The 71,774-nt window shown below is 46.7% G+C and overlaps 2 protein-coding genes across 3 annotated transcripts in view; both read left to right on the top strand.

Annotated features, from left to right (window-relative positions):
• The window catches only part of LOC137522939 (phospholipase A2 inhibitor and Ly6/PLAUR domain-containing protein-like), a 60,312-nt gene extending 34,393 nt beyond the window's left edge, over positions 1 to 25,919 (top strand). Inside the window, exons 3-6 of the mRNA XM_068243095.1 lie at positions 13,024 to 13,140; positions 16,864 to 17,013; positions 24,549 to 24,689; positions 25,555 to 25,919. Coding sequence (XP_068099196.1) covers positions 13,024 to 13,140; positions 16,864 to 17,013; positions 24,549 to 24,689; positions 25,555 to 25,751 — 605 coding nt within the window. The 3' untranslated portion in view covers positions 25,752 to 25,919. The remainder of the gene's footprint in view (positions 1 to 13,023; positions 13,141 to 16,863; positions 17,014 to 24,548; positions 24,690 to 25,554) is intronic.
• A 1,344-nt stretch (positions 25,920 to 27,263) lies between these two features.
• On the top strand, positions 27,264 to 61,064 carry LOC137522936 (phospholipase A2 inhibitor NAI-like). Of its 2 annotated transcripts, none has more exons than XM_068243092.1 (5): positions 27,264 to 28,100; positions 49,713 to 49,829; positions 56,452 to 56,604; positions 57,262 to 57,402; positions 59,530 to 61,064. In XM_068243092.1, exons 1-5 carry the CDS (start codon positions 28,043 to 28,045, stop codon positions 59,724 to 59,726), a joined length of 666 nt encoding a protein of 221 aa, XP_068099193.1. In that variant the 5' UTR covers positions 27,264 to 28,042; the 3' UTR covers positions 59,727 to 61,064. The 2 variants fall into 2 exon arrangements, with proteins under 2 accessions (XP_068099193.1, XP_068099194.1); XM_068243093.1 differs by lacking the exon at positions 27,264 to 28,100 and adding an exon at positions 31,956 to 32,062.
• The last annotated feature ends 10,710 nt before the right edge of the window (positions 61,065 to 71,774 follow it).

The raw sequence follows: 71,774 nt of genomic DNA, 5'->3' as shown, positions 1-71,774 counted from the left end.
GGGTCAGGTTTCCCCTGTCTATGGCAGCAACCAGATTGGCCCCATTGTCGGACACCACCTCTCCGACTCTGAGGCCTCTGGGGGTCAGCCAAATCCTCTCCTGCTCCTGGAGTTTGGCCAACACGTGGGCTGCCGTCAGCTTGGTCTTGCCAAGGCTGACCAAGTGCAGCAGCGCTTGGCAGTGGCGGGCCTTCACGCTGCTGCTGAGGCGGGGGGTTTGGCCAGGTGTGGCGGAGGATGGCAGAGGATCGGAGGAACCCGCTGCAGTTCCCCTGACCCTGCGGGGTGGCACCACCCACTGTGTTGCTGCTGCTGCTGCTGCTGTGCCCGCTGCTGCTCTCCCATCCTCACCCCCTTCCACCAAGCTGACCCAGTGGACAGTGAAGGACAGGTAGCGGCCTGTCCCGAAGCGGCTGCTCCAGGAGTCCATGGTGACGTGGACCCTTTCACCAACCGCGTGCTCCAGCCCTCGCTCCACATTGGCCATCACAAAGCGGTGCAGTGCTGAAATGGCCTTGCGGGAGAAAAAGTGTCTGCTGGGGAGCTGCCAGTCTGGGGCTGCACAAGCAAGCAGCGCCCGCATGTCGCTCCCCTCCTGCACGAGCGTGTACGGCAGGAGTTGGGAGCACATGGCCCGTGCCAGCAAGCCGTTCAGCTGCCGCACGCGACGGCTGCTGGGAGGCAGAGCCCTAACCACCCCCTGGAAGGACTCGCTCAAAAGGCTCTGGCGTGGCCTTTTGCTGACACGGGAATCACCAGACACAGCGGAGGAGGCCACTGAGGACTGGCTGCCAGAACAGGCCTCAGTGTCGGCGGCAGGAGTTGCAGAGGGGGGAGGAGCAGTGCGTTTCCGCACTCCTGCTGGTGCTGCTGGAGGAGCAGGAGGGCGGGTGGCTGCTGTTGCTGCTGCTGAAGGCTGTGCAGTGATGGGTGTGGTGCCACTGCCAGCACCAGATGCCTTCAGCCTCTGGAACTCCTCATGCTGGTGGAAATGTTTAGCCGCAAGGTGGTTGATCAGCGAGCTGGTGCTGAACTTTAAGGGGTCTGCACCTCTGCTCAACTTCCGCTGACAGTGGTTGCAAGTGGCGTACTTGCTGTACACAGTGGGCATGGTGAAAAAGCGCCAGATTGGTGACAGAAACATCCCCCTACGGCATGGAAGCGCTGCTGCCTGTCTCCCTGTGGTGGTTGGGGGGGGGGCTTGGGTGCGGCTGGTGGTGGTACTGGCTGATGCTGCTGCTGCTGCTGCTGAGCCTGAGACACCAGCAGGCTGTGGGTCGCTGCCAATGCTTGCAATGATGCGCCTCCTTGCAAGGCCCACAAGCGCATCCTCCTCCTCCGAGCTGCTGAGGACGACATCCCCTGGAGGTGGTGGCACCCAGTCTCTGTCTGTCACCGGGTCATCAACATCATCCTCCCCCTCCTCAAACATGTCCTGCTGGGATGATGACCCCCCAAACTCCTCTCCTGATGCATGGATGGGCTGCTTGACTGTCGCCACAGTCTTGCTGTCCAATCCCTCATCCCCCAAAGTGCCCATCAGCATCTCCTCCTCAAAATCGCCAACAACAGCAGACAATTGACTCATCATGCCTGGGGTCAAAAGAGTGCTGAATGAGAGGTCGGCGACTGACGGTGAACTGGCCTCCTCCCCAGACCCTGCTGGGCGGCTGCTGCGAACAGGGGTGGTGGTGGTGGTGGTGGTGAGGGTGGAGGCCTCGGATGCAGAGCTGATGGCGGGCTGCTCATCCTCCGTCATGAGTTGCACCACAGTGTCTGCATCCTTTTCCTCAATGGGACGTTTCCGACCCGGCTGGAGGAAAATCGGAGCAGGTGCTACACGCTGCTGCTGCTGTGTCTCTGCAGCGTGAGTTGCAGATGCTCCTGCTGGGCGGCGCCCAAGGCGTCCACGGCCAGTGGCTATGGGAGGAATGTTAGCCACTGACGCTGCTGCTGCTGCTGCGGAACTGTGCATGGTGGCGCGCCCGCGGCCGCGGCTTGCCACAATGCTGCTCCCTCTCCTCCTGATTCCCTTGCTGCCCTTCCCCTTGCCCAAACCGCGCTGGCTGCCACTTCCAGACATCTTCAATGTTTTGGGCGTATAGACAAAAGTTTTTTAAAAGGGCGGCTGAAAAGTGGGGTACTTTAATGGAGTGGGTTGGTTGGTGAGGTGACTGAGTGAGTGTCCCCTAGTACAGTAAGTAAGTAGTAACAGTCAGGAAGTACAACTAGCAGTTACAATAATCAGTAGTAATCACAAGTAAATTTAGTGTGTGTACACTCAGACAGTGAGTGCACGCAGGCAGGAGCTAGTAGCCTATGAACACAGTGACTGAGTGTCCTAGACTCCTAGTACAGTAAGAGTAAGTAGTAGCAGTAAGAAGAACTAACTAATTACAATAATCAATCAGCGATCAGAAGGAAATGGAGTGTGGGTGTGTGTACACTCAGACAGTGAGTGCACGCACGCAGGAGCTAGTAGCCTATGAACACAGTGACTGAGTGTCCTAGACTCCTAGTACAGTAAGAGTAAGTAATAACAGTAAGTAGAACTAACTAATTACAATAATCAATCAGCGATCAGAAGGAAATGGAGTGTGGGTGTGTGTACACTCAGACAGTGAGTGCACGCACGCAGGAGCTAGTAGCCTATGAACACAGTGACTGAGTGTCCTAGACTCCTAGTACAGTAAGAGTAAGTAATAACAGTAAGTAGAACTAACTAATTACAATAATCAATCAGCGATCAGAAGGAAATGGAGTGTGGGTGTGTGTACACTCAGACAGTGAGTGCACGCACGCAGGAGCTAGTAGCCTATGAACACAGTGACTGAGTGTCCTAGACTCCTAGTACAGTAAGAGTAAGTAATAACAGTAAGTAGAACTAAATAATTACAATAATCAATCAGCGATCAGAAGGAAATGGAGTGTGGGTGTGTGTACACTCAGACACTGAGTGCACGCACGCAGGAGCTAGTAGCCTATGAACACAGTGACTGAGTGTCCTAGACTCCTAGTACAGTAAGAGTAAGTAATAACAGTAAGTAGAACTAACTAATTACAATAATCAATCAGCGATCAGAAGGAAATGGAGTGTGGGTGTGTGTACACTCAGACACTGAGTGCACGCACGCAGGAGCTAGTAGCCTATGAACACAGTGACTGAGTGTCCTAGACTCCTAGTACAGTAAGAGTAAGTAATAACAGTAAGTAGAACTAACTAATTACAATAATCAATCAGCGATCAGAAGGAAATGGAGTGTGGGTGTGTGTACACTCAGACAGTGAGTGCACGCACGCAGGAGCTAGTAGCCTATGAACACAGTGACTGAGTGTCCTAGACTCCTAGTACAGTAAGAGTAAGTAATAACAGTAAGTAGAACTAACTAATTACAATAATCAATCAGCGATCAGAAGGAAATGGAGTGTGGGTGTGTGTACACTCAGACAGTGAGTGCACGCACGCAGGAGCTAGTAGCCTATGAACACAGTGACTGAGTGTCCTAGACTCCTAGTACAGTAAGAGTAAGTAATAACAGTAAGTAGAACTAACTAATTACAATAATCAATCAGCGATCAGAAGGAAATGGAGTGTGGGTGTGTGTACACTCAGACAGTGAGTGCACGCACGCAGGAGCTAGTAGCCTATGAACACAGTGACTGAGTGTCCTAGACTCCTAGTACAGTAAGAGTAAGTAATAACAGTAAGTAGAACTAAATAATTACAATAATCAATCAGCGATCAGAAGGAAATGGAGTGTGGGTGTGTGTACACTCAGACACTGAGTGCACGCACGCAGGAGCTAGTAGCCTATGAACACAGTGACTGAGTGTCCTAGACTCCTAGTACAGTAAGAGTAAGTAATAACAGTAAGTAGAACTAACTAATTACAATAATCAATCAGCGATCAGAAGGAAATGGAGTGTGGGTGTGTGTACACTCAGACACTGAGTGCACGCACGCAGGAGCTAGTAGCCTATGAACACAGTGACTGAGTGTCCTAGACTCCTAGTACAGTAAGAGTAAGTAATAACAGTAAGTAGAACTAACTAATTACAATAATCAATCAGCGATCAGAAGGAAATGGAGTGTGGGTGTGTGTACACTCAGACAGTGAGTGCACGCACGCAGGAGCTAGTAGCCTATGAACACAGTGACTGAGTGTCCTAGACTCCTAGTACAGTAAGAGTAAGTAATAACAGTAAGTAGAACTAACTAATTACAATAATCAATCAGCGATCAGAAGGAAATGGAGTGTGGGTGTGTGTACACTCAGACAGTGAGTGCACGCACGCAGCAGCTAGTAGCCTATGAACACAGTGACTGAGTGTCCTAGACTCCTAGTACAGTAAGAGTAAGTAGTAACAGTAAGAAGAACTAACTAATTACAATAATCAATCAGCGATCAGAAGGAAATGGAGTGTGGGTGTGTGTACACTCAGACAGTGAGTGCACGCACGCAGGAGCTAGTAGCCTATGAACACAGTGACTGAGTGTCCTAGACTCCTAGTACAGTAAGAGTAAGTAATAACAGTAAGAAGAACTAACTAATTACAATAATCAATTAGCGATCAGAAGGAAATGGAGTGTGGGTGTGTGTACACTCAGACAGTGAGTGCACGCACGCAGCAGCTAGTAGCCTATGAACACAGTGACTGAGTGTCCTAGACTCCTAGTACAGTAAGAGTAAGTAATAACAGTAAGTAGAACTAACTAATTACAATAATCAATCAGCGATCAGAAGGAAATGGAGTGTGGGTGTGTGTACACTCAGACAGTGAGTGCACGCACGCAGGAGCTAGTAGCCTATGAACACAGTGACTGAGTGTCCTAGACTCCTAGTACAGTAAGAGTAAGTAGTAACAGAAAGAAGAACTAACTAATTACAATAATCAATCAGCGATCAGAAGGAAATGGAGTGTGGGTGTGTGAACACTCAGACAGTGAGTGCACGCAGGCAGGAGCTAGTAGCCTATGAACACAGTGACTGAGTGTCCTAGACTCCTAGTACAGTAAGAGTAAGTAGTAACACCAGTAAGTAGAACTAACTAATTACAATAATCAATCAGCGATCAGAAGGAAATGGAGTGTGGGTGTGTGTACACTCAGACAGTGAGTGCACGCAGGCAGGAGCTAGTAGCCTATGAACACAGTGACTCAGTGTCCTAGACTCCTAGTACAGTAAGAGTCAGTAAGTACAAGTAGTAACAGTAAGTAGAACTAACTAATTACAATAATCAATCAGCGATCAGAAGGAAATAGAGTGTGTGTTGTGTGTGTACACTCAGACAGTGAGTGCGCACACGCAGGAGGTAGTAGTAGCCTATATGAACAGTGACAGTGAGTGTCCCTACGGGTACAGTAAGAGTAAGTAGTAAGTAAGTACAACTAACAATAATCAAACAGTAATGAGAAGGAAATAGAGTGTGTGTACACACAGACAGTGAGTGAGTGCACACACGCAGGAGCTAGCTAGTAGCCTATAAACAGTGACAGTCAGTGAGTGTCCTACTCCTAGTACAGTATAACTACAATACTATTAGTAAAGGACAGCAGAAATACTGGTATAGAATATGAGAGAAATAAACAGAGGACAGCTGCCCACAGAGGCAAGGCCCCCCTGAGGCCTAAACCTGTAAGCTTGCAGCAGCTGCCTGCAGTTCTCTAATGTAACACACAAGCTACTAACTAAAATACAATGTCTATCTAACTAACAACAATATAGGTGTATATGGCAGGTGTAGGTGAGCAAAAACGCTAGGTAAATGACCACAATAGAGCACTTGCTAAGCCAAAGCACAAAGGAGCAACTCTCTCTCTGTACAAGTCTCAGGCAAGCATGGAAAAACCTAACATGGCGGCCGCTATTTATAGGGTAGGGGCTGGCCAGGGTCCCCCTCTGTGATTGGCTGCCGTCAGAGGGCCTGGGAGCCCTCTGATTGGCTCTAAGGACATCAATCTGGGCTATGACGCTATTCGAGCTCGGTACCGAGCTCGAATAGCGCCGGGTGGCTCGAATAGCTCGAATAGTGAATGGGCTATTCGAGTGTACTCGGATAGCCCATTCGAATAGCTCCAGCTATTCGGAGCTCGAATACCGAGCTCGAATAGCTGAAAAAGAGCTCGAATATTCGAGCTACTCGAATATTCGAGCTCTGCTGAGCACCACTGACCACCACCATATTTTACTGTTGGTATGATGTTCTTTTGCTGAAATGCTGTGTTACTTCTACGCCAGATGTAACGGGACATGCACCTTCCAAAAAGTTAAACTTTTGTCTCGTCGGTCCACAAGGTATTTTCCCAAAAGTCTTGGCAATCATTGAGATGTTTTTTTAGCAAAATTGAGATGAGCCTTAATGTTCTTTTTGCTTAAAAGTGGTTTGCGCCTTGGATATCTGCCATGCAGACCGTTTTTGCCCAGTCTCTTTCTTATGGTGGAGTCATGAACACTGACCTTAATTGAGGCAAGTGAGGCCTGCAGTTCTTTAGATGTTGTCCTGGGGTCTTTTGTGGCCTCTCGGATGAGTTTTCTCTGCGCTCTTGGGGTAATTTTGGTCGGCCAGCCACTCCTGGGAAGGTTCATCACTGTTCCATGTTTTTGCCATTTGTGGATAATGGCTCTCACTCTGGTTCGCTGGAGTCCCAAAGCTTTAGAAATGGCTTTTACCAGACTGATAGATCTCAATTACTTTTGTTCTCATTTGTTTCTGAATTTCTTTGGATCTTGGCATGATGTCTAGCTTTTGAGGTGCTTTTGGTCTACTTCTCTGTGTCAGATAGCTCCTATTTAAGTGATTTCTTGATTGAAACAGGTGTGGCAGTAATCAGGCCTGGGGGTGACTACAGAAATTGAACTCAGGTGTGATAAACCACAGTTAAGTTATTTTTTAATAAGGGGGGGCAATCACTTTTTCACACAGGGCCATGTAGATTTGGAGTTTTTTTTTCTCACTAAATAATAAAAACCATCATTTAAAACTGCATTTTGTGTTCAATTATGTTATCTTTGACTAATAGTTAATGGTTTTTGATGAGCAGAAACATTTAAGTGTGACAAACATGCAAAAGAATAAGAAATCAGGAAGGGGGCAAATAGTTTTTCACACCACTGTATAGTAAAGCGCTCCCCAGCGCCGCCCAGCTCCCATCAACCAATCCCTGACTGAGCAGGAATCAGCTGACTGCCCTGATCAGCTGATCTTCCTCCTATTGGTATAAAGAGCCTGTCTTGCAGCGCGCGCGCACATAGCTCTCCATCTGTGTGCACTACTAGGTCCAGATAACCCAGACACATGTTGCTGCGGGGAAACTGCCGCACTGGACGCGGAATCCGCCGCCTTACCGTCAGTATATGCTTCGGCCCCCACACCATTCTTCCCATGTGCACTATTAGTTCCAGATAACCCAGCCGCATGCTGACGCGGACAAACCGCGGCATCAGACGCGAAATCAGTCGCCTTACTGCCAGAGCACGCGGCTGCTTTTCCGCTACTCATCACAGTACCCCCCCCCCCCCCCCCGAGGAGTGGACTCCGGACACTTTCCAGCAGGCTTTCCAGGATGCAAATCATGAAACTCTTTGGCACCCAAGATCTCTCCTCTATGCCATATCCTTTCCAGTGGACCAGATACTGCACCGAATTCTGCACCAGGCGAGAATCCAGAATCTTTTCAATCTCATACTCTGGTTGGTCATCCACCAACACAGGGGGGGTGGGGGGGGAGGTTGGTCATCCACCAACACAGGGGGGGGGGGGGGGGGGGAGAGGAGTCCACCTGTACAGCTGGCTTCAACAGGGACACATGGAACGATCTCACACCTTTCATGCTGGCTGGGAGATCGACAGCATATGTGACATTATTAATCTTCTTGGCCACTGGAAATGGTCCTATAAATTTAGGGCCTAGCTTGGGTGACAATTGTTTCAAGGCCAAATGACGAGTGGACACCCACACCAGATCTCCAGGGGAGAATCTCCACTCTACAGACCGATGTCTATCTGCCTGCTTCTTCTGGGTTTGGAAAGCTTTCCCTAGGTTCCTCTTAACCATTCCCCAAATCTCTTTCAAGGCCTTCTGCCAGTCCTCCAGAGCTGGAAAAGGAGTTGATGCGACTGGCAAGGAGCAAACTTAGGTGATCTACCTGACACCACTTGAAAAGGGGAATACCCAGAAGAAAAGCTCTTCAGATTGTTGTGCACAAACTCTGCAAACAGCAAAAACTTTACCCAATCAGTTTGCGCATCAGCAACATAGCACCTGAGAAACTGTTCCAGAGATTGGTTAACTCTCTCGGTCTGGCCGTTGGTCTGAGGGTGGTAGCCTGATGAGAATGTGAGTTCCATGTCTAATTGATGGCAAAAGGCCCTCCAAAATTTTGAAACGAATTGGACTCCCCGATCTGACACTACATTTTCCGGAATGCCATGCAGCCGGAAAATGTGCTGGATGAAGAGATCAGCCAATTCCTGAGCCGAGGGGAGTCCTTTCAGAGGGACAAAGTGCGCCATCTTACTGAAACGATCTACTACCACCCAAATGACCGACTTGCCTTCAGACCGAGGGATTTCACCCACAAAATCCATGGAAATATGAGTCCAAGGTTCATTGGGGACTGGCAAGGACTGTAACGTGCCCACGGGGGCCTGACGAGAGGGTTTACTCCTCGCACAGATCGTGCACTCCCTTACAAATTCCTTACAAATCAGACACTAAACTAGGCCACCAGGCACATCTAGCCAGTAGATCCTGAGTTCGGGTGGCTCCAGGATGACCGGCATTCTTGTGAGAGTGAAAAAACTGCAGAATTTGTAACCGGAAGGGCAGTGGCACAAACATGACCCCCTCTGGCTTCCCGTCTGGAACATCTTGTTGATAGGGACTCAAAGTGGCTGACCAATCTCTCCAAGTCTCAGTGGATGCCAGGACTACCTTGGTAGGCAGGATAGTCTCAGGAGCAGCAGGCTGCACTGACTCGGGCTCAAAACACCTAGAGAGCGCATCGGCCTTGATATTCGTACTTCCGGGAGTATACGTGATTATAAATCTAAATCTAGCAAAAAACAGGGACCACCTGGCCTGGCAAGGGCTAAGTCTCTTAGCCCCCTCCAGGGGCAAACGCAGGATTTTTAAGGGGGGGATTCCTGAAAGGTCCAGAAGCACTTATGTCCTCAAGTGCTTCCGAATACTGCCCATGCACAAATGTGCGCTGGCGTATTACGGAGCTGCTTATCTTTGGAAGTACTCAAGGACACAAGTGTTTCTGAGGGCTTCTGGTAGCAGCAAATTTGAACGGGGTACAGCGCTGGCACAACTCCCCGAGAGAGGAACTGGAGAAAGACTTAGTTTGGACATTTCAGTGGAATATGTCACATAGTGTACATAAAAACTAAATAATAATATTTTGCCTCACCAGAATTGCACTTTTATTTAGCTTTCCTGTATGACAAGTAGACACAGCCAGCCAGCACTAGGGAAAGAGGGAAACAAAGATGAATGAAGGAGGCTGGTGCACACCAAGAGTGCGTCTGAGCGTTTTTCAAATCAACAGTGATTTGAAAAGCGCTTGGCTAATGTTACCCTATGACAGTGTTCTCACAGCAGCATTGTACTTTTTCAAAATCGCATGTATACTGCATGTAGCATGTTTTTGAGCGATTCATTCAAAAATCGCTCTGAAAATCGCTTCACAAAATCACACTCACAAATTGCTAGCGATTGCTATTGTCATTTTGGACAGGATAGAAGTGGAGAAATTGAGAATAGCCTGAGATGGAGCAGAGAACTTATCTGTATTGCAGTCCCACATCAGACAGGCTACTTGCCTGTAATAGGAATCCTGTCCCTGGCAGTCTCTCACACAAGTCTGAAAGAAGCCCTCCTGGAGTCTAGGGACTGTCAAAAACTTTTCAACTTGTTTAACACCTTATCCATTCCACACATGCAGTCATTATAACAATGGGGAGAGACCAGACAGATGTTTGCCCACGGACCCTGAGTCCAGGCAAGCTCTGCATCATGCTGTGCATATTTACCAGCTTGCTTGCCCTCTAATTGCATCATGTCTGACACTTCTGTGCTGTGGAGAGTCCGGGACTCCAGAATCAACATTCTCTCACTGCAGGCTGCATCTTCTTGTGAGGGAAGCTCCGCTGCCTCTCTCATTCTATTAGCTGGAGGGAGGCACCAGAAGTAAAAAGGGAGGGAGAATGAGGCTGTTTATATTATGTTGGCTTCCCTGGCTGAATACACAACTCAGTGCAGGGGGGGTGTTCCAGACACCCGGAATAGCCCCCTCCGTTTGCCAGTGCCCTCGATATAGTCCAAATTCTTGTGGTCTGTGTAAACCGTGATAACATGTTCTGCACCCTCCAGCCAGTGTCGCCATTCCTCAAAAGCTAATTTGATGGCTAGGAGCTCCCGATTGCCGATGTCATCATTTTTCTCGGCAGGTGAAAATCTGTGAGAAAAGTAAGCGCATGGATGAAGCTTGCCCTGCAATCCTGACCTCTGTGACAATACCGCTCCTACCCCCACTTCTGAGGCATCAACCTCCACAATGAAGGGGAAGGCGACGTCAACATGCCTCAGTATTGGGGCAGAACAGAACAGCTTCTTTAAAGTTGAGAAGGCCATATGAGCCTCAGGTGACCAATGATGGGTATCGGACCCTTTCTTTGTGAGACTGGTAAGGGGAGAGATGATGGTAGAGTACCCCTTAATAAATCTTCTGTAGTAATTGGCAAATCCCAGGAACCTCTGGAGTGCCTTCAGCCCCACAGGCTGAGGCCAGTCCAGGACAGCAGAAACCTTCCCTGGGTCCATTGAGAGACCAGAAGTGGAGATGATGTAACCTAAAAAGGCTACCGACTCTACCTCAAAGAGGCATTTCTCTAGTTTGGCATACAGCTGATTCTGTCGCAACCTCTCCAATACCCATCTGACATGCTTGCGATGCTCTGAGAGGTTGGACGAAAAGATCATTATATCGTCCAAGTAAACCAGAACAAACTTCCCCAACACTTCCCTGAACACCTCATTAATTAACTCCTGGAAGACGGCTGGCACATTGCACAACCCGAAGGGCATCACCAGGTATTCGTAATGCCCATCGGGTGTGTTAAAGGCCGTCTTCCATTCGTCGCCATCTCTGATGCGGACCAGGTTGTATGCACCCCTGAGATCTAGCTTAGAAAAAATATTGGCGTTGGTCACCTGTGTGAATAGATCGTCAATCAATGGTAAAGGGTAGCGATTTTTCACAGTGATTTTATTCAGTCCTCTGTAATCAATACAGGGGCGTCTTTTTTCTTCACAAAAAAAAACCCCTGCCCCTGCTGGTGACCGAGAGGGACGTATAAACCCTTTTGCCAAGTTTTCCCTGATGTACTCCTGCATAGCTAGTTTCTCCGGCCCAGATAGGTTATAAAGATGACCTCTGGGCGGCATACAACCAGATCTCAAATCGATAGGACAATCAAAGGCACGATGAGGGGGAAGTTTGTCTGCTGACTTTGGGCAAAAGACATCAGCAAATTCTGCGTATTGTCTTGGTACACCTTCAACCTGAATGTTGGTATTACCCAGGGTTACTTTCGCTAAACAATGATGATCACAGTGGGACGACCAGCTCGTTAGCTGACCCGTAACCCAGTCTATCTGAGGTGAGTGGATTTGTAACCAGGGCATGCCAAGGATGACGGTAGAGGTGGCCATATGCAAGACCAGAAATTGCAGACTCTCCCCATGTAAGACCCCCACCTTGAGATGCACATTAGGAGTCTGGGACAAGGGGCGTTTACTCTGCAGAGGAGAGTCATCTACCGCAGTGACCAAGATTGGCTGATTCAAGGGAAGCATGGGTATCCCCAATCTTTTTGTAGCTCTCCATCTGTGTGCACTACTAGGTCCAGATAACCCAGACACATGTTGCTGCGGGGAAACCGCCGCACTGGACGCGGAATCTGCCGTCTTACCGTCAGTACATGCGGCGGCCCCCACACCATTCTTCCCATGTGCACTATTAGTTCCAGATAACCCAGTCGCATGCTGGCGCGGACAAACCGCCGCATCAGACGCGGAATCAGCCGCCTTACTGCCAGAGCACGTGGCGGCATTTCCGCTATTCATCACAGGACACAGCAGGGAGAGCCAGCTGGCAAGAGCAGGATCACTAGTGCACAATCCTTACACTCCTCTACCAGTAACAAAAGCCTGCTCCACCATCTATATTGCTCAACGGACTCGCATATAAGCCGAGGGGGCAACTTTTCAGCACATTTTTTGTGTTGAAAATGTAGGCTTATACGCAAGTATATATAGTATTTCATTTTAAGCAATACCAGTTGCCGGGAGGAAAGGGAAGGCTCTATAGGATCCAGAGCCTTCCCTCTCCTTAGACGTGAGCAAGAATAATCTCCCATGATGCATCACTTAATATGCAAATTATTCCTTTATGTCTGTAAAAAGCCATAATTACAGAGTCATACTAATCCAACTTACAGACAGCAGTGGTTTCAGGTTAGACTGGTCTCTATCAGTGCAATTAGTCCTGTTCTTTTTGATCCAAAGTATTTGTTTTTTTTTTCAGCTTCTTAGACTCCCTTTAACTCTAAAGCCCAATCTACATGATACGGTTCTTTATACAATTCAATTACGATTCTATTTGCGATCCGATTAAATCCGCCATATCCGATCGGGATTCGATTTGATTCAATTCAATTTGCCATTGCAAACCAATGGCAAATCGAATTGAATGGAATCGAATCCCGATCGGACATGTCGGATTTAATCGGATCGTTAATAGAATCGTAATCGAATCATATAAAGAATCGTATCGTGTAGCTGGGGCTTAAAGCATAACCAGAGTAAACATGGTCTCATAATTTATGAACAAGACCTAAGTCTCTGTTTTTATCTGCTCAAGTCGGCTTCAAAGATTTGTTTGCAGAGTAAGGTTGCATTAATGCCACAGCAGTAAAATATATTACAGTGTAAAGCTATCTGTGCTTGTTCTGCAGGTTACACCCTCAGCTGCACGGTGTGTCTGGTCCAGGGTCCACCTCTCTGCACAGGGAACAATGTGACTTGCCCCCTGGGGCGAGTATGTGGAGCTACTCACACGATAAACATGGAAGGTAAGTAACTTGGAGGTCAGTGGCCCTTTAGAAGTAGAAACAAATGTCTATTAACTTTTCATTTCTGAGCAAAATAAAGTCCCTTTCCAGCTACTCACCTGCCTTCCTCACCACCTCTATATGCTCTAAATACCTCAAAACAAACCAGTAACTTTCAAAAAGAAAAAAGTTAGATACTTACCTAAGTAGTGGGAAGCCCCTGGATGGTCCCATGTCCTCCTTGACCCTACTGCCGCTGACCAGATCCCTCTACTTCTATGTGGTCATGCTTCCGTCCATGTATTACTGCTGCTGTCATCTGGATTCCGGGTGACCCGGATGTCCAACCTTTTTTCAGCTATCCGACCTCTGATCCGGATTCCGGGTACCTGGGCAAATCCGGATAGCTATCTGCGGATAGTTGGCTAGCCTATGCGAATATCCGTGGATACCACGGATATCCGCGGATATCTGACCATTTAAATACTGTCAGAGGTCCAGGACATCCTGGGAGCCAATCAGAGGGCTCCCAGCAGAAGCCCCAGCAACCAATCACAGAGGGGAACCCTGGCCAGCCCCACCTGACCTCATTGAGCCAATCAGAGGCCTCCCAGCCTAAACCCTGGCACCCAATCACAGACAGAAACACTGGCCAGCCCCCCTGTATAATAATGAGGACTGCCATGAGGAGACATATTGTCCTAGCTTGCTGAATGCTCACTGAGAGACATGCTCCAGTGCTGGTGGCCTACAAAGGGTTGTACACAGTGATAAACCTAAAGCTGTTCATTGATTAAACCCTTCACTATCACTACACTATTGTCAAATCGTTAATTAGCTTGATTGATGTCATGGGGCTTGATTCACAAAAGAGTGCTAACTGTTAGCAAGGCCGTTTTCGCGCTAATTTTCGCATTGTGCGCGATCGCGAATTTTCGCGTGAAACGATAACGGTTTTCGCGCGCAAACGTGTTTTTTTGCGCGAAAACGATATCGATTTCATGTGAAAATTTGCATTTGCACGCGAAAACCATTATCGTTTAGCGCGAAAATTCGCGATCGCGCACAATGCCAAAATTAGCACGAAAACGCCCGTGCTAACAGTTAGCACTCTTTTGTGAATCAAGCCCATAGTGTGACAGTTAGAGTGTGTGCTCCAGTGCTGCTAGCCTAGTAAGGGCTGTACACAGTGATAAGCTGTTCAGTGATTAACCCCTGCACTATCACTACACCATTGTTATATCGCTAATTAGCTTGATTTCATTATGTGACAGACAGTCAGGCCTGGTGCACACCAAAAACCGCTAGCAGATCCGCAAAATGCTAGCAGATTTTGAAACGCTTTTTCTTATTTTTCTATGGCGTTTTGCTAGCGTTTTGCGGATTGCTGCAGCGGATTTCAGTATAGTACATTTCATATATTGTTACAGTAAAGCTTTTACTGAACAGCTTCTGTAACAAAAACGCCGGCAAAACCGCTCTGAACAGGCGTTTTTCAGAGCGGTTTGCGTTTTTCCTATACTTAACATTGAGGCAGAAACGCATCCGAAATCCAAAAAATGCCTCACCCCGGCATTTTTTGTTTCTGCAAAACGCCTCCCGCTCTGGTGTGCACCACCCCATTGAGATACATTGACCAAGCGGATCCGCAGCCGCAAGCGGCTGCAGAAACGCTGAAAAAGCCGCTCGGTGTGCACCAGCCCTCAGAGTGTGTGCTGCAGGGCTGCTGCAGCTGCTATGTGTCTGTTTGTGTTCTGTGCACAGACCAGGCCAGCTGCTGCCTGCTGGCCAGCTATTAGCCTTAGCTAGCTACAGTTTAGGATAGGTTAGGGATTAGGGAATAGGAACACGTGCAAACTGCACACACGTGCAAAGTGCCACATGCAAAAAGCCACGTGCAAAGTGCCACGTGCAAACACGTGCAAAGTGCCACGTGCAAAGTGCCACGTGCAAAGTGCCACGTCCAACGTTCCACATGCAAAGTGCCACGTGCAAAGTGGCACTTTGCACGTGGCACTTTGCACGTGTTTGCACGTGGCACTTCGCACGTGGCACTTTGCACGTGTTTGCATGTGGCACTTCGCACTTTGCACGTGGCACTTTGCACGTGTTTGCACGTGGCACTTTGCACGTGGCACTTTCCACATAGCACGTGGCACTTTGCACTTAGCACGTGGCACTTCGCACTTTGTACTTGGCACTTTGCACGTGGCACTTTGCACTTGGCACGTGGCACTTTGCACTTGGCACTTTGCACGTGGCACTTTGCACTTGGCACTTTGCACGTGTTTGCACATGGCACTTTGCACGTGGCACTTTGCACGTTTCACTTTGCTCATGGAACTTTGCACTTTGGACACAATGTGGGTTGCACGACCGCTGTCTGGAACCTAGGCCTGATGTTGACAGCCATTTTTTTTTCTTTGGGGGGGGGAGATTTTAAGTCCCCACATCTTCAATTAGCGTTTCCCTTTACAAAATAATGATGGTACATGCCACATTTACCCTAAAATCCCTTTTTAAAGCAATTTAAAGGGCACTTCCGGTTTTTCTATCCAGATATCCGGATCTGGCCGGATATCCCGGATACTGGGGTCGGATATCCGATTCGGATTGGAAAATTTTGAACTCGGGTATCCAATCCAGATTGGATATCTGGGTATCCGGATCTGAATTAGTTCACGATAGTGAAGTGGTATCCGAGCAGCACTGTAGTGCACATGCGTGAGTATGGTCTGCACCTGTGCAGTGGAACAGAGCTGCTGGTGCACGGAGCCAGGGGAGTTACTACAATCTACCGGGCCTCCCAGCAAAGATATGCTAGCTGGGCTCCCAGCCCCCATCTTTCAGCCTCTTGCTAATGGGTCTAGGACTCCCAGGGGCTACGGGAGCAACAACTGTCAGGAGAGTGAAGTGAAGGGGGGTGGCAGTGCAGTATTATGCATTACCTGCTTCCGGTGGTGGGAAAGGTCTTCTTTATTCCCCTCTATGTTGTTCCAGCCTGTACAGCCAATTACTATGCGGCTTCTTTCATCTGACAGGCATCGTAAGCCGCATCGTGATTGGCTGCCCGGCACACAGTTGCACAGAAGAGGAGTGAAAAGGGTGGGTCATGCTTCCGGGAGCAGGTAATGCACAATGCTTTGCAACCGCTGCTCTCTATTTAGCTCTGCATTTGGTGACAGGAGCGGGCCGCCTTAGCCCCCCTCCCCCTACAATGGCGGGGGCCACAGGCACCGCCGTCCTGCCCATAAGGTGGGGTGAGGCATCTTTCTCAGGCGGCGGAAGTGTGGAGGCGGTGGGAGAAGGGGTAAGGCACCAAGCTGGAGGGGGGAGCAGCCAGGAAGGGGGAGCAGTGAGCACAGAGGTGGCACAAATAGAAATGCTGGGCAATTAGCTGGAGGGGGTGCATGGATGGGGGGCCCCAGGTGAGGGAGGGGGGCCTGACCCCTGTTCCCCATTCCTGGCTGCTTCCCCCTCCAGGCTACCTATACTGGGGGCAATGATACTACCCCGAGGGTTCAAATGTGCATAATTGTAAGTAGTAAATGAAAACAGTACACTGCAGTACTGCAGGCGCAGAAGACATCTGCCATGGAGGGGACACTGGAATTGCGGTGAGGGTGCCAGGTGCTGGAGGAAGCCCCAGGTAAGTAGATCTTTTTTGTTTGTTTGTTTGTTTGTTTGTTTTTTACCCGGATGTGTCCTTTAATGGAAGATCCCTAATTTTTCTCTCTTCCAAAGGCGGAGTAAAGAAGAGCGAGATGTCCGGAAGATCCTGTGTGAAAGAAAGCCAGTGTGGTCACCCAGGAAGCTTCAGCAGTACCAACGGCAAATCAAGAAAGGGAATTTCCTGTTGTTATTCTGATAACTGTACACAGACCCAGCCAGAGTGTGAGTAGTCCAAGCACTTACCTAACCAACAGTCCTATCATTAGCATTAATCTTCTTAGGATTGCAAAACTCAACCACGATGATTATGTTTTTTTGTTGTTGTATTTTCTGGTGAGTGAGTCAACGTGAAATTGTCATGAACAAAACATACTGTCCTGTAAATAGAGTCAGCGACCCTTGGGTTTCTTTCGGGTGATCTGTGTGCTATAAGTGTGCTAGCCCACTTTAGGTCTGTGCTGTACAACTTTGTCGATGTGGAGGGCCAAGCTCCCATGAGTCTTGGTCTGGAGCAGTAATGTCCTGGCTTTGGGAAGGGGGGGAGGGGGTGAACCCGAGCAGAGAGACAGAGGTAGGAGTGGCAGTGGCAGAAGTAGTGAGGGGGGGGGGGGGCACAGCATACAGAATGGCCACAGCAGGAGCTCTTGAGGGTCAGATGCGGCCTGCAGACCACCCTTTGGACAGCCCTATTTTAGGTTATGTAGTTGCAGGCCACAAAAAATACTACTTACAAAGCTTGGTTGCTAACAGGAAACCACACTAACAGGCTCTCTATATCTCTCACTCTCAGTCAGCCACCTGAGGCTGCTCACTTGCGGTCACTTCCTGTTTCGGAAATACGGATGTGCGTGGGTGTATTGTAAAAAATAAAATAATATGTGCCGCAACGTTGCAACGCCAGCCTTTTGGAAAACCCTGTGTCGCCATAGACTTACATGACTTCTGGACCAATGCAGGTCGCCACAGGAACAGCGCAGTAACGTAGGTATGTCCACCCGTACCGCAGTGTGAACTACCCCATAGACTTTTATTAGGCTGCGGTGGGGTCCCAATATGAAAGGGCCCTCAAGCTTTCTCTTTCTTTCTTCACCACTTTGTGTTGTAATTTCTATTTCTTTCTCCCACCTTGAACTCTCTCTTCCCAACACTGTGCTGTCTCTCTCGCTCTCTCTCTTTCTCTCTCTCTCTCTTTCTCTCTCTCTCTCTTTCTCTCTCTCTCTCTTTCTCTCTCTCTCTCTCTTTCTCTCTCTCTCTCTTTCTCTCTCCGCCACTTTTTACTTGTGTGGTGTTTCTTCTTTACAACCTATTTTCTCTGCAACATCTATTTTCCATAAACCTACAGCCTGGATTACACCTGTGTACAGGACCTCTGGTTTATTTTAAAAGCTTCGCTCGGTTTGCATATGGAGCTGGACAAATGCAGCTATATTACAGCTGCTATACAGTCATGACAAAGAGGCTCCTGTGAAGATGTGTTTTATTATTATTATTATTATTATTGATTTATAAAGCGCCAGCATCTTCCGTGGCGCTGTACAACAGCATAAAAGGTATAACAATACAAAATAAGCACTACAACAGTTAATATAAGACAAGGGTGGATTGATGCAGTGAACAAATAAACTACAGATTTTACATAGGGGTGGGAGGTGTGCATGCACAGATTACACAGACAAAAGGGAAAGAGAGCCCTGGCCCAAGAGGCCTTACAGTCTAAAGGTATAAGAGATAGAATAGTAGGTAAGCAGTAGCTAAGGGGAAGATTTGTATGAGATGGTAGAAATGGTGGTCAGCGGGGGCCAAAGTTTCCTAGATAGGCCTACATGTCCTAGTTAGGCCTAAATGTCCTAGGCAGGCCTAAGTGTCCTTGGAAGAGCTAAGTGTCCTAGGCAGGCCTAAGTGTCCTAGGCAGGCTTAAGTGTCTGAGGTAGGCCTAAGTGTCCTAGGCAGACCTAAGTGTCCTAGGCAGGCCTAAGTGTCCTAGGCAGGCCTAAGTGTCCTAGGCAGGCCTAAATGTCCTAGGCAGGCTTAAGTGTCTGAGGTAGGCCTAAGTGTCCTAGGCAGACCTAAGTGTCCTAGGCAGGCCTAAGTGTCCTAGGCAGGCCTAAGTGTCCTAGGCAGGATTAAGTGTCTGAGGTAGGCCTAGGTGTCCTAGGCAGGCCTAAGTGTCCTAGGCTGGCTTAAGTGTCTGAGGTAGGCCTAAGTGTCCTAGGTAGGCCTAAGTGTCCTAGGCAGGCCTAAGTGTCCTAGGCTGGCTTAAGTGTCTGAGGTAGGCCTAAGTGTCCTAGGTAGGCCTAAGTGTCCTAGGCAGACCTAAGTGTCCTAGGTAGGACACTTCGGCCACTGACCATATGTTTGAAAGCAACTGTCAGCCAAGGCTTCGCCATTTCTTTACAGGAGGAGCAAAGTATATGTATGAGAATGCTTATCCTTTAACCACTTAAGCCTATCTGGATGAGTATTTTGTCCAGATAGGCGCAGCTAAAAGCAAACTGGAAGAGAATTCTCATCCAGTTTGCAAACAGCGGTACCGCTGGGGTGCGCGGGCGGTTTTCCGTGTCTGCGATTGGGGATGAGAAAGAAAGCTTCTTTGAACCAATCGCAAATTGATGAAAGAACATGACCCTGATCAGAGGCCACATCCATTGATAAGAATGTAACTTTTTTTTTTTTTTAACTTCATTAACGTTAAAGCACTGCCTTGTAAACCAAGGAGTGTTTATCGCCATCTAGTGGCAAAAAATGAAAATACCCTGCACAGATTTTGTATTAAAAAAAAAAAAAACAGTAAATACCCACATGACATGACGTACATATTAATAAAAGATAAGTCCCTAAGGCAATTATTAATAGATTTTTTTTGTTGTTGTTTGGTAACTGGGGGAGGGGGCTTTGGAAGTGATTTAACTATATTACTTTTAGTAGATAAGGGCTTTCAATTGATGGGACACAAAAAAAACACAGAAAAATACACCTTTATTTCTAAGTAATATCTTGTCGCCATACATTGTACTAGGATGATGATATAAGTGTTGTGATAGCCAGGATTAATGGGCAAATACAATGTGTGGGTTTTATTTATAGTAGCATTGCTTATTTTAAAACTATAGAGGGTGGAATTGGAGAAGGAGTGCATTTTTTTCTTTTTTTGTGTGTATTTGTCTTCAAAATGCATAGAAAATAAAGTAATTACTGAAAACAAGTATCGCTCACAAAAACCTTAATTTGTGGCGAACAAAACAAGATATACAGTAAATCATTTATGTGTGATGAGTAGTGATAAAGTTATTGGCGAATGACTGAGAGGAGCGCTGCCAGGGGAAAATTGCTTCAGTCCTGAAGGGGAAAACACCTGTGCAGGGGCGTAGCAATAGGGGGGTGCAGAGGTAGCGACCGCATCGGCGCCCTTGGGCCAGAGGGGCCCCGAAGGGCCCTCCCTCAACTACAGTATTAGCTCTCTATTGGTCCTGTGCTCATAATAATCACTTCTATAGATACTTTGAATAGTGATAATCATTAACACAGTGTTCCCCATCCCCTTCTTGCACCTCTGACACTGTAGTTGCCATAGGCAGATGTTGGTGCGCCGCATCAATTATGTATAGAGTGCTTGGGGGGCCCCATTGTAAAACTTGCACCGGGGCCCACAGCTCCTTAGCTACGCCCCTGCACCTGTGGGCTGAAGTGGTTAAAGTGAACATGAGATGAAGAATGACTCGCACTTAAATGGTCCTGGGGCTACTAGGGGTTTCCTCTGGCCCACTTCAGGGCCATTGGCTCCCTCACCATCCTTTCAGGCCACAATGATCCCACACTAGCTGGCCTTGGCACGGATCAGTGAATAATGGCGCACAGTGCCTATGCATAAAAATGGTGCCGCATTAAAAAGATACGCTTATCGCTATTTTTCGTTAGTACTGCATAATAATGGCGCACGCCGCACAGGGAAAAAAGGAGAAAAACGGCACACAGTAACGTTATTTACCAATAGTGCCGTTCATATGCCAAACAGAAGATGTTATTTAACTGCAAAACGGTGAATGGATTTAATGTAACACAGTCAAGGTTAGGGTTAGGCACCACCAGGGGAGATTTAGGGTTAGGCACCACCAGGGAGGTCTTAGGGTTAGGAACCATCAGGGAGGTGGTTAGGGTTAGGCACCACCAGGGGGGTGGTTAGGGTTAGGCACCACCAGGGGGTGGTTAGGGTTAGGAACCATCAGGGAGGTGGTTAGGGTTAGGCACCACCAGGGGGGTGGTTAGGGTTAGGCACCACCAGGGGGTGGTTAGGGTTAGGAACCATCAGGGAGGTGGTTAGGGTTAGGCACCACCAGGGGGGTGGTTGGGGTTAGGCACCACCAGGGGGTGGTTAGGGTTAGGCACCACCAGGGGGGTGGTTGGGGTTAGGCACCAGGGGGGTGGTTAGGGTTAGGCACCACCAGGGGGGTGGTAAGGGTTAGGCACCACCAGGGGGTAGTTAGGGTTAGGCATCACCAGGCGGGTGGTTAGGGTTAGGCACCACCAGGGGGGTGGTTAGGGTTAGGCACCACCAGGGGGGTCTTAGGGTTAGGGATAGGTACAGAGAGGGTTCTGTGTGTTAACGCTAAATAACAATAAGGCTTTAATGTTAAATAGCGATAAGGCTTTAACGTTAAATAGCGATAAGCGTCAAGCGGACTAGCGGCAACACCGTGCGCCATTATTCGCAGGTGCCATTTTCAAATGGTCCCGCCCTGCTACATTTAGTCAGAACAAATGTACTGGGCCAGCCAGCAGGGGATCCTTGTGGCCATGTAGGATGGTGAGGGAGTAAACGGCCTGAAGGAGTCTAGAGAAGGCCCCAAGTAAGTATAAATGCTGGGACATTCTTCATTACAGGTGCACATGTAATAGATACTGGTATTATTATTATTATTACCGTATATACTCGCATATAAGCCGACCCGCATATAAGCCGACCCCCATATAAGCCGGGGGTAGGAAATGCTGGATTGGTGCAGCCCCCCAGTGTGTCCCAATATAGCTAGTATAGTGCCCAGTATAGGTAGGTAGTGTCCAGTATAGCTAGTATAGTGCCCAGTATAGCTAGTAAAGTGCCCAGTATAGCCAGTATAGTGCCCAGTATGGGTAGGTAGTGCCTCAGTTTAGCTAGTATAGTGCCCAGTTTAGCTAGTATAGTGTCCCAGTATGGCTAGTAAAGTGCCCAGTTTAGTTAGTATAGTGCCCAGTTTAGCCAGTATAGTGCCCAGTTTAGCCAGTATAGTGCCCAGTTTAGCCAGTATAGTGCCCAGTTTAGCCAGTATAGTGCCCAATTTAGCTAGTATAGTGCCCAGTTTAGCTAGTATAGTGCCCCAGTATGGCTAGTAAAGTGCCCAGTTTAGCTAGTATAGTGCCCAGTTTAGCTAGTATAGTGCCCCAGTATGGCTAGTAAAGTGCCCAGTTTAGCCAGTATAGTGCCCAGTTTAGCCAGTATAGTGCCCAGTTTAGCCAGTATAGTGCCCAGTTTAGCTAGTATAGTACCCAAGTATGGCTAGTAAAGTGCCCAGTTTAGCCAGTATAGTGCCCAGTTTAGCTAGTATAGTGCCCCAGTATGGCTAGTAAAGTGCCCAGTTTAGCCAGTATAGTGCCCAGTTTAGCCAGTATAGTGCCCAGTTTAGCCAGTATAGTGCCCAGTTTAGCTAGTATAGTACCCAAGTATGGCTAGTAAAGTGCCCAGTTTAGCCAGTATAGTGCCCAGCATAGGTGGGTAGTGCTCCCCCCCCGCGGCCGCCGCTGCTGCTATTACCTTGTTAGACAGCGGCGCTTCCTAATCCGCGTTCCTCTTCTTTCTCAGAGTGTATCACAGCAGCGCGCCCGGCGCTGCTGCTGTGACGATGCAGGGGGCAGGAAAGAGCGCGGCTCCCTATAGCGGCGATCTGTATCGCCGTTACCAAGGGAACCGCTCTTTCCTGCCCCCTGCATCGTCACAGCAGCAGCGCCGGGCGCGCTGCTGTGATACACTCTGAGAAAGAAGAGGAACGCGGATTAGGAAGCGGCCGCTGTCTAACAAGGTAATAGCAGCAGCGGCCGCGGGGGGAGCAGGGTGGGGGGGGAGCGGGGCGCGGACCACCCGACCACCCACCACTAGACCACCAGGGAAGACTCGCATACAAGCCGACCCCCCAACTTTTGACCCCCTTTTTGGGGGTCAAAAATTCGGCTTGTATGCGAGTATATACGGTATTTATTGTATTTATAAAGCACCAACATATTATGCAGCACTGGACAATAAATACGTACAATGATACAAGGATGACAGACGTAATACAGTTATACAACATAGAACAAAGTTATACAAGGCAAACGGTACAAGATACATGATCATGTGATTTTGGGCTGGGTAGGTAAGCCCATGGTCACATAGAATACACTGGGGAAGGGAGGACCCTGCCAAAGGCTTACGATCTATGGAAAGGGGGGGGGGGGGAGTGGACACACTAGGTAGGGCTGTGGAATGAATATTCAGTAGAGAGTTGCTGTGTGGTAGGGAGTAGGTAGGCCATCTTAAACAGGTGGATTTTGAGGGGCTTGCTTGAATGTGTTGAAGGAGGGAGCAAGTCTGATGGGCTGTGGAAGGTAGTTCCAGAGGGTGGGGGTGGCTTTTGAGAAAGCCAACAGGCGCACATGGGAATGGGAAATGTGTGGGGCTGTTAGGCGAAGGTTGTTGAGGGACCAGAGGGGGTGGCTTGGTGTATACCTGTGATTGGGCAAGGATTTACAGAGGGGGGATGTGGATGCAGAGTGGTGAGAAGAATGGGTGAGTCCTGCAGCCGTATTCGTAATGGATTGAAGGGGGGGGGGGGGGGGGGGGGGCAATACATTTTTGTTTCTTTGTATGCATATTTCATGTGTACCAAAGCATACAACTCCCAGAGAGCCCTGAAGTCAGTCTTGTGAGGCTCACAAAGGGAGGCTCATCAAACTCTCATGCAGCACCCAATGTAAAAGTGAAGTAACTTGAGACAATCATACCATTGCCGTACAGCTGCTCAATACATTTCCTCAAAGTGAACCTGAGACATTGTAAGCAAAATATTTATACTTGCCTGTGGCTTCCTCCAGCCCACTTCCTGTTGGTCCGGTCCCCTCTGTTCTGCCCTTGCAAAGTACGCAATATAGCCGGGTTGTGGGCCATTGCCCAGGCATGGTCCCAACCATGTGCTACCCCCAATTGTGCTTCCATAGCCAGGAGTGTCCTGCGCAACCGAAGTTACAATCTGAATAAAGTGTACTTGCGCAGAATGCTCCTGGCCATGGGAGCGTGATGGGGGGAGGTGTGCATAGCTGGGATCACAAATGCGCAGTAGTCCCCGACTGACTTAGCTGGCAACTTAACCAGAGCCAGAAGTGCTACAACAGAGAATGGTGAGAGATCCGATGGACTAGAGGGGCTGCAGGAAGTCCCAGGTAAGTATAAATCTTTTTGTTTGCAATGTCTCAGGTATACTTTAAAGTATCCCTATTGTTAAAAACATATGAGATGATACCGTAAATTGTATGCGTTTTACTAACGGTAAACAGAACATTAGTAAAATAGAACTGAGTCTAGTAGTTTTATTTTCAGTATCAGGCCTTCATTTATGACAGCATTCTAAACAACAGTCATGATAGTCTGATTGCGAGTCGATATTAGCATTGCAAGTCGATAAATCTGGTATTTTGAGACTGGGTGGAGCTGTACATGTGACACGTAATGCTGTACTCTTCTCATTTATTAGTCTTGCCTGAAAGTGATACACCCAATGGCTTGACTTGCCCGTCCTGCACAGCTAATGGAACACGGTGGTGTGACACGGGGGTGACCATAAAATGCACGGGACAGGAAACAAAGTGCATTACACAGTATTCCAAAATGACAGGTACGTCAATAGGTGCAACTCACTTCATTTATCTGTGGCATAGGAGTTGCTGGTAGGGTTGAGCTTTTTGATCAGAACTGTTCCGAGTCCAGAAGTTCAGCATCGGAATTTGGCCATTTTGAGAAGAAACTCACGAAACTCAGAATTTACCCTGTAGAAATTACCCTGAAAATAGGCTTCAGAAACAAGAATTTTCAGCAAACAGCATCAATGGCAAACATTGGCTTCTAAAACAAGAATTTTAAGCCCATATTGATGTCAACAAAATGGCTGCCAGAGATTCCCTGGTTCCAGGAGGCCACACTAAAATGACAGAATGAGAATTTTTTCATATGAATGGGGAGGCCAGGAGATAAGGCATCCCCTGATCCATGTGCAAAACTGCTCGTTCTGCCACTCTAACGTTGCCTCACCAGGGACCAGGGAATACCTGGCAGCCATTTTGTTAACGTCACTGTTTGCCGAAAAGTCTGGTATCAGAAGACACTTTTAATGTTTCCAGCACAATGCCTTCGGGAACATAAAAATTGGAACTCGAAAATTTGGAATTTGCCTGCGTGTGTCCCACCTCCCCGCCTATGTGTGGCCAATGCTCTCCCCTCATGCTGCGACCTCTCCTGCCCCCAAAACGGACATGAGAGGGGGCCCGCCCTTGGCTGCAGCCCCTATTGTTAGTCCATTGAATATCAAGCTTATTTTGAACTATTTTTTTCTTGCTGGTGGTTTGAAATGTACAGTATTTTATTGATAAGGCGTGAAAATATCTCCTGTGAGAAAACTCAGGAGAAAAATGAATTGCATAAGGGACTTTATAGTATTTATTTCAGTCTTGTGACACACTGATGCTTTGATTACCGCCTTGCAGGAACTGTATCCAGTGAACTCATTCTCCGGGGTTGTGCCACGCCCAGTATCTGCAGTATTGGCAATGAGTCCGTTCTCACCGATGGGATAAGCGTGGAAGTTCAGATTACCTGCTCCGGATCTTCTGCTGGACTTCATCATCACTTCCACCCGGCTGCTGCCTTCCTTATGTCGATGTGGTTCCTAATGACTGTATGAAAAGGCAGAAGAGACATCACTGAGAAGGTATAGAGAAGAGATTTTCCAGGCAGCAGTGCTGTACTGACTCTTCTGGCCTACAAACAGCTTTTGGAGATCAGTGATGAGCAAAAAGGCTGATATTCTTTTCGCATTCATTTCTGCAAAATAATGTAAAATTCGACTTTCTAATGGAAATGGCATTGAAAATCATTTTTTGTTGCAAGTTGGTGATTTTTCACACTTTTCACAAATGTTTGCATCTAGATAAACGATTGTCACTATTTTTAAAGAAAAATTTTGTGTTTTTTTTACCATATTGTGAAATGTTCACGAATATTTTCTCGAAATTTGAAAATAACACTGTTGGAGATAACTAGAGATGGTCAACAGGGTGCTTGTAATTCTGGCTAGCATATAAATTGAATGCAAGTTGTGTGCACCTTGGAACTAGGTCAATGAAAATCAGCAGAAAGTGCATTTGATTGGCTGAGCTCCAAGCTGCATATAATTTGCATAATATTTGTATTCAAGCTGGATTTAAAGGGAACCTGATATAAGCGGGATTCCATATCCCTTTAATTCCTGCTTGAATGCAAATTGTTGGTGCTATATTTATTTACTTTTAAATAATGCACATTGCCTGAATCCTGCTGATCCTCTGCCTTGTATGCTTTTAGCCATAGACCCAGAACAAGCATGCAGGTTTTGACTAAAGTCTGACTGGCCACACGTTTGTTTCAGGTGCGTGACCCAGACACTACTGATGCCAGCATGATCAAAAGAGGGCACCTATACCTGGCTACCTATACTGGGGGCACCTATACCTGGCTACCTATACTGGGGCACCTATACTTGACTACCTATACTGTGAGCACCTATACCTGGCTACCTATACTGTGGGCACCTATACATGACTACCTATACTAGAGGGGTGTCTATACCTGGCTACCTATACTGGGGCACTTATACCTGACTAACTATACTGGGGCACCTATACCTGACTACCTATACTGGGGCACCTATACCTGCTACCTATACTGGGGCACCTGTATCTGGCTACCTATACTGTGAGCACCTATACCTGGCTACCTTTACTGGGGGCACTTATACCTGGCTACCTACCTTCCTATATGCGGGGCACCTACACCTGACTACTTATACTGGGGGCACCTGTACCTCGCTACCTATACTGGGGGAACCTATACCTGGCTTACTTTACTAGGGTTACCTGTACATGGCTTCCTACCTACCTTTACTGAGGGTATATATATATATATATATATATAATTATTTATTTTTTTTGGTCACACCGCGTATGCAAATTGTTGAGCGATGTGTGATCATTCAAAATGAGGGGAGGGGGGGCATCCTTGCAAGTTTGCATCAGGCAGCAATAAATCTAGAAGGAACTAAATACAGAGCTCTGCATTCAATCTGACACTGAAGGCTGTGAGGAAAGGAGCCATTGGCCTGTGAGCTGATGAAAATTACAGCTGATTACAGGCTGCTGCCAGTGCGTTGCTTACCAACTGCACAACGCTGTTCTCCTGGCAAGTGACGTGTGGAAGCTGCCCCCCTGTCTAACCACCACTCGGAGAGAGCAGAAGCCGCCATCACCACCAGGAAATCTCGGCCGCCACCGAAGGATCCAGCTCTGACTCTTCCCTCTAAAGGCTACACATTCGTGACTACCCTGAGAGCCCGGTCCCTGGCTGCACTAACGAGACAAATGCCTACACACGCTGTACCTCACCGACATCCACATGGAATCCAGTTGAAACCTGTCTTGGACAGGGGAGTGCTGTGTTTGTATGCTTTGATCTTAGAGCGCTCTTTTTTGTCTTTTTTTTTAACCATTTTAGTGGATTCTAGAGCTACCCATAACCAGGGTTGCCAGATCGCACCCCAAGGGTATATATTCTAATTCCCAACCTCCCACAAAGATTATGATGCCCACACTTGTTTTATGGCTCTTGGAAGATGGGCCGCCAGGCTGTGAGGGTCACCAGGGGTAGGCAAGGAAAAAGGTGTAAACATTGGGGTCCCATGGAAGATTTGCTTGGAGGGAGGGGGGTCAGCTTTGTAGCTTTGTAGTTACTCTCCAAGTGTATTTTTGTGTATGTTTTTGTAGTATTCAGATGCGTGTGTGAATAGGTACAGTGAGAGGAGATAGACAAGAACTGTGGGAAAGGCAGAGGCAGGCAGTGTAATGTTTGTGTTCCTCTTCTGGGAAGAGTCCTTAGATTTTAGGCAAGGCAGCAGCTTATCCCAGTTTTTTTTTTTCTTCACAACAATCTGACAGGCTGACAATGTTGCCTGCGAAGATGCTGGATCTGCTGTGTCTCCTCTCTGCTCTGACAGCAACAAGTAAGTCTTTCAAGCTGCTTTCTGCTGGATTTCTTTTCAGTCCTGGGTCTTTAGGTATTAGAATGTGTTTAGTATTGAAGCTTTAGACTGTTTTTTTGCAGAGATATCCTACAGATGATAAAGTAAAGCTCACACTCTGCGCTCCCAACACACCCAGCAAGGCAAGGGGAGGTCAGCGTGACTCAGGCTATGCGTGGTGTTGTTATTCTGGTACAATTAGCCGCATAACGGTCTGCAGAGCTGGGCGGTAGAGAGATATACAATGCTGGAGGTCCTATATGAACTGAAGAACTAGAAGGTTAGGAGGTGGCAAAGAGGACATACCCACACAACAAGAATGAGGCTCTTTAAGAGCATAAATACCGTGTAAAATGTTTCCTATAAAAGTAACCTTTAAAGAGCATAATAAAGTAATTGCTACATACATAAAATGTTAGAACATAACCCATGTAAAAGGGTAATGAACTAAACATATAGTCTAAGCTTCAAAGATTTGTGTTTTTATTATTACTTTGTATTTATATAGCACTGCCATAACAGCATGTGTATTTTGTAGGAAATTGCTGCCACAATGTGTATTTTTGGGATACACTGCCACATTATGGGCCTGATTCACAAAGCGGTGCAAACACTTTGCACGCCTGTGAAAAGCCCTTTATCACGCCTAAATTTAGTTTAGGCGTGATCTGAAGGAATTCGCGCGAACTCCCGCGCGCAAAGTTTTGCGCGCGTAGTGCACCGTGCTTCGCGCGAAGTGCCCATTAAGCCCTATGGGACTTTGCGCGCAAAACTTTGCGCACGGGAGCTTCGCGCGAGTTAGAGCACAAAGCGGTGATAACTTTGCTAGTGCAAAGGTTATCACGCCTAAAGCCTTTTAGGCGTGATAACTGAGTTATCACCGCTTTGTGAATCAGGCCCCTTGTGTACTTTGGGGGATGCACTGCCGCATCACATGCATTTTGTGGGAAACCGATGCAGCAGTATGTGTATTGTGGGGGATGCGCTGTAGCATTGGGTGTATTTTTGGGAACCAGTCCACATTATGTGCATTTTGTGGGATATGCTGCCGCATTATGTGTATTTTGTGGGGAAACGCAGCCTCCTTGGGGGAAGCATCATAGATCTGAAGTGCCTGGGAAGTACAAACCCTAAATATAACCCTGCTGACATCTTCTGCAGCACTTGACTTAGTACATAGTCATAACACTGACTGGCCTCAGAGCAGCTCGCAGTCTATTCCTACCATAGTCATAGTCTAATGTCCTACCATACTGTATTATTAATATTATTATATTGTATGTATTTATATTGCTATTGCCCTGACATCTTCTGCAGCACTGCACACAGTGCACAATTATTTCACTACCTGTCCACAGAGGAGCTCACAATCTAATCCCTAGCATAGTCCCAGTGTAACCATAAACTTAGTATATATTTCTACACAGGGCCGGTCCTAGACTTTTTGTTGCCTGAGGCAAACTTGTGAGGATAGCCCCCCCCCCCCCCCCCTTCCGAATTTGGAATGATCACATAGCACCAGACAATTTATTCGTCTTTATATTCTCAGTCGGCAAGGTAAACACTGCTGCTCTCCTGCCTCCCCCCTCCCCCCCCCCCCACTGTCAGACTCCTCACACAGCACAGCAAGCTGCTTTTCCCCAATGATGACCTCTCTTCCCCTTGCTTGCCCTCCTTTCGCTTTTTCTCCTACTCTGGTTGCATGCTGTAAGTGTAGACACACAGTACAGACATGATGCCCCTGTAATCTGTGCGCCTGATGCAAGTGTTTCACCTTGCTTCATGAGAGAACCGGCCCTGTTTCTATAGCACTGATATCTGTTGCAGCACTTAAAGAGACACTGAAGCGAAAAAAAATATGATATTATGATTTGTATGTGTAGCACAGCTAAGAAATAAAACATTAAGATCAGATACATCAGTGTAATTGTTTCCAGTACAGGAAGAGTTGAGAAACTCCAGTTGTTATCTCTATGCAAACAATCCATTAAGCTCTCTGACTAAGTTAAGGTAGCCATACACTGGTCGATTTGCCATCAGATTCGACCAACAGACAGATCCCTATCTGATCGAATCTAATCAGAGAGGGATCGTATGGCTACCTTTACTGCAAACAGATTGTGAACTGATTTCAGCCTGAAACCGCTCACAATCTGTGGTGGTGGTGGTGCTGCCGCCGCTTCCCCCGCCCGCATACATTACCTGCTCCGCCGGCACGACTCCCGGGTCTCCGCTCTTCTTCTCCGCTCTGGTCTGGTCTGGTCTCCGGCATGCTTCCCTTCTTCCTGTCTGGGGGAAGTTTAAACAGTAGAGCGCCCTCTACTGTTTAAACTTCCTGCCGGGACAGGAAGAAGGGAAGCATGCTGGAGACCAGACCAGAGCGGAGACGGAGAAGAAGAGCGGAGACCCGGGAGTCGTGCCGGCGGAGCAGGTAATGTATGCGGCTCTATTGCGTCGGTCGTCGGGCACTCGAACGCCGCTAGCGATGCGCTCTTTACCCACGGGCGATCGACGGTTATTTTCCGCACGGCGCGATCGACGGGATCGGACGGAATGGATCGAAATTCGGCGTGTAGCGTGAATGATTGCCAGCAGATTCGATCCCAGTGATCGAATCTGCTGTCGAAATGGCGGCAAATCGGGCCAGTGTATGGCCAGCTTTAGTCGTGGAGAGGGCTGTTATCTGACTTTTATTATCTCAACTGTTCCTGGACTATTTACTTTTCCTCTGCTAGAGGAGAGGTCATTACTTCACAGACTGCTCTGAAAGACTCATTTTGAATGCAGAGTGTTGTGTAATCTGCACATATGATGCAATGTTAGAAAAAACACTATATACCTGAAAATAAAAATATGAGAATATTTTCTTTGCTGCTAATCTTCTAGTAATTATTCATAGTACACAACCAATTCACTATATCATATATTTTTTTTCGCTTCAGTGTCTCTTTAGCAGACTTTATAGGTAAGGAATAATACACACACACACATTTTTTTTTGTCAGGGGTGGAGGAGTTAACTTATCAGTAGTGATGGTCCTACAAATTTGGATCAGTCAAACTCCACCTTGGCAGGATTTGATTAGTCTGTTTTCAAGCTGCATATATTGTCAAACAAAACTTGCATCTGATTGTGTTCTGTAGAGAAAGATGAGAATATCTCGGTAATATGTTTTGAATACAGCCTGCATACTTCCGGCTCTGTGGGATAGTTCAGATCAGTGTGTTCCGTCTGCTTTCCGCTCAGCAAAGCGCTGTCTGTACCATTTTTAGGGTGATTTTGCTACAATAGAAGGTATAGGAAAAGCGCAAAATGCTCACAAAATCGCTTTGTGCGGCGATTGCATTTGCGCTTTCGGAAATAAATTCATTGTATTTATTCATTTCCGTGTCAAAGAGTTCAGTTCCTGACTTGCGTCAGGAAGTGAAAAAACAAATTGCTCTGCAAAAGCGCTTTGAAAAGCGCTTTACACAAAATCGAAGCGCGCAGGTAAGCACCGAGAGGAGAAAAAAACCACCTAAAAATTGAAAATCGCTGGCGTCAACAATTTCGATTTTAGATATGAACAAAGCCTAAAAGTTTAGCAGTTGTGCTTATGTAAGATTTCTCATAGCTTAATGTAATTTTTTTTTTTTTTTTTTAAAGCTTCTTTTTTTTTTATTAGTAAAGTGCACAACTGTGCAGCTCTGAAACAAGTTTACAACTTTTTTTTTTTTAAAGGAAAAATTGTATTTAATCTTTGAAACAGAAGAAAGATTCATGTGATTCTGGCTAGAAGGGAGGGGAGCTGGAGGTCACTCAGGGCCTCAGAGTTTGGTCACAATAACATTTTCTTACATAACACAACACACAATGTGATCGGTATGCAGCATGAACAAGCTAAGTTACGTGTGTCATGCCTTGGCTGGCCTCCAATCACAGGGCTTCATTGTTCAAAGGACAAAGTAAGTATAGCTGAGCTTTCCTTTCTGTGCAGAATTGATTTTATATGTTATTTTTCTATCTCAGAAATGTCATGAAACTTTGTTTTTTTGTAAATACAAGGGCCATTCATGAGGTAATACCCATTTGCTTTTATCTGCCATGCAAGAGAGTCTTTCTGTGTTATGTAACTTGCATCAGGTAATCTCATCTCCCCCTGAGCTGCTTGTCACATGACTGCAGAACAGGGCCGGGCCGAGGCATAGGCTGGAGAGGCTCCAGCCTCAGGGCGCAGTGTAGGAGGGGGCGCACAATTCATTCAGCTGTCATTCCTAATTGTGTATGAAGGAAGCAGGAAATTTGGGTGCATGAGGCAGGTGGACAAAAAGGGCGCCGCCATTCACTCCTATAATAAATATCGTTTAAATCGGCGCCCAACAGGAAAAAAGGGCGCCGGAGAAAAATAACGTTTTAAAAGCGGCGCCCGGAGACTTTTAATGTTTTATAACTGTTTCTCATGATTACACATTATTTAATGATTTATAATTTTTAAAACATTATTTTTAAACGAAAAACAGTACAATATTTTTTAAAAGATTACTTTTAAACGAAAAACCGTACACATTTTTTTTTCATTTTTAAACGAAAAACTGCACCATATTTTTTTTAAAACGTTATTAATGCTTATCACAGGGGGGTCTTAGGTTTAGGCACCAACAGGGGGGTCTTAGGTTTAGGCACCAACAGGGGGGTCTTAGGGTTAGGCACCAACAGGGGGGTCTTAGGGTTAGGCACCAACAGGGGGGTCTTAGGGTTAGGCACCAACAGGGGGTCTTAGGGTTAGGCACCAACAGGGGGGTCTAGGGGTTAGGGATAGGTACAGGGAGGGTTCTGTGTGAGAGTAGGGTTAGGTATAGCTTTAGTAAAATTCTTATTAATGTTTTATAAAACGTTATTATAAATTTCAATTTTTAAACAGGGAACATTAACGTTTTTAAAATTGCCGATTTTATACACATTATTTAATGATTTATAACTTTATAAAACATTATTTTTAAACGAAATATAACACAATTTTTTTTAAACGTTATTCGTGATTATCTTTTAAAACCCTGCGCCCTTTTTTCCCGGCGCCCTTTTTTAACGTACGCTGTATGAAGCAGAAAGAAATAAGAAAAGGGGATACATGGAAGTGACTGCAAGCCAGATAACTAGATATTAAGGTGTTGGGGAGGTTGTGGGCCCTGTGGCCCACTTAGTCAAATAGCAATCAGTGTGTGACAGCTGGGGTGGGAGGGATGGAGGGGCGCACTTTGGTGTCTCAGACTTGGGTGCTGGAGGGCCTTGTCCCTGCTCTGCTGCAGAATGCCGGTATTTGTTTGTTCAACAGCATTAACATAGAACCCCTCCACCCCCAAGATGAGGAGTGTGATGCTACTGCAACAACTTATTATTATTAATTATTATTTATATAGGGCCAACATCTCCTGCAGCACTTTAAAGATTATACAGTTATGTGCCTAAATGTCATCCTAAACATCATAGCGATACTGTGATGACAAGTCCAATGCAATGGACAAGTCTGAGCAAAGATTCCATGCAGTGGAAGATGACAGCATATGTCACCATCCACGGCACCAACACCTGTTCCAGTGTGAACCTAACCTTAAAACGGACCTGAAGTCAGAACTTCCTCTCTGCTGTAAAAGAATCAGATACACAACAGCATAATAACCTTCACAGAAAAACATTTCTTTGTTACAGCGGATAAAAATCCCGCAATAAATCTGCAGCACGTCTACTTCCAGCTTTCATGGAAGCAAAGGGCATCCTGTGTTTACTAATTAGCTGCTCTGCCATGGCAGCCAGCAGACACAGCTGAGAGCAGTGGCGTTTCTAGGGTCCTTGGAGATCGGGGGGCACCTGTGGGCACTAGGTGGGGGGTGCATGTGGCGCGCTCAGCGTGCCGTGGCAAAAATGGGCGTGACCATGAAGTGAGTGGGCGTGGCCAAATGTACATGAACTTAGCAGCGGTGTAGGCTACAGATAACGGGCCTGTCCATCGAAATATTGGATGGAGCCCCCTGTATAGGCATAGATCAAAGATGTATACGTACATACAATTTTGATTGGTCAATCACTGACCAATTTTATCACCCCCCATGCAGTAAGTGGACCAACAGACAATGAATTTGATGAACAGAGCTAAAATTGGCCAATCAAAATTGTATGTGTGTACCAGGCTTTACAGCTAATACTGTACATACTGAGAGCAGCAGGGATCAGCATACAAAACAGCTGGTTTACAATCAGTAAAGGCACAGAGTAACACCTTACACTGTACACATTGGAGGTAAATCAGCACACAGTGCAGGCACTAGAGAACAGCGTATACTGTACATACTGTAGGCAGCAAAATTCAGCACACAGAATTCACACTGAAAAATATGAGGGTCACGTTGTGCGGCGTGCCGCACCGAAAAATGGGTGGGCCGTGGACCAGAATATAGGTGTGGTAACGGGTGGAGACAAATTTACATGAACCTAGCAATGGTGGGACATTAGATTAGGACAGTGGTGGCGAACCTTTTGGAGGCCGAGTGCCCAAACTGCAACCCAAAAGTCACTGATCTATCGCAAAGTGGCAACAGCATTTTAAATTAAATACTGTACAAACATTTTAACTTATACATGAACATTATGGAAAATCCAAGTTGAAAGTAAACTGTGAAGATAAACAATTTCATCCATCCTACTCCTGAAAAAATGTATTCAATTTTTTAGAACCTCCCAGTTTCATTTTCTGTTTTAAAAAGCTAAAAAAGTAGGTTTAATGCTATTGTCTCATATGATGATGATTCAGCTTCCCCCATAGTCTCGCAGTTAGCAATCATGTGACCCCCAACAAGACAAATTCAGCAATCATGAGGCCCCCAACAAGACAAATTCAGCAATCATGAGGCCCCCAACAAGACAAATTCAGCAATCATGAGGCCCCTATCAAGACAAATTCAGCAATCATGAGGCCCCCAACAAGACAAATTCAGCAATCATGAGGCCCCCAACAAATCATGAGGCCCCCAACAAGACAAATTCAGCAATCTTGAGGCCCCCAACAAATCATGAGGCTCCCAACAAGACAAATTCAGCAGTCATGAGGCACATAAATAGACAGCATTTCACATAAATAGGCAGAATGCCCCCTTAATATCGTAGACACCTCTCACCTGGCTTCTGAATTCTCCTCTACTGGCTGCTGTGCCAGGCAATACTGTTTTTGGCTGGATTGGGGATGATGTGTGGGCTGAAAGGCCTAGCAGTGATGCTGTGGCCGATGTTGTGGCTGGTTTGGCTGGCGGTAATGCTGGGCTGTTGAAGTAAATGCTGGCATGACTGGTGGTGATGCTGTGGCCTTTTTGACAGTGATTCTGGGCTGGTTGGCTGGTGGTGATGCTGGGCTGGCTGGCCTGGATAGTTTAGGTAGTGACAGGTGCCCCCTAGTTAAGGTAGCGCCAGGAGTCCCCCAGTTTAGGTAGCGCCAGAAGCGACAGGTTAGGTAGTGAGTGACAGGGACCCCCAGATTAGCTAGTGAGTGACAGGTACCCCCCAGGTTAGGTAGTGAGTGACAGGGACCACCAGGTTAGGTAGTGAGTGACAGGGACCCCCAGTTAGGTAGTGAGTGACAGGGACCACCAGGTTAGATAGTGAGTGACAGGGACCACCAGGTTAGTTAGTGAGTGACAGGCGCCCCCCCGTTAGATAGTGAGTGACAGGCGTCCCCCCCGTTAGGTAGTGAGTGACAGGCACCCCCCGTTAGATAGTGAGTCACAGGTGCCCCTTCCCCCGTTAGGTAGTGAGTGACAGGCACCCCCCCCCCCGTTAGGTAGTGAGTGACAGGGACCACCAGGTTAGTTAGGGAGTGACAGGCGCCCCCCCCCCCCCCGTTAGATAGTGAGTGACAGGCGCCCCCCCCGTTAGATAGTGAGTGACAGGCGCCCCCCCCGTTAGGTAGTGAGTGACAGGCACCTCCAGTTAGGTAGTGAGTGACAGGTGCCCCCCTCAACTCGCAGCCAACAGCGTGTCAGACCTTGATCAGCGGGCGACCCGACCAGGTAGAGCGGGCCACGGGCGCACCACGCTGTATATGCGGAGGTGATGTCACTTCCGCATATCAGCGGTGTCTGCTAGGTCCTACCGCCCGCTCTATCTGGTCGCCTGCTGATCGAGGTCTGACGCTCTGGCAGCGGGGACAGCCGGGGGGCAGCGACGGCCAGGAGGGGGCAGCGGGCATCCCTGGGGAACAGATCGGTGGCACCCCAGGACAGATTGGGAGCACGGGCCCTCAAAATAGGGCTAGCGACGCCCCTGGCTGAGAGATCAAATTACAGTGGTGAATAGTTAAAGATGATGGGGAATTTGACAGGCTAAACTCTCTAAATATATACAGGATGCATTTCACTGTGTTTTCCCTCTGTCCTGTGCAAGAGTTCAGGTCCAATTTAAAAGACAGCAAGACGCACAGTTTGTATTTTTGTTTTCTTCTGGATAGCTGCTCCTGATCCACTTTTGTATTGCTTAATATAGAGTTTATAATCAAGTTCTAGTAACTTGTCACACTAATTACAGAGTGTAACATGTGGCAGTGTGCAGGGCCGGGCCGAGGCATAGGCTGGAGAGGCTCCAGCCTCAGGGCGCAGTGTAGGAGGGGGCACACAATTCATTCAGCTGTCATTCCTAATTGTGTTTGAAGCAGAAAGAAATAAGAAAAGGGGATACTTAGCAGTGACTGCAAGCCAGATAACTAGATATTAACCACCCTGGCGTTCTGATTAAATCGCCAGGGTGGCTGCGGGAGGGTTTTTTTTAAATAAAAAAAAAACTATTTCATGCAGCCAACTGAAAGTTGGCTGCATGAAAGCCCACTAGAGGGCGCTCCGGAGGCGATCTTCCGATCGCCTCCGGCGCCCAGAATAAACAAGGAAGGCCGCAATGAGCGGCCTTCCTTGTTTTGCTTATATCGTCGCCATAGCGACGAGCGGAGTGACGTCATCGACGTCAGCCGACGTCGTGACGTCAGCCGCCTCCGATCCAGCCCTTAGCGCTGGCCGGAACTTTTTGTTCCGGCTGCGCAGGGCTCAGGCGGCTAGGGGGGCCCTCTTTCGCCGCTGCTCGCGGCGAATCGCCGCAGAGCGGCGGCGATCAGGCAGCACACGCGGCTGGCAAAGTGCCGGCTGCGTGTGCTGCTTTTTATTTCATCAAAATCGGCCCAGCAGGGCCTGAGCGGCAGCCGCTGGCGGTGTTGGACGAGCTGAGCTCGTCCAGACCGCTCAGCTGGTTAAGGTGTTGGGGAGGTTGTGGGCCCTGGGGTGCCTCTTAGTCTAATAGCAATCAGTGTGTGACGGCGGGGTGGGAGGGATGGAGGGGCGCACTTTGGTGTCTCAGCCTTGGGTGCTGGAGGACCTTGTCCCGGCTCTGGCAGTGTGCACTGTACTCCTGTCTTTGAAGCCCATAAAAAGTCCCAAAGTGAAGTTAACCAAAGTTCATATCATGATTTTTCCCTCCCAGATGGGCGGAGTTTTTTTTTGTTTTGTTTTTTTTTAGATTGTACATTCTGTGCTGCTTTCAGGAGAGGGTGTTGTAAACAATGCATAGTCCCCACAGGAAAAAATGATGTCTTTTCATTCTGACCAATAGGAACGCAATATGCAAAACACTGAACTTTCCTCCCTTCCAGCACAAGGAGAAAACAAAATCAGTTAAAGTACAGCATATGCTGAACTGCTGCTAAACTGTAATTACCATGGAAGCTTGTTAGGAGCTTAATTGGCTCAACTAACATTTTCTCAGCTTAGCTGTAATGCTGGAAATACACGTTACCTTTTTTTGCAAAGATGCCTTCGATGATAAAATTCCAACATGTCCGATTCTCCGCTCGATTCTATTCCGCTCGATTTCTCATAGAAGTGATTAGAAAAAAGATAAGAAAAAAGAAGATAAGATAAGGGAATCGAGTAGAGAATCGAATAGCTAATAGATAGTGTGTAGAATCGAACGCGAAAAACATAACGTGTATTCCCAGCATAAAATAACATTTTATCAAATTGTAAGAGGGGAGCACTGAAAAGTGCCAATTCTAATCACAATGTGGCTTGACTGATTCACCGCGTTTGCAGTCACCGCTGGAGATCACTGTAGTGAGATCACTGCCATATACTTTTAATTACACTAACATTTTTGATAATGCTAGTGATTTCCAGTGATCAGCGGTAAACACTCACAAATGCCCCCAGTGTGACTGGGCCCTTAAAGGGGAACTGAAGTAAGAGGTATACGGAGGCTGCCATATTTATTTCCTTTTCATCAATACCAGTTGCCTGGCAGCCCTGCTGGTCTATTTCTCTGCAGTAGTATCTGAATAACACCAGAAGCAAGCATGCAGCTAGTCTTGTTAGATCTGACTTTAAAGTCAGAAACACCTGATCTGCTGCATGCTTGTTCAGGGGCTATGGCTAATAGTATTAGAGGCAGAGGATCAGCAGGGATGCCAGGCAACTGGTATTGCTTACAATGAAATAAACATGGCAGCCTCCATATACCTCTCTCTTCAGTTCCCCTTTAACCCTAAATATTTTCAGAGGAAGGTGAAAAGTACAAGGGGGGGGGGGGGGGGAAAGAGGCACCTGGGATATCATTAAATTGTGTTAAAAGGGAATAAAATAGAAAGACGTGAGGATCGGTAGCTTACCTCAGTGAAGAGAAATTCTAACTTCTAATTTCTTTCCTCCACTACAGGAGACTATCCTTAAAGAGACTCTGTAACAAAATGTTCAGCCTTATTTCTTCTATCCTATAAGTTCCTATACCTGTTCTAATGTGGTTTGTCTTACTGCAGCCTTTCCTAGTTGCATAGTGGCTGTATTATCTCTGTTATATAATCTAATCTTCTTTCCTTTGTCAGCTTTGTCGGCTCAGGCAGGCATGTGCTGCTCTGCTGTGATAGGGAGAAGCTATACACACCCTCTCCACGCCCCCTCCAGGCTCTGTATGAGTCACAGACTGAGCTTCTCTGAGCCTGTCACAAGCTGGTTAGCAGCCATGTTTTTTGTTTGTAAACACTGCCTAAAACTGGCAATTACAAGCAAGGATTGCAGCAGGGAGTGGCAAAAACAGAACAGACGGGCCCAGGAGAAGATAAGGAATAGAATGGTATGCTTTTTATTGTATGAATTTTAGAGTACAGATTCTCTTTAAGATCAGTTGTGGCTACACTTGTTATGAGTGTGAAGATCATGATGGCCACACTTGTTTTATGGCCGTTGTGAGATGGGCCCCAAGGCCTTGAATGGCACCAAGGGGAGAAAAGGGAAGGGTTGGGAACACAGTGAGGACTGAAAGCTTTGCTGGGGGGGGGGGGGGCATGAACTGTAGTTACGCCACTGTTTAGACACAATTACTCTTTGCACTCTATGAATGATGTTAAAAAAAGACAAAAAACAAAAAAAACTTAAAGTGAGAGGCATTGGGAGGCTGCCATGTTTTTTTCTTATATTCCCCCTGAAACATTCTAAAAATAACAAGTTAGATACTTACCATGAGGGTGGGAAGCCTCTGGATAGTCCAGGCTTGTTGTCTCTTCTTATTCTCCTCCATTATAGCAAACTTTTCCTGTAAGCACAATTGTCTTGAGACAGTTGACTACGTTTTTTCTGGCCATGCCCCCAACTGTGGACGAGAGCACCCCGACTGGGCATGCACAAGTAAGGTCCCAGCATGCCCAGTAGAATGATGCCTCGCTTGCATTGCCTTTTTCCTCTGTGCATGAGCATATCATTCGACTGGGCATGCATGGGCCTTACTTGGGTATCTCCAGTCAGATGGGCTTGTCAGAAGAAACTTTTTTTGTCTGCCTCCAGTTGCAACAGTTTTAGGACCATTTGCTGTAATGGAGAGGTGTAAGAGGATACTGGAAGCCCATAGCTCCCAACTGTCCCTCTTTTCTCCTCATTTGACCCTCTTTCAGGACTTTGTCCCTCTTTCTATGTAAATACTGTATATATTTCTCTACTAAAAAATGTGTTTGCTTTCCTCTCAACTTTATTCCATCCTTTAAATTGATATATTACTAATTTTAAAAGGTTAAAATGAAAGAAAATGAACTAGGATAGAAAGGACCAGTGTGGTTTGAATTATAAAACAGCATGTTTTTCTTATGAAATCTTTATCGTGTGCAGGACTAGGGGTGTGACAGGGGCGTGAGTAGTGTTGGGCGAACAGTGTTCGCCACTGTTCGGGTTCTGCAGAACATCACCCTGTTCGGGTGATGTTCGAGTTCGGCCGAACACCTGATGGTGTTCGGCCAAACTGTTCGGCCATATGGCTGAACTAAGAGCGCATGGTGATTGGCCGAACGGGTCACGTGGTTCGGACCCGAACGCGCTCTGATTGGCAGAACGGGTCACGTGGTTCGGGTAAATAAATACCCGATCCACGTCATTTCTCCGCCATTTGTCAGTGGGTTTAGCTTTGGGTAGGCAGGCCGGGTAGTTCTCTCTCCAGCCAGGCTAGCCAGGGTCCCCCCAGTCATTGTGTCGCTGCTGGGAACAGTAGTACACCGCTCACCCACACTATATAGCATTGTGTTTACTGCCACTCTGTGTCTCTGCTGGGAACAGTAGTACACCGCTCACCCTGTATAGCATTGGGCTCTGTGTCGCTGCTGGGAATAGTAGTACACCGCTCACCCTCCACTGTATAGCATTGTGTTTACTGCCACTCTGTGTCTCTGCTGGGAACAGTAGTACACCGCTCACCCACCACTGTATAGCATTGTGCTCTGAGTCGCTGCTGGGAACAGTAGTACACCGCTCACCCACCTACCACTGTATAGCATTGTGCTCTGTGTCGCTGCTGGGAATAGTAGTACACCGCTCACCCACCACTGTATAGCATTGTGCTCTGTGTCGCTGCTGGGAACAGTAGTACACCGCTCACCCACCACTGTATAGCATTGTGCTCTGTGTCGCTGCTGGGAACAGTAGTACACCGCTCACCCATCACTGTATAGCATTGTGCTCTGTGTCGCTGCTGGGAACAGTAGTACACCGCTCACCCACACTATATAGCATTGTGTTTACTGCCACTCTGTGTCTCTGCTGGGAACAGTAGTACACTGCTCACCCACCACTGTATAGCATTGTGCTCTGTGTCGCTGCTGGGAATAGTAGTACACCGCTCACCCACCACTGTATAGCATTGTGCTCTGTGTCGCTGCTGGGAACAGTAGTACACCGCTCACCCACCACTGTATAGCATTGTGCTCTGTGTCGCTGCTGGGAATAGTAGTACACCGCTCACCCACCACTGTATAGCATTGTGCTCTGTGTCGCTGCTGGGAATAGTAGTACACCGCTCACCCACCACTGTATAGCATTGTGCTCTGTGTCGCTGCTTGGAACAGTAGTACACCGCTCACCCACCACTGTATAGCATTGTGTTTACTGCCACTCTGTGTCTCTGCTGGGAACAGTAGTACACCGCTCACCCACCACTGCATAACATTTATGACTGCATGCCGACAAAAAGCAAATTGCTATCCGCACGCTTCTTGTCCGCATGCAAGGCCTGGGTTGTTGTGTCTCAAAGCGTGGCCTTCTCCTCCTGCGTCGCCCTCCTCCTGTTCCATCACGTGTGCTGCTGCTGGGTTAGCGTTACCGGTCCCTTTTCCTGGAACCTCTTATCTGTATTACATTTATGACTGCATGCCGACAAAAAGCAAATTGCTATCCGCACGCTTCTTGTCCGCATGCAAGGCCTGGGTTGTTGTGTCTCAAAGCGTGGCCTTCTCCTCCTGCGCCGCCCTCCTCCTGTTCCATCACGTGTGCTGCTGCTGGGTTAGCGTTACCGGTCCCTTTTCCTGGAACCTCTCATCTGTATTACATTTATGACTGCATGCCGACAAAAAGCAAATTGCTATCCGCACGCTTCTTGTCCGCATGCAAGGCCTGGGTTGTTGTGTCTCAAAGCGTGGCCTTCTCCTCCTGCGCCGCCCTCCTCCTATTCCATCACGTGTGCTGCTGCTGGGTTAGCGTTACCGGTCCCTTTTTCCTGGAACCTCTCATCTGTATTACATTTATGACTGCATGCTGACAAAAAGCATGTTACCTGTGCAAAGAAAACAGACATTTCCCGCATTTAAAAGACAGTTTTCCCTTTGAAACTTTAAAATCGATTTTCTCAAAAACTATAAGCTCTTTTTGCTAATTTTTTTTCCTTTTGTACCCACTCCCAAGGTGCACATACCCTGTAAATTTGGGGTATGTAGCATGTAAGGAGGCTTTAAAAAACAATTGACTTCCATTATGTTCGGAGTTCGGCTCGAACACCCGAACATCGCGGCCATGTTCGGCCTGTTCGGCCCGAACCCGAACATCTAGATGTTCGCCCAACACTAGGCGTGAGCAGGGGTGTGGCAGGGGTGTGGCTTAAGTGTCCCTCTTTCTCATCTCAAAAAGTTGGGGGTATGGAAGCCTGTTATCTCAACTTGTGGCTTGTGACTGAACCCAAATCACATTACAATAAACAAAAGCAGAAATTTGGGCTCCTGCAGTTAATGGATGATGTTGGCACCCCATAGGTGCTAATGCAAATATTGGCTATTAGAATCCCAAAGAAGAAATGTGAGGGCTTGATAGACAGCGGGCTCTGGGCCTCTCTAACCGGATTTGTTATGTTTTGAGAATTAGAAAGTTATCTTTTTTACATTTTTTTGTATTTTATATTTATAAATATTTTCTTTAAAAAAATATTTTTAAATTTATCATTTTTAAAATGATAAGGTTAGGGGGGGGGGGTTAGGAGGGGGGGTTAGGGTTAAGCATCAGAAAGGGGGGTTCTAAGGTAAGGCATCAAAGGGGGGAGGGTTCTGTGTGACAGAAAGCTTGGGTTTAGTTGTAGTAAAATATTGGTAACATGTAACAATGTTTTACTATCGTTATTACCACTGTATTGTGAGAAAGCACGGAGGAGCCGCCGCCATGAGCCAGCGGCGGGCGGCTCCTCCCGCATACAGCAGCCTCACACACGGGGAGGCAGCCGCCTCCTCCCAGCATGGGGCGGCTGTTCCCGTGCAGAGGCATGCGGAGCGCGGAGAAACCGCCGCGTTAGACGCGGCGGTTGGCCCGCATGCCTCCGCTGTGGAGGCACAGAGCAGGGCTGCTGTGGCTGGGACATGTAGTCCCTCTGGAGTTAGAGTGACGCGCGCGCGCGCACTCAGGCAGAACATAAATGCCAGCCAGAGATAGTCAGCTGACCAGGTTGGTCAGCTGACCCTGGCTTCCCTCCTGATTGGTCCAGCACTTAGGGAGGGGCTGAAGAGGCCTCCATGTATATATATGGCCAGCTGTTCATTTGTTCCTGGTCTGGCGTTGCGTTCACATACGTGGGAGCACCCAGATCCGTTAGTCAGATCCGTTAGTGTGCCGGGACCAGCTGGAGCTGTAATCCTACACTAAGCTAGATTCCGTTGATAGCTTAAAGTACTAGTTTGATTGTGATATTTGTTATGACTTCTTGCCTGCCTTGACTACTCTTCTGTACTCTGATCTTGTACCTCGTTATTTCTGATTCTCCGTTACCGAACCCCAGCTCGCTCCTAGACTCTGTTTCTGCCTCCTGATTTTGTACCCCGATATATCTGATACCCCGTTGCCGAACCCTGCCTGTACTCTGACTCCGCCTTTTGTCTGCTGATCTTGTACCTTATCTGTCTGTGTGGTTACGACTCGGCTTGCCCGACCCCGAGAACCGACCTCACGATTGGAGGCGGTTCCCTGTCCCGTCAATGACACTTACGCCTGAGTGTCACTTTCGGACTTTCCTCCCCACTGTTAGTCTGACTCCTCCCGTCTTGGAGAGCTCAGACCTGTGGAAGGAATCTGTGCAGTTCTCCTTGCTGCACTGAGGCTAGTCCTCTGTATTACTGTTGCACCAATCACTACACTCTACTCAGGTGACCAGAGGTTAGCTAGTATATTGGATTATCGGTGATACTGCAGATCACATATAATCTGATATACGTCTGTATTCCCTGTGATACTGCAGTTCACCGGTAATCAGACCTCTCTGTGCTTCACCGAGCGTTACAGAACGCCAGACCACAAAACTATGGAATCACGCACTGATCCTCTGACTGTGCTTGCCACTTCGGTGGATAACATCCATCAAGCTTTGGGCCAGCACAAAGCCTTAATTGATGCCCTTTCAGGCTCTGTGAAAACCCTCCAGACGTCAGTTGATTCAGTGCGATCCTCTCCTAGTGATGATATACGTATGCCTGTACCCGAGAAATTTTCCGGCCACAAGTCTGACTTCCGGAATTTCAGGAGTAGAGTGCTATCATATTTTGAATTGAGACCCCGATCTTTGGGGACTGAGACCCAACGGGTCATCTTCATTAAGACCTTGTTGACTGGTGACTCCCAGTCCTGGGCATATAACCTACCTCCTACTGATACTGCTTTGACCTCAGTGGAGGAATTCTTTAAGGCTATGGCTGTGATTTATGACGACCCTGACCTTGCTGCGTCTTCGGAGCGGAAGCTCAAACTTTTGCGGCAAGGCAGAGGATCGGTCGAGGACTATGCGGCGGAATTCCGCAGGTGGTCAGCCACAGCTAGATTTGGCAACTTTGCACTAATGGACTACTTTTTGTCTGGGTTGTCGGAGGAGGTCTCTGATCTTATGTTAACCGTACCCGAGCCCAAGACGATTGATGAGGCCATAACATCGGCCATCCGAGTTGATCGCAGGTTGCGCCATCAGAGGCAGGCTAGGGGCAGTCACCGTGTCAGGGTGACATCGTATGCAGCACCATCTGCTACACCCCTAGTAACACCTTCTCCGCCTGTCTCACCCTCCCCGGCCTTGCCGCCGCCCGAACCTATGCAGATTGGTCGGTCGAGACTGACCCAGGTGGAGCGAAGGCGGAGAATGACAGAGCAGCTGTGCCTGTATTGTGCAGCAGCAGGGCATAGAGTTCGAAACTGCCCTAACAGGTCGGGAAACGAGTTTGCCTAGGAGTAGTGGGGGGTGACACCCTGGGCGCACAAATTCCACCCCTTAAAGAAAAGAAATTACTGCTCCCTTGTACTGTTACATGGGAGGATAAATCTGTATCCACTGAAGCCTTTATTGACTGATTGAATTTTGATTTTGCTCAGGAGTTGGGCCTTCCACTCACTCCTGTGAGACCCCCCGTTCAGGTTACGGCAGTGGACGATTCCCCTTTGCAACGGAATCATGCCCTGTCACAGACTCCGATGGTGGGACTCACCATAGGGGTATTGCATGGGGAGGAGTTACAATTTTTCGTTTTACACATGTCAACCTCCACTATTATCTTAGGTATGCCGTGGTTGCAAGTCCATTCACCGCACATAGACTGGGCCACAGGCCAGTTAACCTCCTGGTCTCCCCATTGTTTTCAACAGTGTTTGGGGAGATTAACATTGGGACAGACCAGAGTTCAGGTGGAAGGTGTACCAGATCAGTATACTGAATATTCTGATGTTTTCTGCCCTAGAGCAGCCGATAAATTGCCTCCACATCGCCCTTTTGACTGTCCCATTGATCTCCGTTCTGGTTGTGTACCCCCCCGGGGTCATTTGTACAATTTGTCGGGGCCCGAAAAATTAGCTATGCAGGAGTACATCAAGGAGAATCTGGCCAAAGGCTTTATCCGCCCGTCCCGGTCACCTGCTGGGGCAGGTTTCTTCTTCGTAAAAAGAAAGACGGAGGCCTGCGGCCTTGCATCGACTACCGCGGTCTTAATAAAATTACGATAAAGAATCGCTATCCGTTACCCCTCATAGACGATTTGTTCACACAGATCACTGGCGCCCAGATCTTTTCTAAACTGGATTTGCGGGGTGCGTACAACCTGGTACGCATAAGACAGGGCGATGAATGGAAAACGGCCTTTAATACACCTGACGGGCATTATGAGTACCTGGTGATGCCCTTCGGGTTATGTAATGCCCCGGCCGTTTTTCAGGAGCTCATCAACGAGGTTTTCAGAGAGGTGTTGGGGAAATTTGTTCTTGTTTATTTAGACGATATCCTCATCTTCTCCAACAATCTCTCTGAACATAGAACTCATGTGAGGTTTGTGTTGAACAGGCTAAGGCAGAATCTATTGTACGCAAAATTAGAAAAGTGTATCTTCGAGGTAACATCTGTCGTTTTTCTGGGGTACATAATTTCTACTACAGGCCTGTCCATGGATCCAGCCAAGGTCTCCGCTGTGTTAGAATGGCCTCAGCCGGTAGGCTTGAAATCACTTCAGCGGTTTCTTGGCTTCGCCAACTATTACAGGAGGTTCATAAAGGGGTACTCTACGGTGATTTCCCCACTTACCAGTCTTACCAAAAAGGGTGCAGATACCACTCACTGGTCTCCTGAGGCGTTACAGGCTTTCGCCACCCTGAAGGGTCTATTTTGTTCCGCACCCGTCCTCAGACATGTGGATACGTCTTTTCCATTTATTGTGGAGGTGGATGCCTCGGAGGTCGGGGTGGGGGCTGTGCTGTCCCAGCGATCTGGCCTGCAGGGTAGATTGCACCCATGTGCTTACTTTTCCTATAGGTTCTCCCCTGCGGAAAGGAACTACGATATTGGCAACAGAGAGCTCTTAGCCATTAAGTTAGCCTTTGAGGAGTGGCGACATTGGTTAGAGGGAGCGGAGCATACGATTACGGTTTACACTGACCACAAAAATCTAGAATACATCGAGGGGGCTAAGAGGTTGAGCCCTCGCCAGGCCCGTTGGTCATTATTTTTTTCTCGGTTCTCTTTCATTATTACGTACACCCCAGGTAGCAAAAACGTCAAGGCGGATGCCTTGTCCAGGTGTTTTGAGTCTGAAACAGCACAGCCCTCCATTCCAGAGACTATTGTTCCCCAGAGGTTGGTACTGGCCGCAACAGAGACTTGGGAGGATTGGAAGGGGACTTTAACTCCCTTTCAACAAGACATCCCGGAAGGAAAACCCGCAGGGGTGCTGTTCATTCCGTTACCGTTCCGTCTCCAGGTTCTGGAGATGTTCCATACGCATAAAAATGCTGGGCATCCTGGAGCATCTAGAACTCAGGATCTGGTAGCCAGATGCGCCTGGTGGCCCTCCTTGGCAGCTGATTGCAAGGAATACGTGAGGGAATGTGCGGTTTGTGCCAAGAGCAAACCCTCCCGGCTGGCACCTGTGGGTACCTTGCAGCCTTTACCCACCCCGAGTGAGCCATGGACTCATTTGTCCATGGATTTTGTGGGCGAACTTCCCAGGTCAGAAGGCATGTCGGTCATTTGGGTGGTAGTCGACCGTTTCAGTAAAATGGCCCATTTCGTGCCCTTGAAAGGACTCCCCTCAGCCCAGGAACTGGCTGACCTGTTTATCACACATGTGTTCCGGCTGCACGGCATTCCGGAAAACATAGTCTCGGATCGGGGAGTCCAGTTCGTTTCTAAATTTTGGAGGGCATTCTGCCAACAAATGGGTATGAAACTGTCATTTTCATCGGGCTACCACCCACAGACCAATGGGCAAACGGAGAGAATCAACCAGTCATTGGAGCAATTTCTGAGGTGCTATGTTGCGGAGACACAGAATGACTGGGTCAAATTTCTGCCTTTCGCGGAGTTCGCACAAAACAATCTAAAGAGCTCTTCTACCGGATTCTCTCCGTTCCAGGTTGTGTCTGGAAGATTGCCCAAATTCTCACCATTACCAGTGGTCTCCACCCCATTTCCAGCTCTGGAGGCCTGGCAGAGGTCTTTTAAAGACATTTGGCGCACGGTGAGAAATAATTTACAAAAGGCGTTTTTTAGTCAAAAGAGTCAAGCTGATAAAAGACGTTCAGTAGAGTGGAGCTTCCAGCCAGGAGACTTGGTTTGGGTGTCCACACGTCACTTGACCCTGAGACAGCCCTCTGACAAACTTGGCCCCAGGTTCGTGGGTCCATTCCCAGTTACTAGGAAGATCAACAATGTCACATATATCGTTGATCTTCCCACCAGCATGCGTGGGGTGAGGTCTTTCCACGTATCACTTCTCAAACCGGCAGTCCAGGTGGGTCCCGCTCCTCCTCCTCCTGTCTTAGTCGATGCCCAACCCGAGTATGAGGTGGAGAAAATCATAGATTCACGTACGGTACAGAACTCGGTGCAGTATCTCGTACATTGGAAGGGGTACGGCATTGAGGAGAGGCAATGGGTACCTCGGAACCGCATGCATGCGGACGAATTAGTGAGAGAATTTCATGCAGTACACCCAGAAAAACCTGGAAGGAGCTGTCCGGAGTCCACTCCTCGGGGGGGGGGGGGTACTGTGAGAAAGCACGGAGGAGCCGCCGCCATGAGCCAGCGGCGGGCGGCTCCTCCCGCATACAGCAGCCTCACACACGGGGAGGCAGCCGCCTCCTCCCAGCATGGGGCGGCTGTTCCCGTGCAGAGGCATGCGGAGCGCGGAGAAACCGCCGCGTTAGACGCGGCGGTTGGCCCGCATGCCTCCGCTGTGGAGGCACAGAGCAGGGCTGCTGTGGCTGGGACATGTAGTCCCTCTGGAGTTAGAGTGACGCGCGCGCGCGCACTCAGGCAGAACATAAATGCCAGCCAGAGATAGTCAGCTGACCAGGTTGGTCAGCTGACCCTGGCTTCCCTCCTGATTGGTCCAGCACTTAGGGAGGGGCTGAAGAGGCCTCCATGTATATATATGGCCAGCTGTTCATTTGTTCCTGGTCTGGCGTTGCGTTCACATACGTGGGAGCACCCAGATCCGTTAGTCAGATCCGTTAGTGTGCCGGGACCAGCTGGAGCTGTAATCCTACACTAAGCTAGATTCCGTTGATAGCTTAAAGTACTAGTTTGATTGTGATATTTGTTATGACTTCTTGCCTGCCTTGACTACTCTTCTGTACTCTGATCTTGTACCTCGTTATTTCTGATTCTCCGTTACCGAACCCCAGCTCGCTCCTAGACTCTGTTTCTGCCTCCTGATTTTGTACCCCGATATATCTGATACCCCGTTGCCGAACCCTGCCTGTACTCTGACTCCGCCTTTTGTCTGCTGATCTTGTACCTTATCTGTCTGTGTGGTTACGACTCGGCTTGCCCGACCCCGAGAACCGACCTCACGATTGGAGGCGGTTCCCTGTCCCGTCAGTGACACTTACGCCTGAGTGTCACTTTCGGACTTTCCTCCCCACTGTTAGTCTGACTCCTCCCGTCTTGGAGAGCTCAGACCTGTGGAAGGAATCTGTGCAGTTCTCCTTGCTGCACTGAGGCTAGTCCTCTCCTCTGTATTACTGTTGCACCAATCACTACACTCTACTCAGGTGACCAGAGGTTAGCTAGTATATTGGATTATCGGTGATACTGCAGATCACATATAATCTGATATACGTCTGTATTCCCTGTGATACTGCAGTTCACCGGTAATCAGACCTCTCTGTGCTTCACCGAGCGTTACATGTATATATTGTTTTCATTTGGTGCCCAATTCATAACGGTATTTATCATGCACACTTTACAGATTAACATGGTTCCCATTTTTCCTTGTGCCTCTATTTCATGCACACCGCTAAACGCTTTCCAACTGCGTTTATTTGACTTTATTTGTCTTTGCAGCTAATGCCCTTACTTGTCGGGTATGTATTGCTCCATTAATGGATTTGTGCGAAGGTTCTACAATGGATTGTCCCTCGGGTCAGGTGTGTGCCCTCTCTGTGACTGAAGTATCCATGGGTAAGTGAGATCAGCTAATCTGCATAATACTAATTTACTGTGTTCAGTATCAGCAAATGGAGCTCTGAACAGATGATTACTAAAAGTTGCTATCTCAGTTCACGGTTTGTGTCAAGAACCCCCCCCCCAATATTACTCTAAAGTAAACTGTGATGTTTGCAACCTAAAAAATTGAATACTTACCTAGGAAGAGGGAAGCCTATGGGACCTCTAGAGGCTTCCCCTGTCCTCCTCCGCCAAGCCATTCCAATTCTGAGACCCACAAAAATCTTGAGTTTATGACCGCACTGCATCTACGAAGTAGCATGAAACATCTCGGGTCGATGCGCCTTGTTGATGATTGGCAGAGGAGAAAGTGCTGGAATGAGCCAGTGAAGGAGTATGGGGAAGCCACTAGATTATCCAGAGGCTTCCCTCTCCCGAGGTAAGTACCCAGATTGGTCTTTTTTTTTTTCCTGACAGGTACACTTTAAAATAGTCCAAGCAGTTTGTAAAATCAAGAACCAAAATCAGATGTCTCTGACTGAAATCTGACTGAATTAGCTACATGCTTGTTTCTGGTGTATAATTCAGACACTACTGCAGTCAAAAAGATCAGGAGGCAATTGACTGTTTTGCCTCCATGGGCCCATGGCCGAATTTGAAGCTAGGCCACAAAAGCCATGGCCTAGGGCACCCGAAAGCAAGGGGTGGGCAGCCGCTGGCTCACTCAAGCAGTTAAATTGCCAAACATGTAATCGGCAGTGGTCACAGACCCGGTCTGCGGCAGTGAAGGACATTACAGGATGAGGAGAACAGCACAGGATGAGGGAAACACAGGACCGGGGTGGGTAACGAGGTTATTAACTGGTCCTTGGGAAGTAAAATGCTTAAATCCCACTCTGCATGTGCCTCTGACTTCAGGTTCCCTTCAAGTTTTGAGAATGGTTCAGCTTACTGTGCTCGATCTCTGCCAACTATATTGTGATTCTCTCAAGCATAAACTTGAAGAACCAATGTATGGAAGAAAGGGGCACTACATCCATAGTTTGCATGGTAGTCAGTGTGAGCGAGCTACCCTTAAGGGCTGAGGCTCACTAGAAATCACAAGTTGCTCTAAAGAGCAATTTTAACTCTAAAAAAGCAATGAATGCAATTTTGAGCCCTGCATTCTGTGATTAAAAATTGCTTTGGAAATGCTACAGACATTGCGATTTTGGAAAATCTAAATTTTGTGGAAGCAAGGGCAGACAAATCACTCCTGAAAGTGCCCTAGTTGGCCCCAGGCCTTAAAGGAATACTATTGAACTTAACAAATTTCTGTCAATAACATAAATCAAAATTGCATTAACAGTCTGTGCAAACACAGCATATCTTTTTGCTGTGCACTGTTTATTTTTCTTTTAATCTACCTTCTAGACGGATCCTCTGACAAGCTGACGGCGACGGCTAATGGGGCAGCTCATTATGTCAGAGGGGATTCCTTGTTACAGTGCAGTAGTGTGTTATACTCATGTTTCCCCGTATAAGCCAACACTATTCAGCATGGCGTCTGCCACACTAACCTGCTATAAGGAGCGAGAGACAACCGCTCTCGCTCCTATTCTGCCCAGGCAATCTCCCAGGAGACTTCCGTGTCGGGCTGCCGCCGCATCATTAGTTGTTTGCCATTGCTACGCAACGGCAACCATAGGAGGAGGGCGCATCATTGCTTCTTCCCTTCGGCTCCTGCTTCCGTTGCGTAGCAATGGCAAACAACTAATGATGCGGCGGCAGCCCGACACGGAAGTCTCCTGGGAGATTGCCTGGGCAGAATAGGAGCGAGAGCGGTTGTCTCTCGCTCCTTATAGCAGGTTAGTGTGGCAGATGACATGCTGAATAGTGTTGGCTTATACGGGGAAACATGAGTATAACACACTACTGCACTGTAACAAGGAATCCCCTCTGACATAATGAGCTGCCCCATTAGCCGTCGCCGTCAGCTTGTCAGAGGATCCGTCTAGAAGGTAGATTAAAAGAAAAAGAAACATTGCAAAGCAAAAAGATATGCTGTGTTTGCACGGACTGTTAATGCAATTTTGATTTATGTTATTGACAGAAATTTGTTAAGTTCGATAGTATTCCTTTAAAGACTTTGAATACATTTATTTTATCAAGACTTAGGCTGGCCATACACTGGTCAATGCAGCCAGCCAATCAGAGAGGGATCTAATCTGATTGAATCTCTACACACATTGTACACAGATCTTCAATAGATTTTAGCATGAAACCTATTGAACATCTGTGCACATTTCCTGCAGAGTCCTTCAGGTTTCACAGTATCCCCCTTCCCCCGGGGCGTGGAGGGTGTAGGGACAACAAAGGCAACTACTCTCACCTGTTCGCTGCTGCTTCCTCCCTTGTCTTCTCACCACCACTGAGGCTTCTTCCTGTCTCTTCACTCCCAGGGAGCTGTGTGACTCATGGCTAAACGCTAAAGGCCAAACACTAGGGGCATCATGTGACTACTAGAAGCAACCAGTATATGCCCTCTAGTGCTTGTCACATGATATACAGTCCTGTGAAAACACAGGAAGATGTCCTGGCGGTGGAGAAAAGACACGGGAGGTAGCACCAACAGACAGGTGAGAGTAGCTCGGCTTCTGCACGGGTTGGCCCGAAATCAAATCCAGACCTGCCACCGATCTAGCGGAATATGTCCTCCAGCATTATCAACTGAAACACTTGATTTAGGCCGAAACTTGATCAGCTGGGAATCGTTGTGGCTGGGGTGTAGTGTAAACCCAGCCTTAGTCCTATATCTAAATTACTTCTTCCTGGGAGCTGAGAACAAGGAAACCTTCCTAGGTCCTATTCAGAACTTGAAGATAACACTGAAAAAATAGAGTGCATCATAAACGAATAAAGTCAGATTTTAAACCAGAGCAACGGTTTTCTGGGAGTTTCTTTGGACATAAGGATTCAGTCTTCCATTCTTCTGTTAGCAAAGCAAGAACTAAGAGTTCAGAGGGCACAGAGTTTCCTGTCAGCAAGAGCCGTTTCTCAGACGCATGTCATAATCCCCCCTAGGGGGCCTTCACATCCTGCATCGCAGTGGCAAAATGTACTCAGGCAAGAAGCATAATTCTGCAGTCTTCTATTTTTCTACAGTGAAATACACAGAGCAATCTAAACAGTGTATTTCGGACTTCAAAAAAAGCTTGAGAACTTGGTGGATGACACCACAGAACGTACAAAGGGGATTACCTTGTTATTAGAGACTCTATAGTGCTAACAATTAATGGTTCTCTGATGGGGTGGGGAGCTCACGTCCACTCCTGATTGGTTCAGGGGTCTCCCCTGGAATAGTGATGGTCATCTGGGGAGGTTCCCAAAGAGCCTTCCAGAAAATAAAAACACAAAGAAACACAGGAGCCCCTTATGGTGTAGTATATCAAAACAAAAAAATCAAAGCAAAAACGTGTGAATAATATATAAACAATATTATTTACAAAGGTAGGTTGCAAAACAAGCAACCACAGTATCAAGCAGGTGAGAAATTCCCATCCTCACTTGGGTCTCAAGAAGTCTTCCGTCAGCAGTTGGGTTGCTTGGGAAGAATGTTTAGTTAGACAGTCCAAAGGACTCTAACTCGACTTTCCACCCAAAGTGAATTTGGGGAGTGGGGGTTTAACTGGGAGGTAAAAGGTGCCCCAAAAGAAAGATGACTTAGATGAGTGATATTTGTAACCAAAAAAGGCTTACCTGAAGGCAGTAAACCACTAGGTGTTCCTATAGACTGTTTCTTTGTTTACAGAGACACTGTAATAACCTGACGAAGCAGGCAGTGACCTGTGAAGCGTGTTGTTTCCAGTGCTAATAAAGAATATTGAATTATTAATTTTAGTGGTGTTTGCCTTCAGGTAAGCCTTTTGTTACAAATATCACTCGCTTAAGTCATCTTTCCTTTGGGGCGCCTCTTACCTCACAGTTATCTCCCCTGGAATCATGTTCCTTCTCCTCAAACCAAAATCATGGCTAAGACACATTGGGCCATATGCAATTCACATTTTTTTCAAATGTTGGTGGGTTAAAATGCATTTTATTGACACATTTTGAAAATGGCCCATATGCAATTCACTTTTTCTCCTGAGTTTTCTCCTAGGAGAGAATTTTTCATCTTAGATTTATTATAATTTTTTAGCACTTTGCAATGGAAAAAGTACCAAAAAGAAGGTGAAAAAGTGCTATCAAAATGATTTTGAGTATTGAGCTGGTATTTTAAAAGGCATTTTATTGACAAGTTTGAAAAATTCACCAAGGAGAAAACTTAGGTAAGAAAGTGAATTGCATATGGGCCCTTGTCTCCTAGCCAGACGCAGGTGGATATATGATGGCAGGTCTCCTGACCCAGGATGTCCAGCACAATTTGAGAGTTGCTGCAGCTTTGCAGGGCCTCATTTACCAGTGCACACAATACTTAAAAGTGCAGAGGCGAAAGTCATCTCAGGTGTTATACTACTCACATGGGGCTTCATCCAGCCCTCTTCAGGTCACTCGGTCCCTTGCCGTCTCCCCGTGCAGCTCCTGTACCCTGCTGGACAGCCTGATTTTCTGTCCCAGTCGTGCTTCCTTGAGCATGTGCGGCCCAACCATACTGGCACCCCCATCACATTCCCAAGAGGCTTCAAGGGGGCTGGAGGAAGCGCCAAGTGAGTACAAAACCTGAGATGGCTTTGGTCTCAGATTCATGTAAGGCTGAATAGCAGCCTGTATCACTTCAGCTGGGTCTGTTGTGATGCTCCACAGGATCAACTTTAAAGGGACTCCGAGCTCAAACTAGAATAAAAATTTGAACTTACCCCGGGCTTTCTGCAGCTCAATGCTGGTCGGGAGGTCCCACGACGTACATCCGGGTCTTCTCCCAGTGCCTCTTCCAGAAATGGCTGGCCCGCAGCTCCCGGGGACACTCCTTTTCCGCATACATCACGTCTGACGTCACTACACCGGCCGCCTCGCGTTATGATGGCGGCCGGCGTGACAGTACGGCGCATGCGCGATTAAACCGCGCATGCATCGTACTGTCACGCCAGCCGCCGTGATGACGCGAGGCGGCCCCCGTAGTGAGCCCGACACTCGGGCCGAGTGTCGCCGGGAGCCAGCCATTTCTGGAGGAGGCACTGGGAGAAGACCCGGATGTACGTTGTGGGACCTCCCGACCAGCACTGGGCTGCAGAAAGCCCCGGGTAAGTTCACATTTTTATTCTAGTTTGAGCTTGGAGTCCCTTTAAGACACACTTCACTGACATAGTAGAATATAATATATTATTCAGGATACCCACTTTTAAGTTAACTATCCTAGTTTCAGCAACGGAAACGCTTCCCATATGTACTGTATATGTTGATGTATATTGATTTGTAACCCTGCCCTCCCCAGTGATATTTAGCCTAAGCTATTTAGTTATCTAGCCTCCTCCTACCAGTTCACTCTGGGAGACCAGGGCCCACATGCAGTTCAATTTTTCTCCTGACTTGGTGATATCTCCTAGGTGATATTTTTACACCTGGTCAATGAAATGCCTTTTAAACCACCAGAAAGCAAGAAAATACTCCAAATAATTTTGTAAGTACTTTTTCACCTTCTTTATGGCGCTTTTTCAATTGCAGAGTGCTGAAAACTTATTTAAACAGAAGATGAGAAAATATCTCCTAGGAGAAACCTCAGGAGAAAAATGTTATTGCATATGGGCCCAGGTGTTGTTTCTGCTCACTTCGGAACACACAACAAATAAACCTTCTGCAGTGATGCACCTTGCCAGCAGTAAAGATGTCGCCACCTGTGGTACATTTAAAGAGACTCTGTAACAGATTTTTCAGCCTTAGTTCTTCTATCCTATAAGTTCCTATGCCTGTTCTAATGTGCTCTGGCTTACTGCAGCCTTTCCTAATTGCACTGTCTCTGTAATAAATCTTATCTACTTTCCTCTGTCGTGTCTGTCGGGCTAAAGCTTGAGTGTGTGGAATGTGCAGGGCTGCTTGTGATTGGATAGAAGCGATACACACCCTCTGCAGGCCGCCTGCACACGCTGTATGACTAGCACACTCTGCTTATGTGAGCCTATCACAAGCTGGTTAGTTTATCGTAAGAGAACAGAGGCGCCAGCAGGATAAAAGGTAATAAACATTTTAAAATTTGCTGGGAGGCAGTGGTGGACTTACCTCCGGAAAGCAGACTCAAAATACTGTCTGAATTAAACAAATAAATTTATTATTGGTACCCCAAAAGATGTAACGCGTTTCGCAGGCACAGCCCGCTTCATCAGGCAATAAGATAGGGGACAAACAGTAGCTCGTCAGTAGCACGAATGGCACCTCTGTCTGGTTAGTTTGTTTGTAAACACTGCCTAAAACTGTTAATTACAAGCCAGGATTGCAGCAGAGAGTGGCAGAAACAGCACAGAGGGGCACAGGAGAAAATAAGGAATAGAATGGTATGCTTTTTATTGTAAGAATATTAGAGTACAGATTCTCTTTAAGAATGTAAATAAGGGGTTAAAAAAGATTTTACAATGGGAAAACACTGACTAATTCATTTACAAATCAATGCTGTAAAATAGATGCAATTTTAATCATTACGTTACATATTTTATATCTTTTTTCCCAGTTGGTGCTTATATAAAGAATAGTGAGTTTGCCATGTCCTGTGCCCCTAAGAGCATGTGTAACACCCCAGCCAGCGCCAGCACTCCTAATAGCAAGATCAAATTCAACACCTCTTGTTGTGACCGAGATCTCTGCACACCAAGTCTACCTGGATGTAAGTCCTTTTTGCTTCTTTCTAGGCATTCTTAAAGTAAACCTATTAATATTTAGTAAGAAAGCAGACCTGAACTCAAAACATCCTCTCTGCTCTACAAGATAAGAAACAGCATGACAATCTTTAAAGAAAAAAGCATGCAATTGTTAAAGCTGATACAAATCATGTAATACATTTGCTTTTGTGCACACGTAATATTGTTACAAGTTCCCAAAGTGCAGTTCATCTGCTCTGATAGCTGCCATTACATTTCCTTGCATAGCTGCTGTATTTGTATATTAAACATATCTAGTGATCACTTCACAGCTCTCGGCTTCTAAAGCAGAGATAGCTCATTTTCACAGCTAGGAATATAGCAGACAAAGTAATGTAAACAAGAGGATGTAATCACCTCTTTGGAAGTGGCCAGAAGCTGCCCACTGAAGCAAGGAACTTTCCACTGAATAAAGTGATGTGTTTAACTGTTTGGATGCTGTTCTGCTACAATTTTTTGTGGTAGAAGATTTTATGCTGTAAAAAATCTCTTAGAGCAAATAAGAAATGCTTAGTTTCCTACCACTTTAAAGATACCTCACTTCCTTTTGGTTTACCTCAGTGGATGATTCCTTTTCAGCCTCGTAGATTTTGCTTTACAGAGATCTTCCTTTATTTTTTCAGTGCCTGAAGATACTTTTGGAGGAAATGGACTGACCTGCCCCACCTGCACATCACTGAAGTCAGACTGGTGTTACTCCACACAGAACATGCAGTGCACTGGGAATGAGCGCATGTGTCTTCTAGAATCCACCCATGTTTACGGTAATTTCTCCATTCCTCCCAACTATTTGAGTTAAGAAAGAGGGACACTTTAAGACACACCCCTAACCATGTCCTAACCACACCCCTCACCATGCATGTCGCAAATAATTCAGAAACAAAAATGTAGTTTTATCATTCAGACCACACCGGTCCTCTCTATCATCAGTAGTTCTCCTTGATTTTAAAGGGGTTCTCTTAAAGAGAATCTGTATTGTTAAAATCGCACAAAAGTAAACATACCAGTGCGTTAGGGGACATCTCCTATTACCCCCTGTCACAATTTTGCCGCTCCCCGCCGCATTAAAAGTGGTTAAAAACAGTTTTAAAAAGTTTGTTTATAAACAAACAAAATGGCCACCAAAACAGGAAGTAGGTTGATGTACAGTATGTCCACACATAGAAAATACATCCATACACAAGCAGGCTGTATACACCCTTCCTTTTGTATCTCAAGAGATCATTGTGTGTTTCTCTCCCCCTTCTGCTCTCATGCACTGAAGTTTCAGGCTGCTCTTTTCTTCCTGCAAACAGCTTTGCCCTTGTCTGTAATTCTTCAGTATGTGAAAGCCCAGCCAGCTCAGAGGACGATTTATCCAGCTTGTAAAAGATAAGAGAGAAGAGAGAAGCTGCTCTAATCTAAATAACACACAGGCAGTATGCATAGAGGGGCCTGGAAGGGTGAGTTCATAGCAGAACCACAACACTGAAGAACTTGGCAGCCTTCCAGACACAGGCCGACAAGTCTGACAGGGGAAAGATACATTGATTTATTACAGAGACTGTTATAGTAGAAAGTGCTGCAGGAAGCCAGAACACATTAGAATAGCTTTTGGAACTTGTAGGATGATAAAAAACAGGATGCAATTTTTGTTACGGAGTCTCTTTAAATGTATAAAAAAAAGATAAAACTAACATTTACCTGGGGCTTCTATCGGCCCCCTGCAGCTGTAATGTCCTGTGCTGACCTCCTCCGATGCTCCGTTCCCCGCCGCCGGTAACCTGCTAATTATTCGTCTAACTAAACGAATAGAACTGCAGCTGCGCCCCCATGGCTGCGCGCGTGCTCGCTCCCGCGCGGGTCACTGGGCGTTAACTGCACAGGCGCAGTACAAAGTTTTCTTGCACTGCGCCTGTGCAGTAAGCTCCCAATGACGCGCACAGCCACAGCCGCAGCTCTATTCATCTAGTTAGACAATTAATTAGCAGGTTACCGGTGGCGGGGAACGGAGCATCGGAAGAGGACGGCGCGGTACATTACAGCTGCGGGGGGGCGATAGAAGCCCCAGGTGAGTGTCAGTTTTATTTTTTTTTACATTATATATATATATATATATATATATATATATATATATATATATATTCTGCCTGCCTTATTTCTACAGTTTCACAATGTTTTAAGTTTATTCCTAAATTTAATTCATTTCAACAAATGTGTGTTCTAGTCTTATTTATATGCAAAATGTCTACCAGGCTTTTATTCTGGCATATTTTGGTGAGTTTTGACTTAAAGGGATACTTAAGTCCGGGTTCAGCGACAGCCGCCGTCAAGTGATTCTCCGTGTTCCCAGCCGCTATATCACCCTCTATGCTTCTATATCGTATATGTTATACGCTATAGCAGCATAGAGGATGATATAGTGGCTGGGAACGCGGAGAATCACTCGCGTTCCCAGCCTGTCGGCGGCTGTCGCTGAACCCGGAAGTAGCCGCCGGCGGGGACAGGAGGATCGGAGCGAGGCTGCGAGGGCACCATCCAGCTTCAGGGGGCTGAGGGATGCCCCAGGTGAGTAAAAATCATTTTTTATTTTTGACTTAAGTATCCTTTTAAGAATTGGAGGCCTAAAATTCTTGAAAAACATTTACCGCTTTGGACTCATAATTCCAGACAGAAATGCACCGCCAGGGAGGTTAATGTCTTTTTAATGCAATGCAACTGGCAATTATATCCGTTACTTAGCTTCAGTGAGGTGTAAATATCGATTGAAATTATATCAAATTAGTCTTATAGTGTTTACTGTGTTTAATGGATTCCTGCAAAACGTAATTTTGAGTGTAATCCCACTTTGAAAGACAATGTTATATACTACATATACTGCTATGACATAACTATTAGGTTTGTTTTCACAGCACCCATAGAGAGAATGGTCGCAGTTCGTGGATGCGCCACAAAGAGCATGTGTGATCTTGGAACTCAGACACTGACTTACGGACTCCTAAACGAGACGCTCAGGTTCCAGTGCACCAGCGGGACAACATCTCTGCACTGCCATCACCTTCTCCTCCTGATCACCAGTTTTTCCCTCATAAAAGTCATTTGCTTGTGAACTTTTCTACAGCTCAGACTATTAGCATTACCTTATTGACTTTAACAAGAATTTGAGCCTGGACCAGCGCAATGTTCTAGGTGGCCTAGTGGTTAACACTCTCACCTTGCAGCGCTGGGTCAACATCTGCAAAGAGTTTGTATGTTCTCCCCAATGTCTGTGTGGGTTTCCTCTGGGCACTCCGGTTTCCTCCCACATCCTAAAAACATACAGATAAGTAAATTGGCTTCTCCCTAAATTGGAAAGATTGTGGAACCAGGCCGTGCTTCAAATCACCATAATCTTTATTCAAAAAAAGTAGACAACACTGTAATACCAAAACTGTGTCAATTAAAACCATAAAAACTACTCTACTAGATTGTAAAAATACCCCCTAAATTGGCCCTAGACTATGATACATACTCTACATGATACATACATAGACACATGACTATGGTAGGGAATAGATTGTGAGCCCCTCTGTAGGGTCAGTTAAGTGACAAGACAATATACCCTGTGCAGAGCTGCGGAAGATGTCGGCGCTATATAAATACTAAATAATAATAATATAAAATAAAGAAGTATCTGTAACCAGGCTGCTACAGTATATGAAATGATGTTTCCAGACAAGTCAACCTTACCACAAAACAAAAACAAACAAACAAAATATAAGGAAGAAAATGGCATATGATCACATGATCATGACCAGCCAAGAAGACTTTGTAGTGTTTGAGAAAAGCGATTTTTAAAAATCAAAGAACAGTTTTAACACCAGTAAAATTACATTTTGCTGTGGTACACTACACTGAGGACATAAGGGGGCAGAGGTGACACTGAATGCATAGGGGTAAAGAGGTGACACAGAAGGGGACACTGGAGGCACAGGAGGCATAGAGGAGGTACAAGGGGCGGAGATGACACAGTGTTTCGACAGATTCCGGTTAAGAACGAACCTACAGTCTCTATCTCGTTCCTTAACCGGGGACTACCTGTACACAGAACTATACTGTGTTCTCCTCAGGCTCTTTTAGCCGGGACGGTGCTCCACATGGCTAATTTTGGTGAGCACCCGGCTGTTATTGGCTTGCCTTCACATCCTCCTCCTATGCTTTAAGCAGAGCTCCCCCCCCCCCCCCCTTCCTTTGCACCCAACCCGGCTACTTTTCCCTGCCCCCCAGATGGAAATAATTCTAGGGAGAACACTGCTATAAAACATAACCAAATGCGTGTATGTTGTTTGCAGTTACAAAGTCCTTCAAGGTGTAAATTATATCTGTTATTATCTTTGTGTGAGACTTGAAACTTGTTAGTGCTGCATTTGTAAAACAATAAAGAACACAATTCCTGGTGACCATCCTATTTTTGTATTACATGCTGCATTTGTTGCCTTTTTCAGCCATTCTAAAAAGAAGGCATTGTGGCAGTTTGCTTGGAGCTAGGCATGGATGGTCGGAAATGGCAATTTCCGATTCTGCGGTAAATCCGCATTCCGCCATTGCCAAATACCGATTCCGCTTTCCGCTAGCAATTTCCGCATTCCAATGCGGAATTTCCGCCGGAAATTGCGGAAATTCCGCCCGACAAAAACATCGATTTTCTCAAAAACTATAAGGTCTTTTTGAAAACTTATTTTGCATCTTGTTCAGGATATTCTGTTTAATAAACCCTGAAAATTTGGTGTTTCTAGGACTTACGAGGGCTTTGCTATTAACCGCGAAAGTCAGCGGATTTTTACTGTATAGTAAATGCAGAAAATAGGCAGAAGCAGATTTTCTGCATTTTACATTACAGTAAAAATCCGCCGACTTTAGCGGTTTATAGCAAAGCCCCTGTAAGTCCTAGAAACACCAAATTTTCAGGGTTTATTAAACAGAATCTCCTGAACAAGATGCAAAAAAAGTTTTCAAAAAGACCTTATAGTTTTTGAGAAAATCGATGTTAAAGTCGGCCGGAATTTCCGCGATTTCCAGGGGAAATCCGCCTAACGCACTTGCATTACCGATTTCCGCATTCCGATGCGGAAATGCAATTTCCGATCGGAATTTCGGAAATTGCATTTCCGCGGAATCCAAATGAGCATCCCTACTGGTAGGGGAGGGGAAAAAAAGAGGACCAATCAGAGGAGGAGGACAAAGAAAGACAATGCAATTACTAGGTGTAATCATCACCTCAACCTCAATCTTACTGTGAGGTTGAGCCTGGTCTCAGGAGAAGGCAGTGGTAGATGATGGGATGTGTGATTTAGCAAAACGTCTGCTATCTGAGTTTTTTCTAAAACATCAGCTTCTAATCAAACCATAGTCAGAGGTAAAAACAAAGGGAACAACAATTTGAGGAGCATCCACCACACAACTCACTCTAGGCCCTAAAGACAGAGAAGCTGGCTCACCCTATACCCTCTCTCTCTAGTAAAGTTGCATTGTCCTCCTCTACTTCCAATGCCAGAGAGGACGGTAGGCACCTCCTAGTGCTTACTATGATTTGAGGAAGGTTGAGATCTACAGAGATCTAGATGCTTGCACCACTGGCCACAGAGCGTGAAGGAATAGAGCGCGAGGCAGACCATTACTACAATTACTTGTAAAAGCTTGAATCTTCCTTACATCTTGTAAGTTTTACTCTTTTATTGTAGATATTAAAATAGCTTTCAATGCACTATAGCAGTGATGGCTAACCTTGGCACTCCAGCTGTGGTGGAACTACAAGTCCCATGAGGCATTGCAATACTCTGACAGCTCTAAGCATAACTCTGGGAGGCAGAGGCATGATGGGATTTGTAGCTTTGTCACAGCAGGAGTGCCAAGGTTAGCCATCACTGCACTATAGAGTGCTTCTTTTTATACACAGAGTGCTTAATATGAGCCTGGTTCTGCTGGGGAAAGAGCAGAAGTTGCTGGTCTAAAATGCCAATGTGTTTGACCCAACATGGGTTGAAGCTAGGAACCAACAGGGTCACAAGTAGGGGTAAAAGAAGAAAGAATTTACACAGCAGCAACATCCTAGGGAGATGGAGCAGGAAGTCCATGAAGAAGAGGGTCCTACTGTGGCTCACTGCTAAGCATGGTTACAGGATCTTTGCTATATGGCTGTTCTTCTATACCTTTGCTGTTGACAAAAGTATTATTTTCTTTCATATTTGCCCTCAGTGTGTGAAAAAAGGCAATTTCAGTAACTTGAGTATGATGGGATTAACCATATGAAGATCCACCAATCCAGCTCAGTAGATTGTCCTCACCTCCCAGAGCCTCAGGCAGGCCTATCAGGCTCCTCTAACTGCTTCTGTAGCTCCATCATCTTCCTCTACCTGGATCATTCATCTTCATACCACACCAGTAGCTTTTGCTCCCAATAAAGAGGTAATTACAAAAGCTAAAAGAAACAGTTAAAGCTTTAATTTTTCACAAGGGACTCTCTAAGGGCCTCCTGCCCTTAGGCCTGGTTAGGCGTTTTATTATTGTTTTTGTTTTTCTTTCTTAACCATTCCAAGGGCCTTCTTATATCAAGTAAAAAAAAATACAACCAGTTGCCCACCTTGCAAAGCCAAAGTAAGTTTTTTTTTTATATACATTTTTTTCTGATAAGAGGGGTTGCTGGTGAGGTTATATACACACTAAGCCATTCATTAAGAACGTTGACATACAAAGAACAAACCTATAGAACAAAGTATGGGCTGCCAAAGTATGGTGTTGTTGAGAGTCCCAGGAATAGGCCTTAGTGATTCCGTAACATGTACGGCATAAACACCCATGTACAAGTGAAAATGATAAACTGACACCTTGTAACGATTGTGGAACTTTCTCCGTGATCAGCGCACAACGCGTGCGCTGACACGGCGGAAATCCTCCACAAGCGTATATTTGCAGGCACCCAGCAAAAGGTGCTACGCACCTGTAGAGGGAAATTCCTGTCGGCAGATGGCGCTGGGGAGTGCAGAGGAACCAATCCTCTGTACCTCCACAAGTTGCCAGACAGGAATTGTACGAAGCGCAGAACGCAATCGCAAGTGAGGCGATTGCGAATGAGATTGAGCAAAGGGACAGGTTGTATGTGTGTGCGCCAATCCAGTCGCCACCCCGCGACCGTGCACACACACAACAGCAGATATGAAATAGGAACGCGATCGCGAGAGGTGCGATCGCCAGACGTGACACAAGGCAGATCAGAATAGAATACGAGGGTAGCAAAGGCACAGTAAATAATACAATAAGGAGATACGGAAAATAACAAACGCTAGCTAACCACAAACACCGCACTCATTCGCAACAGTGCACGCGGTTATGCGCGGTCTCCACGTGATAAGCACAATAGAGACAAGCACGCCTAACTAACCATCGACAGACAGACATGAAACAGAGGACGCGAGCGCTTGCTTAACGGTTATCTCACCGAGCCTCCAGCAAGCGTAGCAGACAAGACAGACACACGAAAACAGGGACAAGCGAGAGATAGGATCCACAGCACTAGCGAAAAGTGGCTAGCGCGATCCAGGTACAGAGTAGCAGAACAGAAGGATCCCCAGCGCTAGCGAAAAGTAGCTAGCGCGATCCCAGGAGACAGAACAGAAGAGATAGCTGGTAGCAACCGCTGCACCAGCTATACTCCAAGAACAGACATCAGAACCATTTCCTGTCGACCACCTTTGGGGCAGGACAATGGCAACAGGCAAGACAAGACAGAACAGGCAATACAGATAATACAACCTGACTGGGCTAGAAGGGGAGCCTAAAGCAACCCCCAGGAATTAACTATACTAGATAGCAATGGCTGACACTCCAGCAGTGTCCATCAGGAACAGACCATGGAAAGGAAATGACCAGCCAAGCCTTCTGGGAAACATAAAGCTCTTATAGTGCCAGTCATCAAAGAAGGCAGGTAGGGGATTTGCATAACGAATGTATGCAAATTCCCCAGCAAGAGAACAGACCAGAAACTTGCAATGGAAAGACAGGTCTCTGTTCCAGAGACCTGCAGCCCACAGACTAGAGGAATGGACAAACAGCTGTCTGCCTGTGCAGCCAGCTGAGCGGATCATCACACACCTAGGCCAGTACTGTTAGTTCAGCACTGCCCTGCCTGTCTTATCTCTCACAACAGCTATTCATTGAGTAGAAGGTGTGTGGCCTGCATCCCTACCCACCAGATTCAGAGCTCTGACTGCAGGCCCAATGTATGCACACCATCTTCTCTAACTCTAGGAGACATAGATTGACGGTCAGTGCTCCAAAGCATGGGGGGGGGGGGGCTGAGGGGGAGTAGGCTGCTCCCCACTACACTATGGAAAAAAATGGGTGTTGTCGAAAGTAAGAAAGGCTGGGCAGTGCTGACCTTACAGCACTATCTCTGCTGTCTGTTTTTCAGTTTTGTCTTTACATGTACATTTATTTATATGTATTAAGCCATACATGCACAGGCTCTGTGGAGTCCTCGGATCAGAGAATAATGGCACACAGCGCCGTGGCATAAAAATGGTGCTGCATTAAAAAGATACGCTTATCGCTATTTATCGTTAGTACTGCATTATAATGTCGCACAGGGAAAAAGAAAAACGGCAAAAAGTAACGTTATTTAACAATAGCGCCGTTCATATGCCAAACAGCAGACGTTATTGCGCACAGTAACGTTGTTTATCAACAGCGCCCTACATAAGCCAAACTGCAGACGTTATTTAACTGCAAAATGGTGAACAGATTTAATGTAACACTGTCAAAAATTCTAAAGATGTTGCAGATAGAGGATTTAAAAATACAATATTAACGTTATTAATGTTATCAACTTTTTTCAAGCAATGTGCGGTACTGTAAACGTAAACTAACGTTATCAGCGTTGTGCAAGTAATGTTCAGTACTGTGAACGTTAACTAACATTAATACACTGTGACTGAGCAGGAGTGGAGGTTTTTTTTTAACAAAATCATAACGATATTAATGTTAGCTAATTTGTACCTTTAAAGTACAGTACTGTTAACGTTAACTAACTATAATACACTTTGTTCAGGATCAATTAAAAAGTTATTTAAGGTTTTAAGGAGATGATTTCTTAACAGTAATTAAATGTTAACGTTAAAGGGGCACTATGGCGAAAAAAAAATTGAATGTAAAATATGTGCAAACAGACAAATAAGAAGTACTTTTTTTCCAAAGTAAAATGAGCCATAAATTACTTTTCTCCTATATTGCTGTCACTTACAGTAGTGTTGGGCGAACATCTAGATGTTCGGGTTCGGGCCGAACAGGCCGAACATGGCCGCGATGTTCGGGTGTTCGACCCGAACTCCGAACATAATGGAAGTCAATGGGGACCCGAACTTTTGTGCTTTGTAAAGCCTCCTTACATGCTACATACCCCAAATTTACAGGGTATGTGCACCTTGGGAGTAGGTACAAGAGGAAAAAAAATTTAGCAAAAAGAGCTTATAGTTTTTGAGAAAATCGATTTTAAATTTTCAAAGGGAAAACTGTCTTTTAAATGCGGGAAATGTCTGTTTTCTTTGCACAGGTAACATGCTTTTTGTTGGCATGCAGTCATAAATGTAATACATATAAGAGGTTCCAGGAAAAGGGACCGGTAACGCTAACCCAGCAGCAGCACACGTGATGGAACAGGAGGAGGGTGGCGCAGGAGGAGAAGGCCACGCTTTGAGACACAACAACCCAGGCCTTGCATGAGGACAAGAAGCGTGCGGATAGCAATTTGCATTTTGTCGCCATGCAGTCATAAATGTAATACAGATGAGAGGTTCAATAAACAGGGACCGGAAACGCTAACCCATCACAGATGTTCATTGTTCATGTTACTTGGTTGGGGTCCGGGAGTGTTGCGTAGTCGTTTCCAATCCAGGATTGATTCATTTTAATTTGAGTCAGACGGTCTGCATTTTCTGTGGAGAGGCGGATACGCCGCCGATCTGTGACGATGCCTCCGGCAGCACTGAAACAGCGTTCCGACATAACGCTGGCTGCCGGGCAAGCCAGCACCTCTATTGCGTACATTGCCAGTTTGTGCCAGGTGTCTAGCTTCGATACCCAATAGTTGAAGGGTGCAGATGGATTGTTCAACACAGCTACGCCATCTGACATGTAGTCCTTGACCATCTTCTCCAGGCGATCGGTGTTGGAGGTGGATCTGCACGCTTGCTGTTCTGTGTGCTGCTGCATGGGTGTCAGAAAATTTTCCCACTCCAAGGACACTGCCGATACCATTCCCTTTTGGGCACTAGCTGCGGCTTGTGTTGTTTGCTGCCCTCCTGGTCGTCCTGGGTTTGCGGAAGTCAGTCTGTCGGCGTACAACTGGCTAGAGGAGGGGGAGGATGTCAATCTCCTCTCTAAAGTCTCCACAAGGGCCTGCAGGTATTCTTCCATTTTGACCTGTCTGGCTCTTTCTTCAAGCAGTTTTGGAACATTGTGTTTGTACCGTGGATCCAGAAGGGTATAAACCCAGTAATTGGTGTTGTCCAGAATGCGCACAATGCGTGGGTCGCGTTCAATGCAGTCCTAGGCCGAAGAGGTCATAGCCTAGGGTCACAAAACCTGTTTATTTGGGCAATTTCAATGGTGGCGAGTCTGACGTACATAAATCGCAGCAATGGCCGTTAGCAACGTCTGAATCTCACGAAATGTCTCATGCAGGTAGAAGACATATTGTTAGACTTGGGCTCCAAAGATGGGTTCCCTACATCCCTGCAAACCAGAGTTACAGGGCTCCAAATTTGGTAAAATCCCCCATAGGCTTTCATTGGGCCTCCTATTTACAGTTCCAAAATCTCACATCTTTTCAAAGGGCAATGGCTCAGCAGTACCAAATTTTCTAGCATTGTAGGGACCCTTAGGGGGAACATGACTGGTGAGTTTCGGGCCCCTAGGCCAAAGAGGTCATAGCCTAGGGTCACAAAAACCTGTTTATTTGGGCTATTTCAATGGTAGTGATGGTGGCGTACATAAATCGCAGCAATGGCCGTTAGCAAAGTCTGAATCTCACGAAATGTCTCATGCAGGTAGAAGACATATTGTTAGACTTGGATTCCAAAGATGGGGTCCCTACATCTCTGCAAACCAGAGTTACAGGGGTCCAAAATTGGTAAAATCCCCCATAGGATTTCATTGCCTCCCTATTTCACTTTCCAAAATCTCACATCTTTTCAAAGGGCAATGGCTCAGCAGTACCAAATTTTCTAGCATTGTAGGGACCCTTAGGGGGAACATGACTGGTGAGTTTCGGGCCCCTAGGCCGAAGAGGCCATAGCCTAGGGTCACAAAAACCTGTTTATTTGGGATATTTCAATGGTAGTAATGGTGGCGTACATAAATCTCAGCAATGGCCGTTAGCAAAGTCTGAATCTCACGAAATGTCTCATGCAGGTAGAAGACATATTGTTAGACTTGGATTCCAAAGATGGGGTCCCTACATCTCTGCAAACCAGAGTTACAGGGGTCCAAAATTGGTAAAATCCCCCATAGGATTTCATTGCCTCCCTATTTCACTTTCCAAAATCTCACATCTTTTCAAAGGGCAATGGCTCAGCAGTACCAAATTTTCTAGCATTGTAGGGACCCTTAGGGGGAACATGACTGGTGAGTTTCGGGCCCCTAGGCCGAAGAGGTCATAGCCTAGGGTCACAAAAACCTGTTTATTTGGGCTATTTCAATGGTAGTGATGGTGGCGTACATAAATCTCAGCCATGGCCGTTAGCAAAGTCTGAATCTCACGAAATGTCTCATGCCGGTAGAAGACATATTGTTAGACTTGGAATCCAAAGATGGGGTCCCTACATCTCTGCAAACCAGAGTTACAGGGGTCCAAAATTGGTAAAATCCCCCATAGGATTTCATTGCCTCCCTATTTCACTTTCCAAAATCTCACATCTTTTCAAAGGGCAATGGCTCAGCAGTACCAAATTTTCTAGCATTGTAGGGACCCTTAGGGGGAACATGACTGGTGAGTTTCGGGCCCCTAGGCCGAAGAGGTCATAGCCTAGGATCACAAAAACCTGTTTATTTGGGCTATTTCAATGGTAGTGATGGTGGCGTACATAAATCTCAGCCATGGCCGTTAGCAACGTCTGAATCTCACGAAATGTCTCATGCAGGTAGAAGACATATTGTTAGACTTGGATTCCAAAGATGGGGTCCCTACATCTCTGCAAACCAGAGTTACAGGGGTCCAAAATTGGTAAAATCCCCCATAGGATTTCATTGCCTCCCTATTTCACTTTCCAAAATCTCACATCTTTTCAAAGGGCAATGGCTCAGCAGTACCAAATTTTCTAGCATTGTAGGGACCCTTAGGGGGAACATGACTGGTGAGTTTCGGGCCCCTAGGCCGAAGAGGTCATAGCCTAGGATCACAAAAACCTGTTTATTTGGGCTATTTCAATGGTAGTGATGGTGGCGTACATAAATCTCAGCCATGGCCGTTAGCAACGTCTGAATCTCACGAAATGTCTCATGTAGGTAGAAGACATATTGTTAGACTTGGATTCCAAAGATGGGGTCCCTACATCTCTGCAAACCAGAGTTACAGGGGTCCAAAATTGGTAAAATCCCCCATAGGCTTTCATTGGGCCTCCTATTTACCGTTCCAAAATCTCACACCATTTCAAAGGGCAATGGCTCAGCAGTGGAAAAACTCACCAGTCATGATCCCCCTAAGGGTCCCTACAATGCTAGAAAATTTGGTACTGCTGAGCCATTGCCCTTTGAAAAGATGTGAGATTTTGGAAAGTGAAATAGGGAGGCAATTAAATCCTATGGGGGATTTTACCAATTTTGGACCCCTGTAACTCTGGTTTGCAGAGATGTAGGGACCCCATCTTTGGAATCCAAGTCTAACAATATGTCTTCTACCTGCATGAGACATTTCGTGAGATTCAGACGTTGCTAACGGCCATTGCTGCGATTTATGTACGTCACCATCACTACCATTGAAATAGCCCAAATAAACAGGTTTTTGTGACCCTAGGCTATGACCTCTTCGGCCTAGGGGCCCGAAACTCACCAGTCATGTTCCCCCTAAGGGTCCCTACAATGCTAGAAAATTTGGTACTGCTGAGCCATTGCCCTTTGAAAAGATGTGAGATTTTGGAAAGTGAAATAGGGAGGCAATGAAATCCTATGGGGGATTTTACCAATTTTGGACCCCTGTAACTCTGGTTTGCAGAGATGTAGGGACCCCATCTTTGGAATCCAAGTCTAACAATATGTCTTCTACATGCATGAGACATTTCGTGAGATTCAGACTTTGCTAACGGCCATTGCTGCGATTTATGTACGCCACCATCACTACCATTGAAATAGCCCAAATAAACAGGTTTTTGTGACCCTAGGCTATGACCTCTTCGGCCTAGGGGCCCGAAACTCACCAGTCATGTTCCCCCTAAGGGTCCCTACAATGCTAGAAAATTTGGTACTGCTGAGCCATTGCCCTTTGAAAAGATGTGAGATTTTGGAAAGTGAAATAGGGAGGCAATGAAATCCTATGGGGGATTTTACCAATTTTGGACCCCTGTAACTCTGGTTTGCAAAGATGTAGGGACCCCATCTTTGGAATCCAAGTCTAACAATATGTCTTCTACCTGCATGAGACATTTCGTGAGATTCAGACGTTGCTAACCGCCATTGCTGCGATTTATGTACGTCACCATCACTACCATTGAAATAGCCCAAATAAACAGGTTTTTGTGACCCTAGGCTATGACCTCTTCGGCCTAGGGGCCCGAAACTCACCAGTCATGTTCCCCCTAAGGGTCCCTACAATGCTAGAAAATTTGGTACTGCTGAGCCATTGCCCTTTGAAAAGATGTGAGATTTTGGAAAGTGAAATAGGGAGGCAATGAAATCCTATGGGGGATTTTACCAATTTTGGACCCCTGTAACTCTGGTTTGCAGAGATGTAGGGACCCCATCTTTGAAATCCAAGTCTAACAATATGTCTTCTACCTGCATGAGACATTTCGTGAGATTCAGACGTTGCTAACGGCCATTGCTGCGATTTATGTACGCCACCATCACTACCATTGAAATAGCCCAAATAAACAGGTTTTTGTGACCCTAGGCTATGACCTCTTCGGCCTAGGGGCCCGAAACTCACCAGTCATGTTCCCCCTAAGGGTCCCTACAATGCTAGAAAATTTGGTACTGCTGAGCCATTGCCCTTTGAAAAGATGTGAGATTTTGGAAAGTGAAATAGGGAGGCAATGAAATCCTATGGGGGATTTTACCAATTTTGGACCCCTGTAACTCTGGTTTGCAGAGATGTAGGGACCCCATCTTTGGAATCCAAGTCTAACAATATGTCTTCTACCTGCATGAGACATTTCGTGAGATTCAGACTTTGCTAACGGCCATTGCTGCGATTTATGTACGTCACCATCACTACCATTGAAATAGCCCAAATAAACAGGTTTTTGTGACCCTAGGCTATGACCTCTTTGGCCTAGGGGCCCGAAACTCACCAGTCATGTTCCCCCTAAGGGTCCCTACAATGCTAGAAAATTTGCCACTGCTGAGTAATTGCCCTTTGAAAAGATGTGAGATTTTGGAACTGTAAATAGGAGGCCCAATGAAAGCCTATGGGGGATTTTACCAAATTTGGAGCCCTGTAACTCTGGTTTGCAGAGATGTAGGGAACCCATCTTTAGAGCCCAAGTCTAACAATATGTCTTCTACCTGCATGAGACATTTCGTGAGATTCAGACGTTGCTAACGGCCATTGCTGCGATTTATGTACGTCAGGCTCGCCACCATTGAAATAGCCCAAATAAACAGGTTTTGTGACCCTAGGCTATGACCTCTTCGGCCTAGGACTGCATTGAACGCGACCCACGCATTGTGCGCATTCTGGACAACACCAATTACTGGGTTTATACCCTTCTGGATCCACGGTACAAACACAATGTTCCAAAACTGCTTGAAGAAAGAGCCAGACAGGTCAAAATGGAAGAATACCAGCAGGCCCTTGTGGAGACTTTAGAGAGGAGATTGACATCCTCCCCCTCCTCTAGCCAGTTGTACGCCGACAGACTGACTTCCGCAAACCCAGGACGACCAGGAGGGCAGCAAACAACACAAGCCGCAG

This window comes from Hyperolius riggenbachi, chromosome 6 (genome assembly GCF_040937935.1).
Source record: "Hyperolius riggenbachi isolate aHypRig1 chromosome 6, aHypRig1.pri, whole genome shotgun sequence".
Classification (NCBI taxonomy): Eukaryota; Metazoa; Chordata; class Amphibia; order Anura; family Hyperoliidae; genus Hyperolius; species Hyperolius riggenbachi.
The sequence above is the reverse complement of the archived record's forward strand: the minus strand, read 5'-3'. Positions and strand labels throughout refer to the sequence as shown.

What these genes read in the sequence shown, in the direction of transcription:
- LOC137522936 (XM_068243092.1), top strand. Translation starts at nt 28,043, where the DNA reads ATGTTGCCTGCGAAGATGCTGGATCTGCTGTGTCTCCTCTCTGCTCTG. An exon ending in CTCTGCTCTGACAGCAACAA is followed by an intron (nt 28,101 to 49,712) that starts GTAAGTCTTTCA and finishes TTGTCTTTGCAG; the next exon opens with CTAATGCCCTTACTTGTCGG. An exon ending in AGAATCCACCCATGTTTACG is followed by an intron (nt 57,403 to 59,529) that starts GTAATTTCTCCA and finishes TTGTTTTCACAG; the next exon opens with CACCCATAGAGAGAATGGTC.